Below are 72,089 nucleotides of genomic sequence, written 5' to 3'. Positions count from 1 at the left end.
TCATCAGTCACCGAGATAACATCCTATTAAAATAAATACAAAAAATATGTATTAACAAATCTGTCAAATACTAAATATAAATGGATGTGGTAAGAAACAAATCTTGTATATTAGTTTATTGTTTTTGTATAATAGAGGAAAGTAACTTAAAATGAAAAGTGACATACCTTTACACTAAACGTGTCAGCAGATGCATAAACAGTAGTGGAGTCGGATTCTTGATGCTATTGAATGAATTAAACAAACGAAGTTAAGAAAGATTATATATTTGAATATCAATTGAATTGAAATTTACAAAAAAAAAATCTATATGTTAAAGTGTTGGTTGACCTTGGAAAGTTTAAACTAACAATTGAAGCATACTAAGATATTGACGAAAATAAAAGACCATTAATTTTGTAAATTAAAGTTATAAGCCACAAATAGAGGAGCTACTAAAAAATAATTAAATACAAAAAGAAAAACAAAAGTAGGAGTTAAATTACCTAATGTAAAATAAATAATTACATTTGAATTTACATTAGGTAAATTTTTCAATGGATTTCATTTCCAATTCAATCCACTTCCAAATAATTTTAAAAGATTTTAAGATTCCCTCAAACATATTGAAGGAATGTTGATCAAATTATAGTAGAAATGTATAAAAATGGGGAAAATATTTATCAATAATTATTAACCAAAACACAAGACAAATTTTGTTGAACCAAACTGATGGTTAGTACCCGGTTAGAGTTAACTTTCTTTTGAAGTTCCGCTAATATAAAAGCATCTTCAGTTATCTTGGATATATTAATATGAGAGCCTTGATTATCCAAATTAAACTAATTAACAGAAATCTTGAAACCAAACAGTTTATTCTCAAGGTTCTTCAGTTCCTTAGGAAATAGGTCCGAATCAGGAAGCCCCTACGCATAATTTAGTAATTAACTATTAATAACAATTGATATGTATAAAGTACGAACATAAACAAAAAAGTTTAATTCTTTAAAAAACATACATTTATGACTTTGAGCAGCAAGTCATAAGCACTAATATTAAGAAGTCTGTTAGCATGCCCCTCCCATAAACACAAATCGACAAACCAGTGGCATCTTGGACTGCAAGATTAATACGATACCTACATATATTGACTAATATTTAATTTAGTAAGGAAAAAAACAAAAAGTAGTTGTACCATAGATATATTATTAAAAGACTAGAATTAAGGACAAAATTTAAAAACCTTGGTACAGCTTCAACAGTAGCGCCCTTGCACTTTTGGTAACAAATATAAAAACACGAAACTGATTCAGAATAGGTGATCCCTCAATTTCACCTTCATTGCTGGCAGGATCTTTGACTAACTTTGTGCAAACCTTTCAACTCATGTAATACCATTGCATTTTCCATACATAGGAAGAATCTTTCCACATATAATAACCTCTTTAGGCTGAAATATAACATCCCGAAATTTCTAAGAATAAATAATTAATACATTATTTATTTAAGATAGAAAAGTTTACTTAAGTTAGTAGAGAAATAAATTAATAAAGATGGAAGGATAAGTAGGCTAATTAGATGGAATTAATTATGGACCAAAAAGGAAAGATAGGCATAAGGTCCATGGGCTTAAGGAGTATAAATACCCCTTAAAACCCTAATCCTTTCCATATTCATAAATCTCCACACCATTGACTACACTATCAAACCACACACTTAACCCAATTCCTGTTTTTGAGAAAAACACCCACAAAGACACAAAGATTCCTGGAGATCTAGATGTCGGATAGGTCTCAAATTTTAACCGAGTATTCCTGACATATAAATGAAGTTTTCCATCGAAAAGATCTTCGATCAGAGGTCCGGAAGTCCAGTTTTTATCAGTAAAACCACAACAGCTCAAAAGTGAAGATTCCGGCGACTGTTCAGCTGTTTCGATTACTGTAGTGGCAGTTTCCGGAGAAAGTGAGCTGACGGGTTTATAGATCGGGAAAAGAAGGCTCCGTGGCCGCTTGAATCACTCAAATCGGAGTTCGTTTGATATGGTTTTGAGCATCTCGAGTGATTTCATACAAAACCCTCAAAGGTACGTTTTTGTTAAAAAAATTATTTAGTTTTCATGAACGGTTTTACATGAAAATTGGTAGGATGATAGATCGGGTCTAGACAAATCGTAAAGTTACAAACTTGAAGATTAAAATGGACTTAACATCCTCATGGTTAAGAAGGGCTCGTTTAAAATAAACCTTAGATCTAGTATTGAACGTTTTAAACCTAAAGGTCCAAACTTTATGTGTTTTCGGGCCGAGTCTTATCCGAAAATGACCATGGGAATGTTTACGGGATTGGTTAACATCATATCAAGGGGTTACACGTTAAAACGAAGAGGATTATAGGGGTTAAGAACGAACCGTAGCTGCTGTTCGGTAACTGCGAATGCAGTAAGTTCACTTGCGATTAAGTTCGCCTACCTGTAAGTTCGCTTACAGTTAAGTTCGCCTACATGTAAGTTCGCTTACAGTTAATTTGGCTTACCTGTAAGTTCGCTTATAGTGAAGTTCTCCTACATGTAAGGTCGCTTACAGTTAAGTTCGCCTACATGTAAGTTCGCTTACACTTGAAGTTCCCTTACAAATACAAGACTCGGCTACATTAAGTCTTGATTTCTTTGGATTACCTTACTGGTTCGAATACAAGGGAATGAAAAGGGAGATTACAAAAGAAAGAAAGATATTAAAGTAAACGAAAACTTTGAATTTAAATATGCTCGGGTCTAAAAATAACTTAAGTAAAAATAATCTAATACCAAGCCCTTAGATTAGACCAGACTTAGCCATTCTTGGCTGACATACAAATAGGAAGAGTATTGATACGTGTAACTATTACACAGTTAGCAGAGCTCAATTAAAGAAGGGATTAACTATTAACGGAGAAAGAAACATGATCCAGGTGAGTTTCTAGCCCCACTTCCTTGTTATGTTTTCGGGGCTGTGTGCAGACTCGATATGATAGTTAATACCCTTACTTTAAATGGTAAGTGTATGTCTTTTATGAATTATGTATGATGATTGCTTGACGATGCATGAACGATCTTCGGTTATTCCATGGACCGTTAGGTGGTAGTTAATGATATAAGTGATATATATGATGTATGAATGTTGTATGTATGAATATATATGATATATAAATGATGTATGAATGAATAAGTATGTTGTCAGTATGATATGTTGCTAGTACGTGAACGCTCTTCGAAGATTGCCCGTATTGTCAAGGAAAGTACGTAAAAGACAGGTATGTTGTAGGAGTACGAAACAAAGAGACCAGACCCTAATAATATCTGTGATGGCACGGACCAGACCCTAATAATATCTGTGATGGTAGGGACCAGACCCTAATAATATCTGTGATGTTGGGAGCAGACCCTTTATAAATTCTGTGATGTTAGGGGACAGACCCTTATAATATATGTGAGGTTATAGGGCGGAAGGATCTTTAAATAGGATGGATAATATGAATGAAAAGTAAGTATGAATAATGTACACCCCTTCGGGCATGTGTGCAAATATGTGAAGCGATTGTATGTTGTATGATTAACTAGAACTCACTCAACGTAGCTGACTTTTAGTATGCATGCAGGTGAGTAGGATGAGGCATCTCGCTTAAAGGGAACACGTGGCATTGAATAAGAGGCTGGCATCGGAAGACTCAAGACGTTTATCAGTTTATGTTTAATTACGTAGTTTTCTAAAGACAAGATGGGTGTTTAAGACAGGTTATGGATCGTTATGTAATAATTTATGAATGTTTTTATATTCCGCGAATGTTTTTAATTAACGCTGATATTTAAACTGTGTTTATGAGTAAATCCAACGTCCAAATGTGAGGCACCGATAATGGGGCCTTACATGAAAAATCATAGAAACACATATTTTAGTAATGAAGTATTAAAAATGTTTTGAACAAATCAAGTTACCTTATAAAATTATTCGAGTTCAATGATATGACAGACCTCGGTTGAGTTAAGAAACTCCTCGCGAAACGGAACACGAATAGTTGGTGCAGAAAGACGGCTACTTGATGAAGGTTCAGAAGGCAATGAACCAAGATACCTAATAAACGGCAAATAAATATTATATAAAATGTGAAATAAATTTTATACTAATTAACAAAAAAAACAACGGGTAGTAAATATAAATGAGAACAAAACCTCATCTTGAATTCATTGATTTCATGTATGTCTTCGTTATTGTACATCTTACTACCATCAAGTGAATTGGAAATAGCGGGACGCCATTGAAATAAACAAAAATAATAAAGTAGTCAAAAAAATTATAAATATAAAAGGTATCTAAGTTTAACATTATCAATAAGAAATAATCAACATATCAAACCTTCACGTATCTTGAATAACCCAAATTGTAACACGACAACTACGGGTGCTTGATCACGATTTGACAAAATATAATTTGACATGTCAACCGCGTATGATCCCCATAGAGTAAAGGTAATTCCTTGTTGTTTCTAAAAAAGTGTGAGCAAGTTTTATCATATAAAAATTTAACATATATTAAAATTTGAAATAAAAATGAAGTTACCTCAAACCCTTTAATGTTAGATACATCATCTTGGTCTCAACACCATTTGATTTGATTTTGTTTCAATTGGTTCATATTTATCTACAACGCCAATCACATCTATATTGCAAAAATTAGATTAGAAATAACTGATGACAATTATAAAAAAATAAAGCTCCAAAACATATAATTTTTTATTATAGACAACTTGTGTTTATTGGTGTAAAAATCGTATTATTATTAATAATTAATATCTATAAATAATATCCACAAACATACGCAGTTCGGTTAGATTAAAAATTACAAATTTCATTATTTTTTAGATTAAATATTCAAATACTAAAAAGGGTTTTCTTATCTTTACTACTTAGAGAATATGCCTTATATTAAAGATACAAACTTTAATTACTATAAATATTAATATACACCCAATATTAAAGATACAAATAACCTACTTAACCTAATTGTTACTGACAGTTCGGTTACATAAATGATTAATCAAAATTTAAGATTCGGTTATGGTTTCGTTGTGTGTCAAAACCGATTAACCGAAAATAGATTGATTAACTTTTTGGACCTAACATTTTGGCATAACCGGAAAATGTAACAGTCATTTAAATTATAGTAATTGCTGGTAATTGATTAATTGCTTATATTTAACCCAAACAATCAATTAAATGTTAGAAAATCTTTTTTTGTATACATAAGCATATGACATGGGTTGACAAAACCATAAATTATGCTTTTAAAAAAAATAAGAAAAAAAAGGTTGAAATTTTATGATTTATAATTATTTTTCATCAATTAGTCAAATGTATATATTTTATTGAGTAACATAATACTTACCAACAATGGTGTTTGGTTCAGTAACCATGTCAATAAGCACATCAATGCTTTGAAATTTGAATCCGTGTAAATCGCCACCAAAATCTTCACAACGTGTAACAGTTGACTTCAGGAAGAGATTGACCTTTTTGTCATTATCCACATACTTGTATTTAGTACTGTAGTCATCAACTGAAACATTCTTTATGATGTAACATGCATTCTTTATGATGTAACATGCATTTTCAGATAAATATCTCTCAAACTTGTATATAAATTTTTTTAGTATGCTCCCATGGACCATGTTTCCCTAGCATATAAAATGAATTAATATCAATTTATAAAGGAAATATAAACGATAATATAATGAAACTAACACATATATATGTAAACACATAACATACGTCTTCATCAATTAAGACATTGTCCTTTGAGATTAGATGCGGGGTTTATAAAAAAATATGATTTTCCCAAAGTCGGATCACACACACTTTGATGAGGGAAGTTGATTCAGCATAATGATTTTCCTGTCACCGACTGATCTGTATTGAAATAATTCAAGGTTTTTTTAATTTCACTACTACAAAAAAGACCTTTAATGACATGTGCACAATGACAGGCGGTGATTTATGACGCACAAATGTGGGTGTCATTAAAAAAAAACGTCATATTTTTTAAAAATTAGACGACTTATGACACTTTTTTTTGTATGTCATTAAACTATGTCATAAATTAAAAAAATAACTATGCATGTCATATATGCGTGTCATGTTTCAATCAAAATGAAAAATTAAAACCCCCGCCCAATATTTCCTTACTGCCTAAACAAATTAAACCAAACCCAGGCTAGGGTTCATCTCCCACTCTACACCAGTCCCACCCAAGAGTTATCTCCTTCTGCCATTGATTTTCTCTACCAGTCTCACGCTACACAGAGATACCATCTATGGTTCAGTTCACCATGCTCGTTCAATTTCAATCGGCTAGGATTTAGTTTACAGTCTGCTAGGGTTCAGTCGGCTAGGGTTTGCTTACTTAGAGTTAATTGAAGGATTATATTGAGGATTCATCTATTGTGAGGTATATGCCTTTAATTTTATCTTGTTATAATGTTAATTGGCTAGGGTTAATGGACTGTTAATTTAATGTTTGCTTGTCAAAATCATAATTTTTTTTATTTTTCTGAATGTTGAAATCTGAATGCTGATCATTAGGACATCAGAGATCATTTAGGGCTGATTTTGCACAAAGATTAGGGGTGGGGGTTATTGTTTGATAATCTTGTAACAGATGATTCATGTGTGGCACAATTAGTAATCTATTTTGTAAAGATTACTAAAATAGAACCGTAACCAAATGTGGAAATTAGGGTGTTCATGGTTTGGTTTTGACGTTTTTATGTCAAACCGTAACCAAACCGTTATGGTTTGTGATCAATGAACCCAAAACTGGGCCATTATATATATATATATATATATATATATATATATATATACATATAGGGTAGGGTTATCTTAAAAATAAGTAGTTTCCTAGGAAGACTAAGAATAAATCATAACCATTGGATTATGTTAATCAATGGTTGAGATTTAAAATCACCAATAACCGACATAGTTTCCTAGAATTGTTCTTTCACCATCATTTGTAATGTCAAATGTCAAAAATTTGTTGGTTCTTACCATTCCTAGTAAACTCTTTATTCTTATTTGAACCCTTTTCTATATATATATATATATGAATGTCGGTGCTTATATGAAGAATGATTATGGTAAGGTGTGCTTATATGTGGTTTTGTTTTATTTTATTGAAATAAATCTATTGTTGTCATAGAATCAAACCTTTCTTAGCATCTGCATATAATGAGATAATCTTGTGGACTTGGTTTAAAAAAGCGTTAGGCGAGGCGAGGCGTTTTGGTTCAAATATCCGAAGCGCTAAGCGCTAGACGCGAAGTGAGAGCTTCACGTATGTGAGGCGTTCTTATTTAAAAATACTAAAAATTAATTATACATGACATATTTTACTTGAAAATCAATCAAAAAGATAAAACATATTTGTAAAACTAAACATATTTTACTAGAAGGTTGATATTTGGAGAAGATAAACTTTGAATATGAAAATTAAAGAGTGGTTTGAATTAAATAGAGTGATAAATATATATAATGCGGTTGGGTAATATTTTATAGATGAGCCCCAACGTTATTATTTTAAGCAGATGGCCCAAACAACTACATTTTCTATCTAATTTGGACTGAATCACATGAGGTGCTGCCTCAAGCGCCTCACGCCTAGCCAGCTAAATGCGCGCCTCAGGGCGCCTCATGTATTTTAGCACCTCACCTAAAATAAGGCGTTTTCAAAAACACCTCGGGCGCCTCACGCCTGAGGCGCGCCTTTTTAAACCAAGCTTGTGGGTTAAAAGGGCTGCCACATTTGTTTTCTATTTGTAGCTTGACCTTTACTTCAAGTATTAAGTTACCTTATGTGTTTTATATTGCAGTTTGTATCTACGCACGACTGTTTTGCTTGCATCTTTTGGTTATCGCAGTTTTCTTAAAAACTTGGAATCGGTACCAAAGATGCTTGGTTCGGTACCATACCGAATCGGGTATCGATTCGGTACCAACCTTTTGAGGGTTTGGGATTAATTTGGTACCTGTATTTTCTAAATGTGTGCCTACGATAATGGTACCGAATCAAGCATCTTTGGTAGAGATTCTAAGTCGTTAAGAAAATCGCAATAGGAAAAGTCTGGATCGGGACCAGTCAGTTACCGTATGATACCAAGTTACCAACCTCATCCCTATGCTAACAATACAACTACATCAGTATGTTTAGTTATTACAATTTAAGGATGGTCCATTTAATTGTTGAGGTAAAGATCAATGTTTACTAACAGTTGGATATGATTTGGTTTCTTAGTTATCACAGGAATGTTGCTGCAAACATTCATAACAAGAAAAAAAATTGATTAAGGTAGCACTAATTTCTTCAACAACTTTGACTTCGTTTGAGTTGATAAATATTTTGACTTTTGTTTAATAAACTTACTAGGACACGTCTGAAGATCAATATGTTCCAATCTTCTTGGAAATCTCATAAAAAACTTTGTATCAACATGATCATAATTTGGTATGTGTCTGCAAACCAAAAAATTTTGTAGATCATTATTTTAGACTTTTTGTAAAATTTGATAGGTTAAGATGGATGATACTCTAATTACTTCTTAGGACTATTTAGTGGATATTGACTTTTGTGATGGCATATATTAACTTGCAGTTGTCGAGTATGTCGAAGATCATGATGATAATTATAGAAAGAGGTACACCGTTCTTTATATCTTTAACAGTCAAACATCTAACATTCGAGTTTTTAAGAATGATTTCACATTAAATATTGATTTTGTTAGTATTGTGAAAAACAATGCAGTTGGCAACTCGGGTCAACAAACTCCCCTATTAAGGGATTGACTTGCCTTAAATTCAATTGAATACCATGTGTGTTTCAGATTTAAATAATAAATAAATTTGCAGGCCAACATCTGTTGGGAAGCAAGAAGGCATTGAAGACTGCTATAAGGGTAAATTTTCTTAGCTTCTCTAATGTTTCTCAAATGTAAAATTCCGTATGTGAAAGTTAGGTTTCTATGTGAAAGTAAAATTCCGTATGTGAAAGTTAGGTTTTTATGTAAAATTCCGTAGATGATTGAAAATATATACATGTAAAAGCTAAAATATGAATCTTAAAAACTTACGGTTCGGTCTAGCTATATGCGGCTGGTTTCCGGTATAAACTGTAAACCAAACCGCTCATTACAGTTTGAAATTCAAAAAACCGACTGTAAAATCAAACTGATAACTGGTTCGAACGGTTTCACGGTTTGAAACCAAACCGTGAAAACCCCTAGTAGAAATGATGTTTAATAATGAGGAATATTAAGATTTGAGCAAGTAATATGTAAAGGTTCTCATAGTTGAGGAATGCTTTGACATGTCAGAATTTATAGTCAATGTGCGCGCAATTTTGGCTTTAATTTGCTGCTGCTGAACCAACAATAAACAACAAACTTTTGGCTTTAACTTGCTGCTGCTGAACAAACAGTAAGCAACACACAATTCGGTCAAAGCTGACTTTTGGGTTAGCCTTTGTCCCATAAATAGTCTCTTTGAAAATTATGGTGAAAATACACTTTTATAAGATAAATGGTTAAGGCTAACATACGCGCACAAGCCAGTTGCGGATCATGCTAGCAAACATAAGGGTGTTATGGGTTGCTGGCTCTTTTGGTCAATAGATAGTATAAGGCACAAGAGGCTTAAAAACCCAAGTCATCATCAAGGGTATATCTGGAAGTATTTAAGACTTGTAAAATGGAGTATGGTGCAGTTACAAATGGGTCGAGTTTTCTGCCATAATTAATATAAAGGTATCTCTTTATCTTTTTAATAAGATTATGAAAAATCTATCATTATTTTGTATGTATTCATATGCTTTGTGCATTATGTATTAATCATTTTCTTGCATTAATGATATGTATAGTTTTCTTTTTTTTAAATGGTGCAGTCACCTTCATGTTGCTGCAATGCTTTTTCTTAATGTTCAAGGTTAGCTATAATATTCCAAGGTTAGATATCTTATATCTATGAACTAAAAACACATACTTATTATCAGAGGTAGCATATTTTTTATGTTTGACTTTGAAAAATATACAGATTGGATTACGGGGTGAAACAAATAAACTTTTGTTTTGTTTTGTTTTGTTAATAATCCTTTTTACTTGTATCAACTTTAAAAATAATTTAAAAGTGTACAGTTAAAGGCCCATCAATGTATCGGACCTTTTTAATATATAGGTTAAAATGGTCGGGTTTGGGTACTATATTCTTGTTTATAAATCACTAGAAAGCTTAATTATATGTCTTAATATTTTTATTGTTTTGTAGCGTCCGACTCAGCCAAGAAGTACCAAGTGGTTATTATGTCTTATAATTCATGAAGGACTTCAAATACTCGCCAATAACAATGTAAGTGTAATAATACTTGCTCGATTATGTTTATATTGGTTTGTTTTATCCCAATTTGTTTTGATCCAACCAAATTTTGTAACTTTTACTTTGTTTATTTTTCGTTTTAGGTTGGGGAGAGAAGACGAATACATGGAGGCTGATTTCAATGCAGTTCATGAAGAATGGTCAATCTACGCAACATAGTTTATTTTCCAGTAGTGATATGCATGGTGTTGAATAGTAACCAACATTTTTGTTAACTTTGAGAATATTTGTAATATTTTGACTTGTAATGTCTAATTAAGAAAATGAAATGGACGGTTTTGTTGCTATATTTGTGTCATTAATGTAAATATTAGTAATTATGCATATATATATATGTATATTATTTTTCTAAAAAACAATATACGATGACAGGCATAAATGCTAGTCATATACAAGTGTCACACATGCATGTCATTAATGCGTGTCATTAAATATGACACGCAGGATGCGTGTCATTTTCAATTTATGACAAGGGCTTCAATGACACACATTTGCGTGTCATCTATACTCTTTAATGACACGCATTACGTGTCATTAAAGGCCTTTTTTCTAGTAGTGTTTATTACAATTAACAATAATATAAGCATACGAAATAGTTGAAAATAATATATAAGGAATGCAAATGGGACGAATATGAAAAAAAAAACATACTAATCTGCTGTTTGCCATAGTTGTTCTGAAGTTGATTTGTGTGTGTGTGTGTGAGATAGTATATGACAAAAGGTTGTGTGTTATATATAGTATTGAAAATAGTAAATAAAGAATTTTATTTTTAAATTTTAAATACTATTCCCCTAAAATTAGGGGATATTTGAAAAATAAATTGACCTGTTAGTTATAGAAATTAGTTTGAAAATTTATAGATATCTTCCATATAAAACTCTAACTTAATTAAGTTAATGGTTGATAATTACACATTTTTTTAAAACAAATTATTAGTAATATCAACATAAACTTTATATTTATATATATTGATATCTTCCATATAAAAGGTAATTGATATCTTAAAAAAAATTGATAAACAATTGTTATTCTGAACTATATTGATAAACAACTAATAATCCTTAATTGTAGGTTTCCATAGTTATCTACAAATAATCATGGTAAACTCATATTTGAAAAAAATAGTTTTTTCCCAATTTTATTCGAAATATTGAAATATTATTGAAAATTTTAGTTGTATTTGTAGATTAGTTATACGATTGGTTATACTATTTTATTGAAATTTAAAAAATGTTTCATGTCTACCATTAGTTATACGATTTATTTATAATTGAGTAGTTATACGATTTTATTTAATTCTGTTTAAACTCAAAATTTGGTATCCAGCTTAATTCGTAGAATATTTTAGTTAAGTTTGATGACCCAATAATTTTAGTAAAGTCATATTTATTATATATATTAATTTAAAATAGTTCAAACTGATTGATAAAACAAAACTTTAAATTTTGAATATTAACAGATACGTCATTCTTAATAACCAATTACCATGATAAAGTTTGATGTTGTATTTCTTTGAGACTACATCGCTTTCTAAAAAACGTAACAAATAAAAAAACTGATATACATAATGTCAATATAACTAATTTATTAAAATTAAAGATATTGAAACACGAAATAGTGGGATTTGTTGTATTTTATATTTTGTGATATACATTTTAAAAGTAATTTGAAATCCTTTACTAAAAAAATCTTTATTTTTGGTTAAAAATGAGTTTCTAATAAAAAAAACAAAATTATTTCCTAAAATGTCTCCTTAGATTTAATATTTTCAGTACTACTATGGAAGCTGAGAACCGCAGTGCAAAAGAAACCAATAATCAGAATCCCGAGTTAGCGAATTTTAATGTGGAGAAGCGATCCTATTCTGCAGACAGACTTTATGAGTCTAATGTAAGCATTGGATGTAACTATAAAGCTGTCATCTTAAATAAATTTTATTTTTATATTAAATAAATATGTTTTTATCATTATTCTTTAATTATATTCTTCTCCTATGTTGTTCATAATAATGTAAATGCAGTGTGTGATAAAAGAAGCAAATGTGGGTAGTGATGATGAGGATGTTATTAACACCAACCCGATCTCATTTTGTCTTTAACCACAAAAACGGTAAGTGTAAAACTGATCATCTTGGATGTGTGAACTATGTGGCAATGCTGTCTAACGCATGAGGCCAACACCTACGTACTATTCTTCTTGAAGGTGAGTCGAGCAAGTGTCGCTGTGGAGAACTTTAAAGGAATCCATCTTGGTAGGTACCTCTAGCAAGACAAGTGTAACATCCCGAATTTCAAATAACAATATTTTATATTATTCTTAACGGAAAATTTTGCTAGGATTAATAAATAAAATAATATAAGAGGAAAGAGAAGTAGGCTAATTAGAGAGAATTAATCATGGACTAAAAAGGAAAGATGGGCCTTAGGTCCATGGGCTTAAGGGAGTATAAATACCCCTTAAACCCTAAATCTTTCCATTTCCATCCAACTTATCCATCTTATTCTCCCTACACCTCCATAACACACACATAACCTTCCATTTCCGGCCACAAGATAAAAAGGGGGCACCCGAGACCGAAATCAAGTTGAATATAGATAGATCTTCATATACAAGATAAATACAAGATCCTAGTTCGTAAACAAGCTAACCCGAAGCCTAAATACGCTTAAAGGTACATGCTTTAACCTTAAAGTTTATATTTTTATGAATGTTTTGCCATGAAACTTGACCCTAGAGTAAATTGGACCTAGATGTTCTATAAAAATACAAACTTGATGATTTAAATGGAGGAAATGGACTCATAGGTATGAATGGTTCATAAAGGAACCCTAGATCTAGCCTAGAACGTTTTTAATGTATAAAGATCCAAGCTTTACGCCTAAAACGGGTTAGATCTAGATGATATTATAGTGACGGGGGTGCAACGATTGTAAATGATAATGATAGGAGGTTAAAAGTTCATGATTTGAACCTTAGATCAATAACTGAGCAAAGTAGAAATCATAAAAGTGGAATGAGGAGCTGGGCTGGTGGTTTTCGGCCAACCTGTGGTTTTCGGCCAACATGTGGTTTTTGGCCATGGTGTTCTCGGTCTACGTTCTCGGCCATGTGGTTTTCGGCCATGGCGTTCTCGGCCGAAAACATGTGTTTTTGGTCAAACCATAGTTCTCGGTCAAATGGGTTCTATGTTTGAGTTCTTGGCCACAGTTATGTTGGGCATGAACCCAAATTGGGCTAGATCCAGTTTAGAAAATAATTTAGAATCCTAATGAAAAATGTGTTAAGACAACTATTGAAAATAAATTTTTCCAAACTGACCTGGCAGCTTAACCCCAGCCAGGGGCTCTGCCCCTTGGACCCCACTAGGGGCTGCCGCCCCTAGAACCTCGCTGCCAGGGGCGCTGCCCCCGATCTTCGTTCGTTGTGGGTTATATAAAGGCAGAAATACGATATGAGTAGCAATAGTTAATTGATACATGTACATATTATATAGTTAGCCATGCACAGCTCAAGAAAGGGATTACCATAAACGGTGAACGTAATCGACTTCAGGTGAGTTTCTAGCCCCATTTCCTTGTTATGTTTTCGGGTTTGTGTGCATAATCGATGTGATAGTTAATACACTTACCTTAACTGGGAAGTGTATGCCTTATATGGTTTATATGTTATGTATGTATATCTTAAATGTATGTGTAGGTTCCCTGGATGGATCTGCACGGGATATCTCAATCTACACAGGTGCGGAATCCCTGCGTAGGTCGTTACGAGTGTAGAACACGAATCAAACAAACACGTTATATTATAACCGAACACGTGATATAATCACTGAATACACGTCTCTCAACTCACACACGTCTGTATACGATAACTTGAACAACTCGATTATTCTTAAACAAACCGTAACCTAGGAATATATATACACGACAACTTCGCCTAGCATGTTCAGGCGAAGTTGTCCATAACTTCGCTTGACTAACAAGTTCGCCTAAACAGCGAACTTGTCAGTAACTTCGCTTAAACATATAAAACATAATTAATCATTACAGACTCAATTACAGACACTAGACTATGAACTACTGACATTTATGCACCAACAGACTCCCCCTTGGCAGTAGCTTCGTGTCTTGATCTTTAAGCACGTGTCTTGTAATCTTCAATCTCTTGGTCTTCATGCATGTACTCCTTCTCTCACGCATACCGTGACTACTCGCTGATATTTCCTCGCTTCGTCTTTCCAAGCCGGAATATAGAAAATCTTCTTTTCATTTAACACCTGTAGATCAGCTTTCGATAAATTAACAAGATGCATCGGATCATACACTCTTAGCACTTCTTGTTCGTCTTCGTCTTCCATCACGGCTTCAGCAGTCTGGCAATCCACATACCACCATTTAAGATTCTTCAACACATCTTGAGGCATAGTCTTCATTGGAACCTCTTTCATGCATCGAATCGGTTTGTACTTCATCACCATCCATGGCTTGCCATCAGCTCTCATTCCTCTTTCCTTATCTTCCACTAGCTTTCCTTTCTGTGGCTTTAATAACTCAAACTTCTTTTCTTTAATACTTTCTTTCCACACGATTTTCCCAATAACTCTCGCCATGTTGTCGTCGCTTCTATTAATCAACCCCAATTTAGCCAAATCCTTCACCTCACATTCAGGCAATGTATTGAGAGACCTCAACGTCCTCTTAAAGTATTGGATCCCATCATATCTTTTCACCACGAACACTTTTAGCTGTTCATCATATAACCAACAGATAATGCCTTTCTTTGACTCAGCGTACCCTTTAATATTATAACTTTTCTTGAACATTGTAGGTACCACTGGCTTCTTCGTTTTGATAAACCAATGAGCATAGCCTTCCTTCCATCAAGGCTGCTCCTCCCATTATGTATCATCAACTTCTGTATCTTCACATACATTCGACTTTTCAACTTCAGGGATCTCGTGTTCAACATTCTCATCAACTATCTCACCCTCTTCAACCTCATCTTCTATCACTATCTGTGCACCAATCTTCTCAATTTCTTCTAATGGCAGCACATCATCATCACACACATCATCAACATCGAACATATCATCATCCAACTCCTTCAAGGCATCGATCACATCATCTCCCATCTCCTCGTCATCTACCATCACCACCTCATCACCACCAGAACTGCCAGCTGCACCTGTAGACTCCCCCTGAGCTGTGGAAGTCCCAAGAGCCTGAGTAGTTCTTGGCAACTCACCACCTGCACCTTTCGATGCATTGGGATCATCGTCCCTGTCATTCTTCTTCTTTGTCCTGAGCTCGTCGCCTTTACAGCTCGTCTCCCCCTGAGATGCCAAGAACTCCTTCATAGCATCTATAATTTTTCCATGTTCAACCAGGAGGGACGACTGCAGTTGATTTTCTGCTACTAGGCGCCGAATAGCCTGGGTCTGGATAAGATTTATCCTTGATTGCTCAGCCACGACCAGTTCAAGTGCCGCTATTCTTTCCGAGTCTGATAAGGTTGCATCGAAATCGAACCTCATATGTGATAAATCTTGAGTGAACTGAGGTGGGATTTCAAATGTAACCCGGACATCAGAAGTAGTTGTGGACGTAACCGCATGTGGTATCGTGACCGACAACCCTGCAGTGTGAACCACTGTCGACTCAATAACCTGTGCAACAACCTCTGACGGAGTAAGCGTTGGAGGCGGCAACGATACAATATCTGGAGTCGTCAGCTGGAGTGTGATAGATGGGATGCCAACAGATGATGTTGTAGCCACCACGGGTACATCGGTGGCGCTTGAACTTGTAAATGGAAGTGAAGAAGGAATAAGAGTCATACCGGACAAGGCGGGTGGAGCAAAACGTACTATCCTTGAAGTCTCTCCAGCTCCTGGACCCATACCTGCACCTGTCCTGTCCCTTCTTGAACGTCTGATCAACTTATGAATGTCTTCTTCTTCTGACTCACTATCGTCATCTGTCCTTTTTCTCTTTCCATACGTCCTCTCTTGAGTCACCACCATACGTCTTGCCTCATCCATTACCTCATCAAAATCTGAGTCAGCCACCGTTGTAGCTGCCCTAGTAACATGCACAGACGAGGCACGTTCAACTGGGACCTGAACGTTCTCCTCTGGATCCACCCGATCCATATCAAAGAATCCTTGACCACCAAATTCTGCATCAAGGTCCACTTCCTCTTCAGCTGACACAACAGGCGCAGCAGGTATATCTTGAGGTGCTCCTGCCTGTTGTGGTTGAGGGTCTCTGAACTCGTCCCCATTGGCAGGAACATACTCCGGGTTGATTAAATACCCAAAAAGTGGAGTATGCCTGGGACGGAGCTCAGGTTTGCTCCTCGCGCTCGATGTCCTGCACTGAGCGAAGATACGTTTGTTCACACTCTCCACGTATCTGATAGGGCGGCGCTGAGGTAGATTTGGAGCCACATGGTTCATCTGGATGAATCATGGATACATAATGAACCTCTCACGCGCCACTGCCCGTCTTTGTCTATCGATCTCATAGAAGACCATCTGACTGAAGCTATAACGTTTGTTATAAGTCAGAGCAGTCATCGCCGACTGCATGGTCGCACCCATCCCGTCAGTACCCGCCTTCCTCCCTGACATGCAGACAATCATTACGTGCATGAAGAAGCGCCACTGATCGAGTAGGAAACCTTTCCTTCTTTGTGTATCGCCCAACGGGCCCGAATAGCCCATTCGTAAAAACGCTCCATCTCGAAAAGGAGCCACAAAGTCCGTCGGGTCATCCCTGGTCTCATTACCGAAACGTAAAGCCGCCCGGATTTGTTCAGAAGAGAACTGAACTTCTTGATTGTTGACGGTTGCTCGTATAACCGGGGGCTCAATGCGGCAATCGTATTCCACTGTCTGCCAAAAATCCTCAATATTGGGTAAGGATATCGGCAGAGTAGTTGTGATCGCGTGGAATATCCGCGAGCGAAGGAGGAAAGTGATGATTTCGCGGTAATCCTCCACACCACTCGCATCTGGGTCTAACGTAATATACATATTATGACCCGGGAAGAACTGCCTTTGATTATCTCCCCCATCATCTCCACCAGAACCTCCAGCACCAGCAACATCAGCCATATCTGCAACAAACGAACCAAGTTAGATAAACGTTAAGGCATAACACAAGTTCGCTTGTTACCATGAGCGAAGTTGTGATAAAATCTGTATAGGCGAAGTTAAAGTTGGGGCGAAGTTGGGAACAACTTCGCTTCAACCTGAACTTCGTCTAATAACTAATAAGTAAAAAGGGTCCAGGCGAAGTTAATGATAACTTCGCCTCACCACAACATCGCCTCACAACATCGCCTCGGGCGAAGTTAAACCTCAGGCGAAGTTGCGGATAACTTCGCCTAAACTGTAACTTCGCCGAATCTGAATCGGCAACAGTTAAGGTTGTTGAACGACGTGTAGATGATGATTTCGGAGATCGAGGACTCCGAAATACACGATTTTATGAAGGTTTATACGTTCAACTGGTTTACTATCACGTAAAAACAAGTTTGAAAATCGGGTTTTTAGGTTTCAAAAAATCGAGGTCACGAAACGGGTCGTATCGACCTGTGATAATCATTAACGACAATGATTATACGAATATGGAACTCTACACACCTTTAATCAACAATGAGATCGAGAAAGAAACAGAGAAAGATTGATGAAATATGATCGATAAGTTCGCCGGAATATCAGAGGATAAGTTCGCTGTTTTTGAAAATTATGAACTGTTTGACCTAAGTATTCTTTATATAGGGGCGGAGTTACTCAGGCGAAGTTGTGGATAATTTCTCCTAGGGCAGGCGAAGTTAATCACATGTTCGCCGATTTTACAAAATAAACCCCTATAGTTTGAACATTTTGCAATTAAGTTTTAAAAACTTCCCTATAAGAATTAAATGACATGATCAAGTCCAAGTAACCAGTTATAAAATCATAAACTACCTAAGTACGAAAAACTTTTAAAATTTAAAGTACAAGGGATCAAATTTCATTCTCGACAGGGACTACCATGTTTTAGAAAAGATCCGAACAGGAATCATACTAACTACGTGACTGTCACATAGATCCGTGTTTAGCTGTATTATGACATAAAGAAATAGGTTGTAAGCATGTGAATAACTTAAATGGTTTTCATCGTTTCTGTGATACGAGTTAGGTTCAATTATGCTCAAAAAATTTAAGTGGGCAACAACTCAGAGATTATGATGCCTCCTATCTATTCTCAAAGCGTATTTGGCTTTCCCCAAGTCACCCCGAATTGACTTCGACCCATAGTGTCTGATTAAGTTTGTAAGTACTCTTCATCTGCTTCCCGTTCTCTTTCTTACTCCATGATTGAGAAGTCTTGACATTGTTAGCTCTAGAATGTTTCAATAACTCATAAGGTTTTTTTTTTTTTTTTTTTTTTTTATGATAAACATTTACATAGACTTCAGAGTAGTAAACAACTGCAAGTCCCGAATCTGGATCACTGCAGTTTCTTCATACACTATCTTTACGGGAATCAGAACACTTACGGGCTCGTGTATGACTGGGTAATCGCTTTTCTGCCTATCATTCGGAAAGATATATATGAAGACATGCAAAACACTTAAAGAGTTTCCACGTAAAATCGAGTAGATTTAGTTTGTATCACATCTACTTTTACGCACCATAAAAAGCTACCATGACATACAATGACTGTTCTAAAGCCTTTTAAGCCTAATAACTTCACTAGTTAAGCACACAGAATCAGTATATGTATCATTTTCCAAGGTTGGATCAATTTTCTGTTAAACATAGCAAACGAACTTCATACAAAGTAGTAGACTTGAAAAATAATTTCATTTCCCAAAAAAAAAATTTAACTTCTATCGCCCCGACCAAATCAACGTCTTCAGGTCAACGGCTATCCCGAAGATCCAATGGATCAGCTGGACCGACCACATACTAGTATGTGTCCTTCTAACTAAGTATGATCGACTAATTTTAAGCGAAAGAATGAAATCTCATCATAAACCGCCCCGGTCACTTTCAGTCATCTGGTTAATGGCTATCCTCATATTCTACAAGTAGAAATGAGGACCAAACATATCCTAAGACATGTCCTTCAAACTGAGGCAACCGACATAATTCTCAGCGATAGTGACGTTTTTTTTTTAATCAAACACAAAGCATGGTTACTCGGGATTGATCATCCCGTTCAGCTCAACAAGGTTTTGAAATCTTGATTTGTCAAACGCTTTAGTAAATAAATTAGCGAAATTATCTAGCGTATCAACCTTTTCGAGCTTAATCAGTTTCTTCTCAGCACAATCCCGTATAAAATGATGACGTATGTCAATATGTTTAGTTTTACTGTGCTTAACGGGATTGTTAGTTACTGAGATCGCAGCAGTGTTATCAATACTAATTGAAGTGAGTAAGAAATTCAGACCATAGTCGCGTAACTATTGTTGAATCCACAGAACCTGGGAGCAGCAGTTGGATGCTGCCATGTATTCTGCCTCACATGTTGAAATGGCGACTGATGTCTGCTTCTTGCATTGCCAGGACACTAATCTGCCTCCTAGAAACTGACATCCTCCAATAGTTGACTTCCGACTCTGATTGCACCCTCCATTATCAGAATCTGTGTAAGCGACCAACTCCAAGTCTCCTCCTTTTGCGTACCACAACCCCAGCTTTGGTTTGCCTTTGAGATACCGCAAGATCCTCTTCACACCCTTCATGTGAGATTCCTTTGGGTTTGCCTGAAAACGAGCACAAAGACAAACTGCAAACATAATATCAGGCCTAGAAGCAGTTAAGTACATTAAAGAACCTATAATAGCCCGATACTGAGTTGGGTCCACATCTGCGTCATTGTCTGTCTCAGCACCCAATTTATGGTTGACGCAGATTGGAGTATCGAATGGAGTGCTGTCCTCCATCTTGAAACGTTTGAGCACATCATGGACATACTTGGTCTGATGAATGAACATCCCATCCTTCTTCTGATCAACCTGCAATCCTAAAAAGAAAGTTAGTTCACCCATAGCACTCATTTCAAACCTTTTTTTCATGACGGTCTCAAACTCCTGACACATGGAGACTTTTGATGCAGCAAAGATAATGTCATCCACGTAGACTTGCACCAGCAGGAAGTCGCCTCCTTCTCTCTTGAAGAACAACGTGCTATCTATCTTCCCTCTTTCAAACCCATTTTCAAGCAAGTAATCTGATAAAGTTGAGTACCAGGCACGAGGTGCCTGATGTAGTCCATATAACGCCTTGCTTAACTTGTACACGTGGTCTGGAAAGTCTGGGTCAGGAAAACCCGGAGGTTGCTCAACATACACAACCTCATCGACTTTACCATTTAAGAACGCACTCTTCACGTCTAACTGAAATACCTTCATCTTCTTATAAGCAGCAAATGCCAAAAACAATCTAATGGCTTCCAATCTTGCCACAGGAGCGAACACTTCATTATAATCAATTCCCTCTTGTTGATTAAAACCTTTAACGACTAGCCTCGCCTTGTTTCTTATAATAATCCCTTTCTCATCTCTCTTGCACTTAAAAACCCATTTTGTGCCTATCGCATGCACATTCTTTGGTTTTTCAACCAAAGTCCAAACTTCCATTTTCTTGAATTGAGCCAGCTCTTCTTGCATGGCTTCGACCCACGAGCTATCCTTTAGAGCCATTTGATAATTTTTTGGTTCAATCTGGCTGATAAAGCAGGTGTACAAGCATTCGTTGATTATGCCTGTCTCCTTAATGCTTGTGTAAACACAGGTGTGCTCATTCAAGCTACGTCTTGTTTGTACACCGGAGGACACATCACCAATCACATTCTCCAAAGGGTGATCTTTATGAATTCTCGTGGTCGGAACCGAACCGACATGCAAATTGTCTTCCAAGTTAGAAGAGAGCTCGTCAATGGTTGTTTCTTGCTGAGAGTGAAACGGATTGAAAAATTCTTCTTCAGGAGAGGCAGCAGGGGTATCGATAGCATTTGATGTGGAAGGTTGACATTTATCAAACAGCTGTCTTTGCACTAGATTTTCTTCCTCATCAAGGATCATCTTCGTAGCAACTCTTTCTTCTTCTTCTGCACTTTACAAATACGGTATGTTAAAAGACTTAAAAAGTCAATAGTCGAAAATCTCAGCAGGTCCGTTGCTTGGTTTTGGCGGTTTGTAACTTGTGATATCGGTGTTACACACCACCTCAACCTTGCTGGTCGATGTATTAAAGACACGTCTGTTGGGAGTCCCAACAACATAACCGACTAAGATTCCTTCATTGGCTACTTCACCAAATTTAGAATTTGTCTTTAAAATCGAACAAGGGGACCCGAATGGTTCTAGACCACTCAAGTTGGGCTTCCTCCCATGCATAAGCTCATAACACGTTTTATTAAGTCTTTTAACAGTTAAGACTCTATTAAGGATATAGCAGGCTGTAGCAACAGCTTCAGCCCAAAACACCACAGGAAGCTTCGACTCAGCCAGCATAGTTCTGGCTCCTTCAATTAACGTTCTATTCTTCCTTTCAGCCACTCCATTATGTTGCGGAGTATATGGAGCGCTGTACTGGTGTTCAATCCCTTTCTGAAGGCAGAAGATCTCCATCTCAAAATTCTTGAACTCCGTTCCATTGTCACTCCTGATGAACTTAACCCTTTTATCCATAACGTTCTCAACTTTGGTAATCAAATTCTTCACCATCTGAGCCGTTTCATCTTTTGATTTCAGGAAATATACCCACGAATATCGTGAGTAATCATCAGTGATCACCAAGCAATAAGAAGTACCTCCTAGACTTTTTGCATTCACGGGACCGAAGAGATCCATGTGAAGCAATTCTAGAGTACTGGCAATAGAATTGACCTTCTTGGTGTGATGGGATTTCTTGTGCTGCTTTCCCTTCTTGCACGCTAGACATTTGTCTTCAAAGTTGAAACTTTTCAAGGGAACGCCCAGCACAAGTCCATTCTTGACAATGTGGTTCATCTTCCGAAGATGAATGTGCCCCATTCTCCTGTGCCACAATTCGGACTCCGATTCGCTCGCTTTTGTCATAAGGCATGATTCTTCCGTGGCCATTTCAGTCGACCTCATATCCATAATATACGTATTCCTTTCACGTGGAGCCTTCATCACAATCCACTCCTCTGGTATCTGAAAACCAGGATGCAACACAATCGCCTCATTCTTTGTAAAATGTACGGTGTACTCCTTATCACAGATCTGCGACACACTCAGCAGATTGTGCTTCAATTCTTCGACAAAGTTTACTTTCTCTAGAGTCATCTTTCCATTAGACACCGTTCCCATTCCTGTAATCTTGCCTCCACTTTCTCCAGCAAAGCTCACTCTCCCTCCTTGAACAGGTTTCAAATCGTGTAACAAGATTTTGTTACCCGTCATGTGCCAGGAACAGCCGCTATCCACAACCCAAAGATTATTGGCAGCCCTGTTCAACTGTTTCTGCACGATTAAAGCAAAAGATTAGAATCTAGGGACCCAAGACCAATTGGTCTTGGATCTATACATCCCGAGCTTTGGCTTTCCAAAGTTAGTATCTGGATAATTCCTGTAAGTCCTATTAGGATACCTCCTAGTAGATTGATTGTGAGGCCTTCCAAACCTTTGTGAATTAAAAGAATTATAGCTTGTGGTTTGGTTATTAGCAGTGTAAAACTGAGATTTGTTTCTATGAAAACCTGAATTAGTCACATTTCTGAATTTTGAATGGTTTTCATTTTTACCAGTATTATGATTTCCATTAGGCTTATTCTCAGTTTTAGTAGGCCTCACACCTCTGAATCTCTGCTTCAAAGGGCAATTTGCAACTAGGTGCCCTAATTGATTACACCTAAAACAACACCTATGTTCAACCTTTTTATCAACAGGTGTTTTAGATGTCGAGGCTTTATTACCGCCCGTTTGTCTCACATAAGGTGGGACATACGGGTTTAGCGGAGAACTCTTTTTAGTTGTTTTATCTTTCTCTCCACCATTTGGCAATACCGCCTCCTCTTTTGCCTTACCAGGCTCGGATGACTTATCCGAACTTGATGAGACTGGACTCGGATCAGAAATTTTAACACTTGAAACATGCGGACTTGTTTCGCCTCTACTAACATCTGGTTCTTTACTAGTTACCTTAATTGGAACTGTCTGAACAACCTCAAAGTCAACAGATTTCTGATTACTAGGATTAAAAGTGTAATTGTGATTATAAGGTGGTGGAACCTCATGATAACCAATTCCTCCCCTCTTAACTGAGGAACCTTGATCACTATCAAGGTGATCAAGAATAGCAGAGGAATTTCTGAACAGCTCAAGTTTTCTATTCAGTTCCACCACTTTCACCTGGTGATCAGCAATCTGTTTTTCTCTTTCAGCTATTAGTTTGGTTTTTTATTCCAAAAATTCATAGCTTAGATCAATCACTTGAATTTTTTCAGCAAGTTTTGCTTTTAGACTTTTAATATCTTTTTCACAAGCTTTTATTTTAACTTTATAGCTATTTTCTCTTGCTTTTGTAAAATGATGATCTTCATTTAGAGTTTTAAACTCAGCATCCAAACTAACATACTGATCAGTTATAGTTGCTAATTGCTCAGACAAGTTTTCACATTTAGAACAAGTAGGTTTAGAACATACCTCGGAGAGCTGGTCTTTAACATCTGCCATTAAAGCTTGATCTTTTCCTATAGCCTTCTCAATCCCTGCAGTTTCAACATTCGCCAAATTGGCCTGTTCGAAAGTTTCTTCAGAATACAGGTTCCAGTTATATTCACCATCTTCTCTGGAAATCATGGCACTATAATCTTTACTACCCCCATTATGCTGTGTAGACTTGCCTTGACCACGTTCTACACGCTCATTTCTGCACTCCTTAGCAAAGTGGCCGTTTTGCTGACAATTGTAACATCTTACCTTCGTCTTGTCAAACCCTGGCCTTCCACCGACAAACTTTCTTCCGGTCTTTCTCATAAACCGTTTCACTCTTCTCACGATCATAGCCATCTGCCATTGCAGATCCATTTCTTCCAGATCATCAGCATCAATCTGGTCATAGTCTTCATCTAACATAGCTGGATCAACAATCTTCCCCTGAATGCAGTTCTCATAGGAAGCAATAAAAGAAGCATAGAGAGCAAACTGCTCTTCAGAAGATTTGACACTCATAGGCATCTTAGAGTAGTTGTTGATAGGAATACTTGGAGAGCAACTACTCTTGCTTGCTTGCGGTTTAGAACCACTAGATCCACCTGCTACAAAGCAAACATCACCATTCGTGTTGACTGACACATGCCCCTCATGTGATGAGTTGGCGCCCGACTCTCCCTTCGAGTAGTAGGCAGCTGATTCAGTCTTCGAACCTGAACTAGAGCTGACTTTAGCACCATACATACCTGGATCTTGAACCTGATCCGTAGGTGTCTCCTTTCTAACCATGTTAAGCTCAAAGGTTCGGATCTTGTTAACTGCCGTTTCCAGATCATATTGGGGAAAGTCTTTGTCTTCCCTCATAAGTACCGTGCACATCTCCCATTTTGGTGGGAGAGCATCAAGAAGCTTCTCAACTATCTCTTCTTCTCAGTAAGAAATTGAATAGTTGCTCAGTTCAGTCATCAGATGATAAAATCGGGTGATGATATCATCTTGAGATTCATTCTTTAAATACTTGAAGACTGAGAACTGGGTTTTGAGCAATTTGATCTTCGAAGCACGGATTCCCACATTTCCTTCAAACCGGTTCTCAAGAGCTTCCCAAAGCTCTCTTGCTGTCTTGTACTTTCTAAAAGTATGAAGGATCTCTTGTGGAAGAGCCATTGTGATAGCAGCATGAGCCTTGCTCTCGGCCTCATACATCTTTTTCTCTTCATCTTCCATTTTGCTGTACTTCTTGATCTGATCACGACCTTCGTACTCCATAGTTGGTGGAATATAACCATCCTGGATGCATACCCACATTTTCGCATCCTGGTACTTGACATATTGTTCGAACCGATCCTTCCATGCAACGAAATCGGTTCCCTTCAGCAACTTTGGGGCCTTAGTAGCTGACCCTGCTTCTACTTCCATCTTTACTAACTCAGAGATGTTAATTGACGACATCTTTCTCGAAAACTAAGAAACCCGAAAAACAAAAAATTTCTTCTGAAAAGTACTGTAGGCGAAGTTACGGATAACTTCGCTGAAGAACTTCGCTGATTCTTAACTTCGCTTGAGGTAAGCGAACTTAGGAGGTAGGCGGAGTTTTAGATAACTTCGCTTGAGTTAGGCGAACTTGAGAAGGTAGGCGAAGTTGTGGATAACTTCGCTTAACCTTATATCTTCGCCGAAACCCTACGAACAGTGACGGCAACTTCGCCTGATGAACACCAAGTTTCTGCAGATCTTGAATCTGGATTTTTCGAGGTTTTTGACGGTGTAAAGGGTTGTATACGATGGTAGGAGGTAAGAATGACACAAAAACACAGAAAACACGTCCCGCGAATAGTCGAAACGGGACGATTTCTACACCCGCGTGAATATCCCGAACCACATAATCGAGCAATAGCTCTGATACTAATTGTAGGTTCCCTGGATGGATCTGCACGGGATATCTCAATCTACACAGGTGTGAAATCCCTGCGTAGGTCGTTACGAGTGTAGAACACGAATCAAACAAACACACGATACGAATAAACAAACACGTTATATTATAACCGAACACGTGATATAATCACTTAATACACGTCTCTCGACTCACACACGTCGTATACGATAACTTGAACAACTCGATGAACAACTCGATTATTCTTAAACAAACCATAACCTAGGAATATATATACATGACAACTTCGCCTGGCATGTTCAGGCGAAGTTGTCTATAACTTCGCTTGACTAACAAGTTCGCCTAAACAGCGAACTTGTCAGTAACTTCGCTTAAACATATAAAACATAATTAATCATTACAAACTCAATTACAGACACTAGACTATGAACTACTGACATTTATGCACCAACAATATGTAGTGAAAGCTTGTCGGTACGTGAACGATCTTCAGATATTGCACGTGCTAACAAGGGATGTATGTTTATGATAGATGAATGTGTATGATAGATATGTACAATATATGAATATGTATAAATGATTAAAGAAAGTATGTATGTTATGGCTATGTAAAGATAGTATGTACGAAGATGAAGAAAGAGGGACCAGACCCTAAAAATATCTGAGATAGAAGGGACCAGACCCTAATAATATCTGAGACAGAGAAGTAAAAAGGGACCAGACCCTAATAATATCTGAGATAGACAAGAAATGGACCAGACCCTAATAATATCAGAGATAGACAAAGGAAAGAGAGACCAGACCCTAATAATATCTGAGATAGAATGGACAGTAATTATATAGTATGAAAGTAATAAAGTATGAATGTATGTATGAAATTATGTAATGAAAGTAAGTTAGTAAAGTAACTATTATGTATCTTCGGATGCATGATTGAAGGTAAGTGTATGTATTATACGATACGTGATTAACTAGAACTCACTCAGCGTAGCTGACTTTTAGTATGCACGCAGGTGAGTAGAATGATGCAGCTCGCTTGAGGGGACACGTGGCATTGAATAAGAAGCTGGCATCGGAAGACTCAAGACGTTTAAGTTTAATGTTTTGTTTATTTTGAAAGACAAGATGTTGTCTTAAGACAAGTTATGGTTTGATTATGTAATGTTTTATGAAAGTTTTATATTCCACGTAAAGTTTTAATTAACTCTGATATTTAGAACTGTGTTTGAGTAAATCCAACACTAAAGTAGGGCTACCGGTAACGGGCCTTACAACAAGGTTGGACCGAAAAAACCAAACACTCGCTTGAAGGACATTGATATTCTTCTTAATAGAACTAAACACTTGGTTAAGCTTATTTGATTTCATTGAGTTATCTCATAAAATTTAATACTTTGGAATATCAGCCTCGAGCTTGACCAATTATCAAGACTTGAACTTACAAATCTGAACACCCGTAAAATGTCGTTAAGGTATCTATTTAACTTTGCAATATTGCAATTATACCCAAATATTTACTTAACAAAGGTTAAGTATAAACTAATGATTGGAGTACCATTTCTTTAATTCTTATATATTTACACTTTAACTCTCAAATTTTAATGATTTATTTTATTTGTCAAGTTATTTTAGTTTAAAGCTATTAAAACCATCTACTAACTCAAGACCGTTTTTAATCTAGGTCTTGCCCGTTGAACTTACCCTTCCTCGTTTTATCGCAAACTATGTTTCAAGTTACTTATTTCACGTTAGTACATTTCATCCCCCTGTTTCTTACTTTGGGGGTAGCATGCATACATATTCAAAACAAGAATGATTTATTACACTTTATCCTCAAACCACAAACTCTAGGGTGTATGATACTAAGAATACTTGCTCTATTGTGTGTTATATGTTTCATATGCTTTACTTGCATGAGTGTTTATTTTTATTTTGTTGTGGAGCCTCAATAAGTATGATCATACGCACCCCTAGCTACTTTAGCCTTGTGCTAGTAGAATAAAGCCTCATTATCAGAGTATGTCGGTTTTTACTGATTAGAAAGGATCCTCATTTACTCATGATTTATATACCACAATTGTTACTTTTATTTATATTCTCATATATGCTTGTGGATTTCGCCTCATATTATATATAGTCAAAACTATGAAATTTCTCACCAACATTCATGTTGACAAATATTATTTTATTCATTGTTATAGGTTTAATTATTGGTTGATAGGTGTTCGAAGATGCTATCTTATTTGAGACCGTTTAGGTTGTTAGAAGTATGAACAATTAAATTCTTATATTTGGTGTTATTTGTATGAACAAGATGTGTACTTTTGGTGATTGAATGATATTAATGTGTTGTGTAAATATCGTCACTTTAATAGTGTCGTGTGTTCATGGGCAATCTGCTGCACCCCGGCATGTTTCGCCGCCTTTGGTCGGGGTGTGACAACGCATTCGGAGAGGTCCATTTTATACACATTATTAGTATGATCATATGACTGTCGTAGTAGCCAAAGCCCACTTCACAAGGCGATGGTTTTACCGACACCCATTAATTGCTCAATGGCTTGATTGTAAATCTCCTAAGGATAGTTTTGCTCTTTTTATATTATATTATATTATATTTAATTAACTAGTGTTTTACTCGCTCAACCTTGTGTTGACAAATCTATTTTTATTTTATACCCATATGCAGGTTTTAGATTGAATTGATTTCAAGGTTGGTGAAGATATGAAGATATTTATGTTAGAAGAATCAAGACTTGTATTTAATTTTGCATTTGAATTATCTTGTTGCCTTTAAATAATCACAATGCTGAGGTAAGGCTAAAAAACTTGTGGGTGTAGGGCTTGTGCTTGAAGTGAATGTATATGTGATTATTGGCTAGAATTGGATTGACTTTTGATTATTTATTTGATTAATTATGCTTTTTGTTTGTTTTGATTGATTAATTGGTTGTTTTTCTGGAATACTTGTCAATCATCAAGTGATTTGTTTGTGCTCATCAACATTTAGGATTAATTTCTTATAGTTATTGCGCCGTTTACCTTTAATCATTGATTTATGTGGGTTTTATAATAACGAACCGGTAATTAGGTAGACAGTTATCCCATATAATCGGATTAGGTATCGTGCATCTGCATGACCACTACCGTGACTACTAATTTCTTATTAATATTAACTGACAATTCATGTCCATGTGTTTATCCAATTGATAGATTTTATAGTTGTTCCATTTATTGCATAACCCAATATTGTTTTACAACTAAAAGTAATTGTGATTTCATCAAACAAAGCAATCTTTAAACTGATTGACATTGTTTGTCCTCCCTCACTTAGTTAATTAATAAACAAAGAGTTTGACTTGCACTTTCCACTAATACATTGTGGAGACAACCTTACTTACATGTACTAGTTATAGGTATTTAAGTCTCACAAATACTTATTTTTTATTACAGCATAACATCTATACCAGCCTCTTAAAAATAAATGTTTACTTTATTTTGTTTTGTTTATTTTTTTAAAAAGGATTAGATGAGGAACTCCAATTTTTTTTTTAAATGGTACGCAATCGGTTTCTTGCTTTGGTATTCAAATTTTGTCTTTATCACAGTTTTATATAATCAGAAATTATAGTTCTTCGCTTTAGTTTACAAAAGTTTTTATGATTCTTGTTTAAATACGGTGATTTATTGTGAATTGTATGTTTGAAGAATGATGCAGGTGGCATAATTTGCTTTCTCTTTCGGGTGATTCAAAATTCTATTAACGCAGTCTTTACTTGAGATATAGTCTTATATATCTTCAATAATTCTTACACGGTATTTTATTCAAGTGGATTGCTTCATAAATATTGAATTTTCTTAACGAAGCCAATGTTCATTGGCAACATTAAAACTCTTGCTTATGTTCGGCTAAAGATAGAGAATTCTTTCGGTATGTCACAAATGTAGCATTTCCTTGAGTGGGCTCAACATAAGTTGTGGCTCCCTTAGTCACTTTTGTTTTCTTTGGTATGTATGTTTTCAATAGGTAGTTTATTAAGATGAATAGATATTGCATTGTGACTTTCTAATTTCATTGTCTAAGTTAAATTTAGAAGTTTATTATTAAAATTGTTGATGGTTAATAGTTGGATTATATTGTTTGATTGCTAGTATTATACCCATCCCATATCGCTTAAAAAATAAAAGTTTTACCTTTACTCAATCTTATATAGCAGACCCATCCCACATCGTTTAACGTAAAAAACTTTGGTTTTCCACAATCTTATATAAAGGTCACCTTGTCCGCTTAGTTTCTACATCTTCGTCATATCCTTTTCAATATATCGACTCTCTCAAAAGAGGTAATCTTACTCTTTATTTCATAATTAATGTTTATTTTTTATTATTATATCATTAGGTGTTAGAATTTTGTTTCAATTTTTTAATTATTATATCATTAGGTGTTAAAATTTTGTTTCAAAAGTTTTTCTTATTATTGTCATATTATTAGGTCTTTGTAAATCCTATTTGATTTACTTATTTCTCTCTTTCTTTATGTATTTATTTATGTCGGTGAAATGATGTAGTGAACATGAAAGAGTTTATGCTCTAAAGAGCATATAATGGTTCAGAAGCATACACATACAGTGGACGAGGCCGAAATTAGGAGAAGTAGCAAGGTTAGGAAATCATGTGGTCACTTTAAAGATTATTTGTTCAATCCCACCTCAGCAAAGGGGTAATATGTTACTTCCCTTCCTTTCTCTTCTTCTGCCATGTATTTTTCTACACATTTTTATTTTCATGAGTATGCAATTAATTAATCACGTTAAGGTAAACACATGATAGTTTCATGTTTTGCTAATAGTGACTCAGATTGTTTTAATTTGTTTGTGTCATGGTGTCTAAGGTTTATTATTCAAGTATGAGATTTAAGTAAATCGATAAAAATACAATTCAAATCCATGAAACGATAAAGAAATATAATCTTGAATAAGAACATATATGTACATGTAAAATGAACGCCGGGTATGAGGGGTGAAGCATCTAGGAAATCTAACATACAAGTGTCTTTTTGTGCTTTTTAATAGCAAAAGAAATGAAGGGAACATAATTATGACAAACACACTACAAATTGATGTGCTTTTTACAATCCATAATTGATGAAGATGCCATGACTTAATAAATGTTTAATTGTATACTGATGTAGATGTTTTAGCTTAATAAAAAAACAGGTGAGTTATCTGTCTTAATCACTTATATTAAGACGAGTAACATCGTCCCCACATGGAATCTTCGAAAAACGATATTTTATGAATTATTAAAATACCGATCACATACCTTTTGCAATATCTACATTCTTTTCTTTAATTTATTTCAAGTTCACATGTTTTGCATAGTTTGATTTTTGTTTGTGAACCTTAATTATGATTTCAGATTTCAGAATTGGGCTGATGATCAAGTTCCGATTATTGTAACTCCTCTAAACTACGTCCCGTATACCAGCGCACCTCTATACGGCTGTGATTCAGACATAGCCCAACAGAGTAAGCTCAGCCCTAAGATGATTCACCTGCCCGAACAGTTCATTTTAAACGAACTGGATGGCATCACGTTATGTAAGGCCCCGTTATCGGTGCCTCACATTTGGACGTTGGATTTACTCATTCACATAGTTCTAGTCATCAGAGTTAATAAAAACATTCACGGAATATAAAAACTTTCGTAAATTATTACATAACGATCCATAACATGTCTTAAACACCCATCTTGTCTTTAGAAAACCAAGTAATTAAACATAAACTGATAAACGTCTTGAGCCTTCCGATACCAGCCTCTTATCATTAACTACCACCTAACGGTCCATGCAATAACCCAAGATCGTTCATGCACAGTCAAGCAATCATCATACATAATTCATACAAGGAATACACTTACCTTTTAGGGTAGGTGTATTAACTATCACATCGAGTACGCACAATAACAATGAAGTGGGGCTAGAAACTCACCTGGATAGTGTTTCTTTCTCCGTTAATAGTTAATCCTTTCTTTAGTTGAGCTTTGCTAACTGTATATAGTTGCACGTATCAATACTTGCCTGATCTAAACTAGTGGCCTAGTATTAACTTACTTTTACTTGGCATTTTTATGATCTTTCCTTTATTTTAACTCTCTGGTATCATGATCTCCCAAGTCCTTACATTGCACGCCATCACGTGTGTACACATATATGTCTACACTTACAAGTCTCCATGTATCTGGTCTCAATGTAAGCGAATTTGAGTGTAAGCGAACTTACTGACAAGTGAACTTATATATTTAAACAAACTTATTGATAAGAGAACTTAGATATATAAGCGAACTTATTGATAAGCGAACTTAGATATATACGCGAACTTATTGATTAGCGAACATAGATTTATAAGCGAACTTATTGATAAGCGAACTTAAATATAACGAACTTATTGATAAGCGAAATTAAATATATAACGAACTTATCGATAAGCGAACTTAGGTGCGGCGAACTTAACAATAGGAGAATTTATAGCAGCGAACTTGTAACAACTAACTTGCTTGCAAGAGAACTTGCAGCAGCAGCTACAGGTTCGTTCTCAATCCTCGTAATCATCTCCGTTTTAACGTGCAACCCTTCGATACGACATTAACCAAACCCGTGAGCATTCCCATGATCATTTTTGGGTAAGACTTGGCCCGGAAAAGCATAAAGTTTGGACCTTTAGGCTTAAAACGTTCAATACTAGATCTAAGGTTTATTTTAAACGAGCCGTTCATGGTTATAATTTCGTTGGGTTCGTTTTTAACATCAAGTTTGCTACTTTAACACTTGTTTATACTCGATCTATTCTCCTACCAATTTTCATGTAAATTCGTTCGTGAAAAGTAAGTCTTTTTAACAAAAAACGTACATTTGAGGTTTTTGTAGGAAATCACTCGAGATGCTCAAAACCATATCAAACGAACTCCGATTTGAGTGATTCAAGCGGACACGGAACCGTCTCATCCCGATCTACAAACCCATCAGCTCACCTTAGCCGGAAACTGCCGCTACAGTCGCCGGAACAGCTGAACAGTTGCCGCAATCTTCATTTTTGAGCTGCTATAGGTTTGCTGATAAAAATTGGACTTCCCTACATCTGATCGAAGATCTAATCGATGGAAATATTCATTTATATACCTTAACACTCAGTAAAAATTTGAGACCGATCCGACGGCTAGATCTCCGGGAATCTTTGTGTCTTTATGGGTGGTTTTCTCAAAAACGGGAATTGGGTTAAGTGTGTGTTTTGATGGCATAGGCTATGGTGTAGAGATGTATGAAAATGGAAAGGACTTGGGTTTGAAGGGGTATTTATACTCCTTTAAGCCCATGGACATTAGGCCATCTTTCCTTTTTAGTTCATAATTAATTACATCTAATTAGCCTACTTATCCTTTCATATTTATTATTTTATTTCTCTACTAACTTAAGTGAACTTCTCCATCTTAAATAAATAATAAATTAATTATTTATTCTTAGAAATTTCGAGATGTTACACATTAGCCACCAAACATGGAGTCTTTGTATATTGGACTGCTGCAACCAAGACAATTGGACCACCTATGGGATTGTATCTGGTTTGTGTGTTTAAAACCTTAACATTTGAATGTGTGTATTATTTATTTGTGGGTACTGGCCGGGTAGTGCTCATATATACAGATATATTATGATATTATGATTTAAATTCTCCGCGGTTACATTTTATTTTCATAAATTATTGTATCAACCTGGGTTTTTATTGTTACATCTCTAGAGACTTTCGATCAAGTCCAAGAACAACATAAGGTTCATAGACTGTGTTCATAGACTTAGTCTCAAAACACAAAATATTTTTTGGTTGATCGTATTCTATTTCCTCATAAATTTATTGTAAAACAGTTTATGAAATATATTAAACAAAACAAAATATTAACAAAAACAAAACAAAACAAAATTCCCCATTTTAGTTCAATCTTACTAGTAGTAGTAAGTCCTATTTCAATTAAGATTAACTAGTTTGTTAATCATGCGTTCTTTTTACTGAACACACTAACCTGAATAACCTAAAACATTCTTGATGTTCCTTATATGAGAATCCTACGAGTGTGCAAACCAACGGAAAATGAAAATGGTGATCTAAAAAATTTTAGTGTTATATATTTATCCTCTTTTCGAATTTCTCTATGTGTGAGTGTGTATGTTGTGTTAGACAATTTAAAATGTCTCATAAAAATGTTCTCTTGCTCTCAGCTGGCTGTAATTTTGGCATGTTTAACCACTTTGGTACCAGAGAAGTGCAATTCAAAAGAAACCAACTATCCCTGTCTCGACGATTTCAATGAGAAGCCGACCTATTCTGCTGCCAAACAGTCTAATGTAAGCATAGTGTGTAATTATACAGCAATCATATCCATTATCCGAATAAACTTTACTTTTATGCTGTTATCATATAAATATTTTCATTGTACTCTTCTTAATTAAATAAATAGTTGCATTATTTACGTTTTCTATGATATGTTGTTCAAAACACTCAAAATGTAGGGCGACGTAAAAGAAATAATTGTAGCTAGTGATGATGAGAATGTTAATGAGACTGACCCAATCTCATTTAGCCTATCAACCATACCAATAGTAAGCGTAAAAACTGATCGTCTTAGATGCATGACCTGTGTGGCAATGCTATCTAAGCCATAAGTCCCACTCCCCCTATTCTTCTTAAAGGTGATTTGAGCGAATGTATCACTAATCGCTATTTTTCAAATTCAGGTATCATCAACCCTATCAAAGAGGAAACGGATAACGCTAAAGGAATCCATCTTGGTAGGTACTTCTAGCAAGACAATCCGCCTTTTGTGAGCGGGGGTATGCAGACACTGCAACCATGGATGAGGTGATAAATTTGAACCTTTTCGGCATAAATTTTTTATTACTAATGTTTGCTGGGTGACTTGCACTAAGCCACTAAACAAATTGGCCGAGTTTACAACAGTTGTATAATTAATGTTTTGCTGGAACAACTACGTTCTACACTAAGAATCTATTTTTATAATCATAGTTAAAGCCTTCTTAATCAAATTGATGAACTTGTACTTCAATTTTAACGCAATTGTACACACCAAAAAATTAAACCGTGGACAATTACGAAGAACTAATGTTCCACCGTTAGAAAAAATAACCAAGAACTTAATTAGAAAGTTAATAATCTCAGGGGCAACAAAAATGGTATGGGATCTAACAATATCGTTCTTAGTTATTTATCCTCTTCGAGAATGTGAGTGCGTGTGTGTTGTGTCCCTTTAAAAGGACTCCTTAGAGTTATCTCTTGTTCTCAGAAGGCTGAAAATATGATATCTTTTAGTACTACTATGGAAGCTAAGAACCATAGTGCAAAAGAAACCAATAACCAGAATCCCGAGTCAGCCAATTTTAATGTGGAGAAGCGATCCTATTAAATATCCGAATAACTTTTAATTTTATATTAAATAAATGTGTTTTAATCAGTATTCTTTAATTGTACTCTTCTCCTATGTTGTTCACAATACTCTAAATGCAGTGTGTCATAAAAGAAACAAATGTGGGTAGTGATGATGAGGATGTTATTAACAATCCGATCTCATTTTGTCTTCCAACCACATACACGGTAAGTGTAAAAACTGATCATCTTGGATGTGTGAACTATGTGGCAATGCTGTCAAACGCATCAGTCCAACACCTGCCTAATATTCTTCTTGAAGGTGATTCGAGCAAGTTTCGCTGTGTAGTACTAATCATTATTTTTTTCAAACTCAGGTACCATCAAACGCATCCCTAAGAGTAAACGGAGAACTTTAAAGGAATCCATCTTTCTAGGTACTTCTAGCAAGACAATCCGCCTTTCTGAGCAGGGGCATACGGACACTGAATCCTTGAATGAGGTGATCAATTTTGAACTTTTTTAGTCTGACTTGATTAGGTAAATATCATTCGTCTTCATTATTATATATAAACAAATTGGCCAAGTTTACAACAACGTTATAATTAGTGTTTGATGGGATAACTATGTTCATGAATCAGAATCTATTTTTATAACTAATTTAAAGCCTTCTTGTTCAGTTTAATGAAGAACTTAATCTTCGAAAGTTAATAATCTCCAGTTTTGATATTTATTACTAAATCCTATTAGTACAAAGTTTCTTACTTGAGTTACATTCATTTGCGGACACGGGGCATTCAGTACCCTCGTGCACTGGGTCTAATCGTTGCCATTACTTAAACGTAGGTATTTACAGTGCCGTTTTGAAAAACGTAATGGTTAGAATTGTACTACCCATTTATTTGTCTAGCTCCAATCCTGTAATTTTATTTTTTGTAAGTGCAAAAAATGTTGGAAGGATGGATAGAAGAGCAAAGGTTAAGAAAGACAGGCAAAATTGATAAGGTTCTTTTATAATACAAAATTTTACATAACCACCTGAACACTCTCTTAATATCAAATGATGGACATAATACATATACGAAATCCCTTCAAAGTTTACATGCATGAATCATCGACCAAGAAATTACGCTCTATGGTCGAAGTTACAAAATTTATAAAGTCGAAGAGCTATCCAACAAAAAAGAATAAATGTACACTTGAGGAGTCTCAAGAAACTAGCACTTTGGTATGTATGATCAAATAAAATGGTTGATATACTATATTTTTTCATAACCAAATTTATCGAATTCAGTAGCTCTTTTGTCCTTTGTTCCTTAGAATAATAATACGCCTGTTCATGGTCAAGAAGATAATGAATACAAATTGGATGCTTTGAATCACTTGGATAAATGTTAAGACTTTGAACGCTACTTCAGCGGGGAAGAAGAAACCACTGCTGCTGATTGAAGAACCAAGATTACCAGCTTTCAATAGATTAAGGGGTGAATGTTATCCAATTAGTCAAATTGAAAGGTTGGGCCATCATCAGCTTGCTTATTTATGTTTATAAGATACATTATGTTATGTTTTTTTTTTATTATTGGGAGTTAAGACATGTAGTAATAAAGCCCATATGTATTGTAAGTATATTATTAATATACTTACAATACATATGGGCTTTATTACTACATGTCTTAACTCCCAATAATAAAAAAAAAACATAACATAATGTATCTTATAAACATAAATAAGCAAGCTGATGATGGCCCAACCTTTCAATTTGACTAATTGGATAACATTCACCCCTTAATCTATTGAAAGCTGGTAATCTTGGTTCTTCAATCAGCAGCAGTGGTTTCTTCTTCCCCGCTGAAGTAGCGTTCAAAGTCTTAACATTTATCCAAGTGATTCAAAGCATCCAATTTGTATTCATAATTTTCTTGACCATGAACAGGCGTATTATTATTCTGAGGAACAAAGGACAAAAGAGCTACTGAATTCGATAAATTTGGTTATGAATAAATTTAGTATATCAACAATTTTATTTGATCATACATACCAAAGTGCTAGTTTTTTAAGAGTCCTCAATGTACGTTTATTCTTTTTTGTTGGATAGCTCTTTGACTTTATAAATTTTGTAACTTCGACCATAGAGCATAATTTCTTGGTCGATGATTCATGCCTGTAAAACTTTGAAGGGATATCGTATTTGTGTTATGTCCATCATTTGATATTAAGAGAGTGTTCAGGTGGTTATGTAAAATTTTGTATTATAAAAGAACCTTATCAATTTTGCCAGTCTTTCTTAACCTTTGCTCTTCTATCCATCCTTCCAGCATTTTCTGCACTTACAAAAAATAAAATTACAGGATTGGAGCTAGACAAAGAAATGGGTAGTACAATTCTAACCATTACGTTTTTCAAAACGGCACTATAAATACCTATGTTTAAGTAATGGCTACGATTCGACCCGGTGCACGAGGATACTGAATGCCCCGTGTCCGCAAATGAATGTAACTCAAGTAAGAAACTTTTTACTAATAGGATTTAGTAATAAATACCGAAACTGGAGATCATTAACTTTCGAAGATTAAGTTCTTCATTAAACTGAACAAGAAGTCTTTAAATTTGTTATAAAAATAGATTATGGTTCTGGAACATAGTTATCCCATCGAACACTAATTATACCGTTGTTGTAAACTTGGCCAATTTGTTTATATGTAATAATGAAGAAGAATGATATTTACCTAATCAAGTCAGACTAAAAAAGTTCAAAATTAATCACCTCATTCAAGGATTCAGTGTCCGTATGCCCCTGCTCAGAAAGATGGATTGTTTTTGCTAGAAGTACATAGCAAGATGGATTCCTTTAAAGTTCTCCGTTTCCTCTTAAGGTTTGATGGTACCTGAGTTTGAAAAAAATAGTGATTAGTACTACACAACGAAACTTGCTCGATTCACCTTCAAGAAGAATAGTAGGCAGGTGTTGGACTGATGCGTTAGACAACATTGCCAGATAGTTCACTTAAGAAACACAGATCTATTCCCCTTGACGGGTCCTAGATCCAATGATTCCACATGGTAAGATACAGATAACAACCAACTTCGATATGAGCACAATCTCCCAAAGTCCAGTTACCTTAACCTGCGAAATAGACATCGTGAGCTAGCTACGGGAAGGACAAGAGGGGGCTCTTCCCGTAACCACCCTCCAGCGTGAAAATAAGTATAATTCTTAGAGAGAGAAAGTACTTAAGTATTTAGAGTAAATCGTTGAAAGTGAATGAATATCTCATGGAGAATGAGAGGGTATTTATAGCCGAAGAGTGTGGGAATATAATTGGGCCAGCTGTCCCTTTCTAGAAGATGCTCTCATAACCATCTGGACACGTGTCCTTATATAATAGGTTGAGTTATACGTCATATGTGCATGGGCATAATAACTTGCACACGTGTCTTAATACGATAGGACACTATGTAACCCCGACCATACGGTTATAACAACCTAGCCAGTTGTCCTTCATTCATTGGCTGAGAGATCATGTATTGCCCAATAAAGCATCTTGGTAAATCTTCTAGAAGGTAAATGGTTAATTTACTGCTGTCCTGTTGGCATTGCCTCCGGGTCATTTGGTGGGTGGATGTGTTATCACGCGGATGACGTTTGAGGGTGCCTGGATGCTTCTGCGTGTGATATAAGGATGTTCTACCTTTTCAGAGTTATGCGGGTGATCCATATGTCCCGCGGGTGTCTTGTGAGGAGTGTTCCTTTGACCCGCGGGTATCTTTAGGGATATTTGGGTATTTTTGGTACCCTACCTCTATAAGTCCCCCCAGTCAAGTGTTTCTTCCGCGTGATGTTTTTATACGGGTGAAATTTTGGACTTGATGTATTTTGGGGATTTTTGGAATTTCTATGTTGTGGTGAAGATATTTTGTTGTAGTGGATAACCAAAACAATAGTACGATGTGACAGCTTTCAGGCGTGTGAAACAGGGAATGTGACGTCTATGCCGGCTGTCACTATACCAGACTGTTCACCTTTTTGCTTTTTTGAATTTCCCGCGTGACGTGGCATCTGGTGAGTGGATAATAACGTTCTCTCTCCACTGTTCGTATCCCATCGCATTAATTGTGATGGGTATAAATAGTGGGTGTTAACTTCTTTTTGAAGTTTTTATCACCTTTGTTTTTCAAATATCTTCTTTCTTTCTCTTATAATCTTCTAACCATCTGTTCGATTCTATTCACGATTGCTCGTTGTTTTCCTTTTTTCACTGGACCTATGGCTAGTCAATCGTTGATTCCAAATATTGAGGAGATAGAAATCAACTGGGATCGAGCCGAGTACGAAGAATTGCTTCGTACTTACGGCATTTCACCGGAGTGGGAACCCGAATTTCCTGCTGCCGGATTTGTTGCCAGTCTGCCTCCTATTGGCAAGATGGCAGTGTACGCTGACTACTTCGTGTATGGGAATTTTTGGTTTTCGATAACCAAGTTCTTCATGAAGGTGTTGAGCGCTTACGGTATCCACTTATCCCAGTTACATCCTCTTACCGTTATGCAGATTCGACACTTCGAATTTCTGTGTACGGCAAAAGGAATGTTGCCACGGATTGATCAATTCCCTGTGTTCTATCTGATGACCAACCGTGGCGGGTGGTTTAAGTGCAATCCAATAGCTGACAAGATTATCGGCGTTGTGTCCGAAGGAGGTTCTAAGGACTGGCGCAACAAATTTTTCTAGGTTTTGGAGGACGTCGTTCCGGATGTCATGGTCCGTCGTCCGGCCAATGAGGCATTTCTGGACGTTGTTACACCCGCCCACGAAGGCCGGGAATGGTTTCACGCCTTAGTTTTGGAACCATCCCCAATGCGGGCTTTGCTTGAGGAGGCGCTGGTATGGGCAAGTATGAGCCGCCTGTGGCCATATCCGGATTTGGAGCCTGTTTTTATATGGGCGTGAACGAACGTAAGTTACATTCCCATTTTTCCTTTTAGGTTTATATAGAACTTTTGACTAACTTCTTATGGATCTTCCAGGTGAGGGGCCTCTGCTTAATCTCATCTTCTAGGTGAGGGGTTGCACAGGGAAGCATCCGTGATGTGAAGTAAATTCCTGTCTTGGAAGGAACCCGGAACCAGTTTCTTGTCCCTACCAGAGTATGCGCTGAGCTGTAGCTTCGGAAGCAATTTTTCAAAAAGGTGCGTACATCTTTAATCCTCATCCACTCGACGCTCTTACTTCTGATGGGGTGGTCGTCATTCTTTCTTCGAGTGATGAGTCATCCTCCCAAGAAGAGGAAGATTCTGATGATTCTTCGAAATTTCCTCTATCTCTCCTCTATTAGCAGAGTTGGAGCGTAAGAGGAATCTTCAGTCCTCTCAGGCAAGTGATGCGAATGCAAGTCATGTGGTTGCCGAGGGAGGACTGTCAGTGAAAAACGTCGGACGCAACGTCCAAAGAAGCAAAAAGTCATCCTTGCGGATCGAATGTAAGGAATGGCTGGTAAGGCAAAATGATGTCTTTTCTTTAAACTTTAATGCTTTATTTGATTTTCACGTATGATCTTATTGTGTAGATTCGTCTGCAATTGTTGGTGGAAGCGTTGTATCGGACAAACTACCATCCCCAACACCAGAAGATGAGAAACTACCATCTCCGCCTCCGGAGAAGGAGGATAAGCCACCAACTCCTCCATCTGAGAAGAATCAGGAGGAGCCACTTCCTTCGCCGGAAACTGAAGATCCTCTGGACTATCTATTTGGAATTCGAAACGCTTCTAGTTCCAAAGGGAAAGGAGTGGGTGTGGATGAGGAGGAACTCAAAGCAAGAGAGTTCTCTCCACGATCTCCTCCCCATTTTTCCTTCTCATTTTCACCCTTTTCCATGGGTAAAGGAGAGGGTTCTCAATTTTGACGCCCTCAGCAGAACGTTGAGGAGGCAGCGAAACGAGATGCCCCTCATTAGTCCTCTTCTATCCCTGTGCGCCCCCAAGCAACAAGTTTATATTATTACGGGGAGCCAAACCCAGGGGAGGATTATCACATGTTTATCCCTCACTGGGATATCGTGAATGGATCCCGCTTCACTGACCCGAACGTTCGTGCGGCGTTCATCAACCATTGTGTGCCGCCTGCGGAGCGGATCCACCAGCGTGGACGCTCTCACCATGACCTTCACATGGACTATTCCACATCCTTAGCCAACACTATGGCTTGTTGACAGGAAATTCTGCTCGAATGGCGGACGATGGGTGGAAAGTTGGGACAAATGACCCGATCCACCGAGGAGGCTCGAAAAGAAGCCAATGAATGCCGTATGACAGCCAACACAGCTAAATGGAAGCAATCTGATGCCAAAATTGTTCTCATGAACGAGAAAGATAGGCACACGGCTGCTGCCAGGCACTTAAGGCCAATTCTGTTCTTCAAGCTTCCCGGGATGAAACTCGGTGAAAAAAGGAGGACTTGGCTAAGGCACTTAAGGCCAATTCAGCCTTAAAAAGCCAAGTGACCCGCCAACGTACCAAAATTCAAGAGCTTGAAGCGGCGTTAAAGCTGCATAAAGTGCAGGCTGAACTTAAAGATAAAAGGGGTGATGATATGTAAGCCGCGTATGACTCGCTTGTTGGGTTTTATACAAGATTATCAAAGTTCAAGTTAACCATATTTAACATGAAAACGCAACGGAAGCTTAGATTTTAAAACTTGTTATGAACATACCATTATGTTAAAACTAAAACCCAAAGAACAAGGATCAAAATTACAAGAACAAGATGCTCACAAATGTAAATTGTACCTTCTTCTACCTTTAGAAGAACAAGTGATTTGTTGAAGGAGATGGTGGATGAATGACAAGCCTCCAAAGAAGAAGACCTCAAGAGTGTGATACCCCAAGCTATTTGTGACAACACCAAGTAATTGCTAGGATTTATGAACACTATATGAGCTCCCAAAGACTCCCAATTTTCTGCCCAAAAGGGGCCGTAAGTTTTGAGAGGGAGAGAGAGAGTATGAACTTAATTCAACACTTGAAAAATTCAAAATTTTTAGATGCAATTGCATGTCTTGGATGTGGAGATAAATCAACTTGTCATCACATGGAGACAAGGCATTTGATTGGGTAAAACCACCACCCCACATGGGTGGCCGGTTTTTTTTTTTTTTTTTTTTGTTTTTGTTTTAACAATTAAAACATCTCCATCTCCATCTTTTACTTTATAAAAATAATTTTATAAATCATGCATGCTATCTTAATTATTTAACCAATTAAATAATTAATTTATATAAATAAATTATCCAGATAATTTATTTAAATTATCAAGTGTGTTTGTTTAGAAAACCAATTTTCTAAACACGTAGTGTTCGGTATTCGTTTAAATGATCAAATCATTAAAGAATACATTTGGTGTTGTCTAGCTTGTTATTGGGTATGACCCGACTTGGATCAAACACAGTTAGCCACATTAGTATAAGTATGTGTCTCGGGCATACGTAATTCCAACAATCTCCCACTTGCACGAGATACATAGAAAATTAATGCAAGTGGTGAATACTGCCTAACAACAGTTCACCACCCCTAATGTGTTTGACGAAGTGCCATTCAATAACATCATCCCTTCAAGTCCCTTACTTGATATGATTTAGGTGAATCTATCATTATATCCCTTTGTTACTAGATGTCATGTTGGATCTAAGAGACATAGGTGATCATTCTCTTTACAATTCAACTTTATCAGGCCTTAGACATCTAAACTCTCAACACATAAGAGGAACAAATTCCTTCTTGACTGTATACGCCTCTCACTATCACTTTATACTCCACCCGAGCTCATCCTTATGTACCATCTTTTACGAATAGCGAAGGGGAGAGTCAAAGTGTAATACTTGGTGAAAATCAAGACCCAGTATACATCTCAGGTCTAAGGATAATATGAAATTCTCCTTTACTCAAAATTACTAATGATCAGGTCAATCGACTCCATGTAGTAATATTGAGAGCGGGTCAGTCCAATATTTGTATCCCACAAATATCTATGAACCTTGGCAGCATACCTATGTTCTATATTCATTCCTTATGAATATCCACCAATCCTAGTTCATAATAGTCTTGCTTCATATTTGTTCCCACAAATGTGATCGACTACGGACTTTTAGAATAAGATAACTTATTCATGGATTAAACATGCAAAATTAGAATTTAACTCAAGATTCCATAATCATATAAAAGAGTTAAATTACAAAAGTCTTTTAAACTTTAATACAAAATAGATCAAATCCAATTACTAGAATATCGAAGTCCTAAGCCACTCGCATGACGCTCATGTTTCGGTCTTTCTAGGAGCTTCGTGAATGGATCCGCAAGATTTTGATCAGTTCCAACTTTGCGAATACATATCTTTCCCTTTTCAACTTCATCCCTTATGTAGTTGAATCTCCGCTCTATGTGCCTTGTCTTTTGGTGCGAACGAGGTTCCTTGATTTGTGCAATCGCACCCTCGTTGTCACAAAAGATTTCTAGGGGGTCTTGAATGGAAGAGACCACCCCTAGATCAGTAATGAATTTCTTCAACCATGCAGCTTCCTGAGCTGCCAATGAAGCGGCGATGTATTCTGATTCTGTAGTGGACAATGCTACCACTTCCTGTTTTGAGCTCTTCCAAGAGACAGCTCCTCCATTAAGAGTGAACACATACCCAGATTGTGATCGAGAATCATCTCGATCAGTTTGGAAGCTCGCATCCGTGTAACCTTTTATAGCGAGTTCCTCCTCACCAGATCCATATATCAGAAACATATCCTTAGTTCTCCTAAGGTATTTCAATATGTTCTTAACAGCCATCCAATGACTGTTTCCTGGATTTTGTTGGTATCTGCTTGTCATGCTCAAAGCGCATGACACATCCGGTCTAGTACATATCATCGCATACATGATGGATCCTATAGCAGAAGCATATGGGATTTGTTTCATTGTTTCTTGCTCACCCTTTGAGCTTGGACATTGAGCTGAACTCAATATAGTCCCTCTTTGAATAGGTACAAAACCTTTCTTGGAGTTTTCCATCTTGAACCTTTTCAAGATTTTATCAATGTATGTACTTTGGTTCAAACCTATCAAGCGCCTTGACCTATCCCTATAGATCTTTATTCCCAAAATATAGGCAGCTTCACCAAGATCCTTGATGGAAAATCTACTTCCAAGCCAAGCCTTAACGCTTTCCATGGTTGGAATGTCATTTCCAAATAGTAGAATGTCATCGACATACAATACTAAGAAGGTAATTATACTCCCACTAGCCTTTTTATACACACAAGCCTCATCAGCGTTCTTGATGAATCCAAAATTTTTGATTTCTTCATCAAAACGATGATTCCAAGTTCTAGATGCTTGTTTCAATCCATAGATTGATTTCTTTAACTTGCATACTTTATTAGGATGTTTCGGATCGACAAAACCTTCAGGCTGAACCATATAGACATCTTCCTCAAGATATCCATTTAGGAAAGCGGTCTTGACATCCATTTGCCAAATTTCATAATCATAATATGCAGCTATGGCAAATAATATCCTAATAGACTTTAGCATTGCCACAGGCGAAAAAGTTTCATCATAATCAACCCCTTGAGTTTGAGTGAAACCTTTAGCTACAAGTCTTGCTTTATAAGTATCCAAGTTTCCATGCATATCAGTTTTTCTTTTGAAAACCCACTTACTTCCAACAGCTTTGGAGTTGAGTGGTAGTTCAACCAATTCCCAAACTTGGTTGTCATACATGGATTGCATCTCAACGTTCATGGCTTCAAGCCATTTGTCACAATCATTCTTGGACATTGCATCACGGTATGTGGTTGGTTCATCAGAATCTACCACGTAGCAACCTTCTACAAAAAATCCATATCTTTCAGGTGGATTGCTAACTCTACCAGATCTGCGAACGTTTTGTGTGTTTTGATCAACCACTTGATCACTTTCAACAACCTCTTGTTGAGTGCTAGTATCAACCAATTGTGTATCATCTTGTGATTCTTGATCCTCATCAAATTTCACTGTTCTACTATTAGTTCCTTCCTCAAGGAACTTAGTTTCCAAGAACTTACCCTTTCGAGCAATAATAACATTTTGCTCACTAGGGTCGTAAAAGTAATATCCTATATCATCTTTAGGATAACCTATAAAGATACATTTAGTGGATCGGACTTCTAATTTGTTTGGGGTGTATTGCTTTACATAAGTTTCACAACCCCAAACTCTTAAGAATGATAGCGATGGAGCCTTTCCATGCCATATTTCAAAAGGTGTCTTCTCCACTTTCTTGGTTGGAGCCATATTCAATATGCGAACAGCGGAAAGTAAAGCATAGCCCCAAAATGATAGAGGTAAACTGCTTCTAGCCATCATCGATCGAACCATATCTAATAGGGTACGATTTCTCCTTTCAGACACACCATTATGTTGTGGTGTTCCAGGTGGAGTAAGTTGTGAAATAATTCCACAACTCTTAAGATGATCTTGAAAAACATCACTTAGGTATTCACCTCCTCTGTCACTACGAAGTACTTTGATTGTGGTCTTGAGTTGTCTTTCTACTTCAGCTTTGAAGTCTTTGAACATTTCAAAAGCTTCATCTTTGTGTTTCATTAAGTACACATAACCATATCGACTATAATCGTCAATAAAGGTAATGAAGTATCTTTCACCATTCCTAGTCATTGGTCTAAAAGGACCACATACATCCGAATGTATGATACCCAATAATTCTTTTGACCTTTCAAAAGTTTTATTAAAGGGTTGCTTTGTCATTTTGCCTTGTAAACAAGATTCACATACATCAAATGAATCATACTCATTTGTTTCTAGAATACCACTCTTGCGAAGAGTTTGCATGCGATTCTTGCTTATATGTCCAAGGCGACAATGCCAAAGATAGGGATCACCCAAGTCCTTCTTGAGTTTCTTGGTGTTGACATTGTACATTGAACTACTATGTGACATACCACTTTGATCTATTTCATATATACCATTCATGGGTATAGCTTTAAAATAAAATATGCCATTCATCAAAACATGAATATCATAATCCATAAATTTAAAATCAAAGCCACATTGTTTTAAAAGGGACACGGAAATAATGTTTCTCCTTAACTTAGGAGCATACAAAACATTCTTCAAAATTACTTCCAAACCACTTGGAAGCTTTAACATGTAGTCTCCTTGAGCTTGGACTTCAACTTTTGCTCCATTGCCCATAAAGAGACTAATGTCCCCTTTGTTGAGTTGTTTACTTCTTTTGAACCCCTGCAACAAATTGCAAATGTGAGTTCCACATCCGGTATCAAGTACCCATGTATTTGAAGAAATAACATTCAGTTCAACATATATAGTAAAGATAATACCTGAGGTATGCCCCGCATCCCTCTTATCTTTTAATGCATTGAGATAGGTCGGACAATTCCTTTTCCAATGACCTATCTCTCCACACTCAAAGCATGGATCTTGCGTCGCAACCTTTTGCTTCTTTTCCTTCGGTTTGTAGGGCGTGATGGCTTTCCTCTTTCCCTTTCCTTGGACGTGGCCCTTGCCCTTAGCAACACTTGCTTTGGGTTTGGAGTTATGTCCCCTTTTCCCTTCATCGATTGTTAGAACGGGTAAAACCTTTTTACCCATTCCCGCTTCGGCCGTTCTTAGCATTGCGTGAAGCTCACCAATGCTTTTGTCCCATCCATTCATGTTATAATTCATGACAAAGGTTTCAAACCTTTTGGTCAAAGAGTTGAGGATCAAATCCGTAGCCAACTCATTAGACACGGGACAATTCAACCTACGAAGCTTTTCGATGTAGCTTTTCATCTTTAGGACATAAGATGAGACGCTTTGGGTTTCCTCCATACGACATGCATGAAACGCTCGAACCGTTTCGAAACGTTCGGCTCTAGCTTGTTGAAGGAACATTTCCTTCAATTGAGTTATCATGTCGTATGCCCCATGATGCTCGAAATCCTTTTGGATTTCGGGAATCATAGTCGCTAACATGAGGCAAGAGGCTTGCACCGAATCTTTGGTGTAGTTGACCCAATCGTTATAAGCCTCCTCATCTTCCACGTTAGGCTCGTCGGGAATGGGATCGTCTAAGACATATGATATCTCTTCTTGTTTGAGAACTATTCTCAAGTTGCGATACCAATCCATAAAGTTATTATGGTTTAGACGATCCTTTTCAAGGATGGTTCTTAAGGATAGGTTACGGGTGTTATGGGTAGAGGTGTTAGCATTGTTAGCGGCCATCTACAAAATTTAACAAAGTTTTATTTTAGTATTATAAACAATTTAATTATTAATACCCTTTTATTCCAAATTTTAAAATAATAATTAAATTCTAGAATCCAACGATAAATCAAATTTCGGTTAGGTGACCTTTATCCCGTTATTTGATTTAACAAGGTAGTCAATCTTGACAATTGCAACCCTTTGCAACTTCTAGAGGTATGGGACCATTCGAAATCCTTATTTCGTGTTGGCATGTTTATCCCATCAACACCATTGGACCCCATGCTTAGGTGACCTTTATCACATGGTTTCCAATTCAAGTCGTCCTACTTGTATAAACATGTAAGATTAACATACAAGTGGTTAGGTGACCTTTATCCCACAAATATGTTAATATTACCCTAAGTATATTAGTTTGCTCAAAATGGTTAGGTGACCTTTATCCCATTTAAAGTTCCCTAATACGTTAAGTGTCATACAAAAGGATGGTGTTAGACTTGTTTCCTTGGTAATTATGAAAAAGGGATTTTTAAGTTTTCCAATATTCTAGTTTGAAAAACATTATGCCATATCCTAACATGCATTTAGTAATATGGCGATTTTGAAAACCAATTTTCAAGGTTCAAGTTATAATAAAACCAATTTTATTATATGTGAGTAATCGCTTAGTTTTAATAAACCCATTTAATTAAACTAATTGACGCGATATTACCAAATATATATTAGAACCCGTTTCATGCTTGTTGTCGTTCCTATGTGACGGTTTGGATATCCTAATATCTATCAACCACACATTACATAAAGTAAAACAAACAACCAAGCATACATATGCAAAAATATAGTCATAACCGAGAACCGCTAAGTTTGACCATACTTGTTAGCCGAAACAAGTATAGGTCATAAGTCACACCTAAGGGACAAAACATGACACAAGGATGGAATGTTGACTCCCACTTGACCTTGCATCCAAATGCTTCAAGTATCCTTTCCAAGTTGTTGTGTTCTTGTTGGGCTTGTTAATGGGCTCCAAACTTCCAAAAGTCTTCTTGGGCCCAAGAGTGAAATTTATGGGCCTAATGGGCTTGAATCCCATGATGGGCCGGTGAGGCCCAACAAGCCCAAAATTTCGGTCCAAGGCCCAAATCCACCAATTCTTGCATCTTCAATTTTTACAAAATGTATCCTAATACATATTTTTCTAAAAAAAAGAAAATGCAACTAATCTATTTATTACAAACCAACTTATGAATAAATAAATTACACAAGCCTAAGATTATGAATTATTACAACCATATTGAATAATAAACATAATCAACACATCCAAGGTCTAGGTTTCGGTTATGACACATCCAAACATACCAAATGTTCTAAGCATGCAACCTAAGCAACCAATGCCCAAAATCACCAAATAAAATCGGCCCCCCCCCAAGAGGCTACGGCCCAAAATTTTTATTATTTTTTTTTTATTTTCAACATCCAAATGTTAATAATGGTTTCCTAAGATCTTTCCATGCATGTCAAGATCTTACAAATCCATGAGGGGTAAAATCCACCAAAATTTCGGACCCCTTTTATCACCCATGAAAAACCCGAAATCTATGAACATGTAAGAAGCATAAGTCCTTGTAACCGGCTCTTGATGCCATTGTTGGGTTTTATACAAGATTATCAAAGTTCAAGTTAACCATATTTAACATGAAAACGCAACGGAAGCTTAGATTTTAAAACTTGTTATGAACATACCATTATGTTAAAACTAAAACCCAAAGAACAAGGATCAAAATTACAAGAACAAGATGCTCACAAATGTAAATTGTACCTTCTTCTACCTTTAGAAGAACAAGTGATTTGTTGAAGGAGATGGTGGATGAATGACAAGCCTCCAAAGAAGAAGACCTCAAGAGTGTGATACCCCAAGCTATTTGTGACAACACCAAGTAATTGCTAGGATTTATGAACACTATATGAGCTCCCAAAGACTCCCAATTTTCTGCCCAAAAGGGGCCGTAAGTTTTGAGAGGGAGAGAGAGAGTATGAACTTAATTCAACACTTGAAAAATTCAAAATTTTTAGATGCAATTGCATGTCTTGGATGTGGAGATAAATCAACTTGTCATCACATGGAGACAAGGCATTTGATTGGGTAAAACCACCACCCCACATGGGTGGCCGGTTTTGTTTTTTTTTTTTTGTTTTTGTTTTAACAATTAAAACATCTCCATCTCCATCTTATACTTTATAAAAATAATTTTATAAATCATGCATGCTATCTTAATTATTTAACCAATTAAATAATTAATTTATATAAATAAATTATCCAGATAATTTATTTAAATTATCAAGTGTGTTTGTTTAGAAAACCAATTTTCTAAACACGTAGTGTTCGGTATTCGTTTAAATGATCAAATCATTAAAGAATACATTTGGTGTTGTCTAGCTTGTTATTGGGTATGACCCGACTTGGATCAAACACAGTTAGCCACATTAGTATAAGTATGTGTCTCGGGCATACGTAATTCCAACATCGCTCATGCAGGCGCGTAGTGAGGCGGAAGCCCGTGCAGCTGAATATTTAAATGATAAAGAAAAAATAGCTGACGGGTTCCGTGAACTCCAAGAGCGGGCGAAGAGGGAGTTACGGTGGCTGCTGGGCCAAGGCCTTAACACGGTACGTTATCCTAGTCTTCCACTTGCTATATTGTTTTTCCCTATCATTTGTATAATAGAATTCTCTTTTTTCGATAGCTTATTAAACATATCAAGGAGGGGCCTGAACTGACTGATAGTCTTACCTTCTTACTTAAAGCCTCTTCTCAATCCGGCCGCGTAACAGGTTTTAATGAAGGGATGATGTATGCCCAAACAAGCCGTTCTTTTGAGGAACATCCGCTTCATGGGATTGACGTTGCTCAGTAATATGATATGCGTATCAACGAATATGATAATTTATCACTACCTTTGCAAGACATGCTTCCGGAGTTTGATGCGGCAAGTAATGGCGTGGATCAATTGAAAGGGTACTTGGAGGGAGAAAAGGAAGACACTCCGCCTACACCTCCAGAAGATACTATGTCCACTCCTCCGGAAGATGCTTCTGCTCAAGACCCTTAGGATAATTCAAAACTTGTAATTTCTTCATGTGTTGTAATTATTTGTTAACCATGAATGAAGAGAAACCTTTTTGTCTTCTTGTGAATCTTGTATTGTTTTGCATTTGAGATATTATCTTGCGAGATATTTCTGCCTTATCCGTTTTTGAAAATTTGCAAGTGGAATGGAAGTGATAACGTGGCAGAAAGAGAAAAGTTATGAGACAACTGACAAGACTTTTATGACGCCTTTTGACAGTCAACTCTTACTTTTTCGTCTTTCCCGCATGACGTGTAAATCCTCAGTTGGGATGCTTTTTCTCTCTCCATAGTCGGATTAATTGCGATGTGTACAAATAAACCAGATCCCACTTCAATTCATTCTTATACCCTTCCAATTCTTCTTCTTTTTCTCTCTAATCCTGATATCTAAAATTGCTAAAGCTAATCTCCAATTTTCAAACTTTTCCAGAACTTGTGCACCATTTGTCTTTATTCTTGATGGTAGGAGACAAGACGAGCGCCCCGCCCATACTATCCATGAGGTCGTTGCTAACCTGAAGGAGAAAGAGTTTAACGACATTGTAAACGTTTATGGTTTGGCACCATAGTTGGATCCTAAACGTCCGGCAGACGGTTCCATTGCTATTAACCCTCCGACAAACAAAATAGCTGAATATGCCGATCACTTCACCACGGGAAACTTCCGGATACCCGTGACGAAGTTTGATAAGGCCATATTGACGGCCTATGGCGTTCACTTTTCGCAGGTCCATCCTTTTGGGATGTTACGAGTTCAAAACTTTGAGTTTTGCTGTCAGGCCCGCGAGATAGAGCCTACAGTTAGTCGGTTCGCCATTTTTTTACAAAATGACGAGTCGCGATGGTTGGTATGGCTGGGCCACTATTGGGAAGGGTGTTATCAGAACCGAATTGTATCGCTGGCATGTGGCGCCCGCGTTTTTCAAACCGAAGGGCATCACTTTATAAAAAAACGTCCCTTGGTCGTGCGAAACGCTGTCGTGTCCTCATCACCCGCTCCTTTGGATGCATCGTGGAAGCGCTTAAACTTGAACGGGCCACAACGTCTACTTTGAGATCAATATCCGGTAGTGGATAACAATCTTTCGAGCACGCCTTGTTCAAATCCTTGAAGTCTATACACATCCGCCATGTTCCGTTGCTCTTAGGAACGATGACTGGGTTAACTACCCAATTTTGGTATTTGATTTCATGGATAATTCCACCATCAAGAAGATCTTGTACTTGTTCGTTCATAGCTTTGGTTTGTTCTGGCCCATCTTTTGCTTCTTCTGAACAATCGGTGTATACATCGGGTTTACCGGTCATGTCCGCGGGTTTCCAAGCAAAGATGTCCATATTCTTGTTCAACAACTGTTTCAAGAAAGTTCTCACAATCTCTGAAATAGCAGGTCCAGTCATAACTGTCTATTCCGGGAACTTTTTGTTCAATACCCATTTTTCCGGCTCGGTCCTCTGAGTTTGCTTTGGGACTTTGCTGGGCTTTGAACTTTCCATTGTGAAGAAGTGTCGATTGACATGAATAATTGCTACGCCGGTGCAGGTTGGAACCCCTACCGCACCGTGAGCTGTGGACGGGTGAGCATTGAAGTCACCAATTGCTTCCCACCCCAAAATGATATCATGTTTGGATGTTTCTGGTAAAACCAGAAACTCAACTTCGGTTCTTGAATATACTTCGTCACTGAGAGTGACCGGAAAAGATATCACCCTTCGTGGGTGCATCACCTCCCCTCCAAATCCTGAGACAGGCGGATGGATTGGTTTTAACCTCTCCTTATCTTCCTCATCTAGTTGTTCAAAGCACTGCTCGTACATAATGTCAGATATACTACAAGTGTCAAAGAAAACATACTGCGATCGGTAGTGGCCAAAGAGGGCGGTGATTATCAAAGGATTCTTATTGCACAGCCCGCCCTTGACCCGTGGAAAAATCACTAGTTCATTTTTCCACTCTTCATCTAGGACTCTCTCCTCTTTCCTCCAACCCTATGTCCGCCTTGAATCATGTGGACATTCAAGTCTTTGACTTGCTTTTTGGACGGGCCGTGATTGTCTCGCGCGAGAGCCTTACCAGTCCCTGGATTTGCACCTTTGACCAAATGTTCAAGTTTGCCGGACTTTACAGCTGCTTCGACTTCATTTTTAAGGCCACACACTCGTTCGTATTATGGCCTATATCATTGTGGAATGAGAAGTGCTTTTTGGCATCAAGGAACGATCTCCTTGTGAGTAGTTGGGGCTTCTTAAAATTCACATTTTCAGTAGTTGATCGATGTAGAAAGGTCAATCAAAAACATTTATAAAACCTTTACTAGCTAGGGAAAGTAAGGTGTCGAATCCACAGGGAATCAGTGGAGAGTGGTAATCTAGTTCAATACTTAATAACTAATTAACTAAGCGGACAAACGATGTCAAGCAGTTTAAAAGTAGTTTGTAAAACAATAACTTGAAAACAGTGACCACACTTCAGGTTCAGGATATCACATAGACACGATTCGTGTATTAGAATAGATGAATAATTACTAGACACAGTAGTTTGGTTATGATGATTCACAGAACTTAATCCGAAGAATTGACAAAACTGAACACGGTCTAGTTAATTACCAGCTCATTAATATAAAACTTAGCATCTACGAATAATTAATGGTAAATGGTTCAATGACGATAAGAACTTAATCCTAAATGTTGATGAACACAAACCAAATAATTGATGATAAACGGAAGTCCCAAAAACACGACTGTTTAATCAATTCCAATAAACATATAGATTGAAACAACCAAAAGATTAATCAAAACTAAATACCAATACATGTAATGTTCATAAAAATAGTCAGTTCATATGCAAACCCTACACCTGAAGTGGTCACAAGTGGTTTAGCCTTGCCTCTGCATCACGATTGACTCGAATATGGATTGGAAGGATGTAGCCATGTATGATTTAGTGATTGAGAGGTGTTAAGATGATGTATGATGGCCTTCAAGAAGTCCCGAAACTGAATATTATTGAATGGGATTCGACCTTAGGGTTTTTGGGCTTTAAATATAGAAGAAAATCACCAAAATCCCTTTTTTTCGTCAGACTATACCATAAGCTACGGTCTGGTCACCGTAGCTTACGGTCAGGCTACGGTCTGCACACTCTGCCTTACGGTCCTGCCAGCCTAAATCTTGTTTTCTTCATAAAATCTTCGTTTCAACTGCGTTTTCCTCCCCGTTTGCGGCCACGTCTTAGTATTTCAATTCTCTATCCTATCATAGATCTTTACTTTCATTTCCACTTCATCATGAACGCTCCAAATTAGCTTCTTTAAGCTCCGCTAAGCTCCACACACCTGTAACCACAAACGCACTCAAAGTAATCTTGTTCACAATATATAACTAATCAACACACCCAAATTTACATAATTAATACACATATTTTTACCCACACATTACATCCCCACACTTATCCTTTTTCGTCCAGAAAAAGATTTATAGTGGAATCAGAACCAGAAACTGTCTTTGCAAAATACTTAGGTTATTTTAATTAACGACAGATAACACAAAAACCGCGATTGCCAGTATTGTTGTCCACTTAAACCCAACCGCTGACAAATCAGAACCCTAATCATGTTTAGATTTTAAGTTCCAATTAACATATAATCCATGGGTGCCACAACTAGAATCGCAAATCCACCTAATTTGTTTCAGATATGTCAAAGCAAAGATGAAATCAAAAAGATTTTTCTACCACTATAGCCCAAAAGCTTGTAATTGTTATTACCTAACCTCACAGAAGGATAAATAATATTAGCATTTACATATAATTATATATTAAACCTCATCCATGGATGTTCACACCATGGTTGCTAGCCCAGTGAGAAGCATATAAGCTGTTGGTTTCTATTTTTTTTAAAGAACTCATTGAACCTCAACCAGAGGCCTGTCCGCCAAGCTACCAACTTAAAGGAAAACACATAGGTTGTTGGATCTTAATCATGCCATTATTTTTCGATCCTCATCCATAAATGTCATCTCCAAGTCACTATCCCAGAGGGAGACACATTAAATTATTGGATCTTTATCATCCCATTATTTTTCGATTTTCATCCATAGATGTCATCTCCATGTCACTATCCCAGAGGGAGACACATAAAATTATTGGATCTTTTCACGACTATTTAACTTAAAATGCTCATTTTGATGAATTCATGAATCGCCACACTTTTGTGCCCATTAAGTGAGATCAAATTTTAAAAGTTACAAGATTTTAACCTATAGTGGTGCTTATTCATTAACTTAGACATTTTAGTTTCTCCACCTTTCTAAGATGGGAACCCATAAGACTTAATGATTTTAATTATATGTATATTAATGCATTTTCAGAAATCTTTCATTATCGGTTGGGCCTACCAACACATCCCAAGTTAAGTGTGTTTCCGTATTTTATTAGATCATATATATACTAGTTTTGAAAAACAATTCACAATTTTCTATCATTTTCCATTGTTTTGAAAAAAAGTTAAAAATTCGGGACATTTTTAACGTTTTTCACTTTCTCAAAAACTCTTTCCCCTAGAACTTTCCCGTATCCCAACACTTAAACTTTACATTGTCCCCAATGTAACTCAGATTTACAAAAACAGATGCAAACACGGGATATTCATACCAATTGCAATTCAAGGGACAACCAATTACCCATCTCCAGATTTAAATAAAGTTGCAAACCATTAAACAAAACACACAAAGTTTTCAAATATAAACATAGACACTAACATCAACCACATAACCCGAAAGTTCATCACGCCTCCCGACCACCCATAACACAATTATTAAATAGTCGACTACAAATAAAAGATAAGGAGAGAACATGGACCTGATTCAAATCTCTTATGTCAAACGGGTCCTGCTGATGAGTACTTTTGCAACCTTGACCCACACTTCTTGAATATGATATGACAATATCTACTTCACTGAATGTTGACAAAACCACCATGAGCTTCCCTACACTTAGGGTTCACTATGACCACAAAACACGAACAAAAAATAACACGCAAAAAGAAAACAAAAATAAAGAAAACAAAACAAAACAAAAAGGTCGGGTTGCCTCCCGGTCAGCGCTAAGTTTTTGTTATGGTCTTCTGCCAGACCGTTACCTCATTTTGTGGTTATGGTGGTCTAATGGAGTGCTTACCTTCCTCCACCTCATTCTTTTTACTTCTTCAACACAATGGTAACTCTAATGCTTCCCATCTTGGCCCAAAGCATGCCAACCTCCTCTATTCATTCCCGAATCCTGGTGGTTTCTTTACTTTCTCCTTCTTTAGTGGTTTTTTCCTATTTGTTCCATCCTTTACCTCATTGACCACCACTTCCATCACTGTCTTAGTATTGCTTGTTGAAGTTATTGTTGCTCCACTTTTTACATCTACTACATTTAGCTCTTCCTTCTCTTTCTCACGCTTAGGCCAGTCAAAAACAACCGTATTCTCCTTTTAGGTGCCATCCTCACACGTACGAGGAAAACACGTGTCAGTAGCACATGACCTAGAATATTTATTTTTAAAAGAATAATCATATGAATTTGAAAATATACTTAAAATTAACTTTCAGTTAATGAAGGTCATGCAAACTGTTCCATCTCGGAAATTAATCTGAGCATTTGATGTCGCCAAAAACGGTCTCCCCAATAACACACGGGGTTCTTCTTCCTTCTCAGCCGGTGCATAATCAAGTACCAAGAAATCCTCAGGGTAGTAAAAATCACCAACCTTTACCGCAAAACCAATCAGCCTCACATGGGGTCGTCTTCGAGTGAAATCAGCTAACACCAAGGTTGTATCAACTTCTTGTAAAGGTCGAAAATCAAACTGGTCATACACACTCACCGGTAGAACACTCACACTCGCACCATAATCAACAAGTGCCTTGGTCGTCTTGAACTCACCAATCTAAATAGAGATGAGTGGTGCCCCCGTTTCAAATTCTTCAACCGTGTCATTCTCTACACTATCTTCTATTGTGATGGAACTAACGTGTGCATTTTTGGAGTTTGACGAACTACTACTTTGATGGCTTGGTTTCTTCAAAGTATCACTCGGTAGTTTGGATGGATTTCTCTTTAGGCTTGCCATTTCTTCTACCAGTTGACTCACCTGTTTATCTCTTGCAGCATTTGCCTTCTCTTGAAGCTTCAACCTCTGATTCAATCCCTTATTCTGAGTCTCTTGATTTCTATTCCGAGTCTCTTGATCTGCCTTCATTTGTTTCAATAACTCCATCACATCCTTAAGTGACTCATCTTTGTTACCCGAAGAATTCCCTTGGTTATACCCGCTCTGATTATTACCCGAGCCAACCCCATACTGCCTTTGATTCGACTGGTATCCTGTTTCTGAGAACTGCCCTAAAATTTTGGGTTATGTTGGGTGTTTGGATTTCCATAACTGAAGTTTGAGTGGTTTCTGAGGCCAAAGTGGTAATTGTTTGAGTTCATGTTGTTATTGTATCTATGTTCACGCTTAACATAATTCACCTCCTCTTCATCATATGTTGCCCCACAATTCGCAACTTCATGTCCCGACTCACCACAACCTTCGCAGACCGGGTATGTTTTTTTCGAGTTACCCTTTCCTTGCACACCTGCATCCAACAACCTGTCCATCTTCTTTTCCAACCTATCCATTCTGTCATCTGAACTGTGACTTTCAACTGCTTTTACCACTGACCTTTTTGACATCCTGTTCGACTGGGCTTGTCTCTTTGAATTACTCGCATGTCTCTCGAAATGTCCCCAATCCTCATTTTCATCATTTACAAGAAAAGATCCATTCGTGGTGGCTTGGAGGTCACGAACATCGTCATTTGAGAGACTATCATTGAATGCCTTTATCAATTCCCATAAGGCAATCCCATGATGTGGAAAAGTCCTCAACAATCGTTTAAACCTTTGGAATGATTCATAAAAAGTTTCACCGGTGATCTGCTGAAAGTTTCGAATGTTGTTGCGGGCCTCTGTGGTTCTCTGAGGAGTATAATACTCGTCTAAAAACTGTTGTGCCAAGTCTCCCCAAGTGAAAATACTAGCTGATGGAAACGATGGAAACCACTGCTTTGCCGCATCTTTCAAACTAAACTGGATCTTCACGTCTTCCACAGTAACACCTTGACTCGAGATGAGTGCGCATATTGAGTTGAAATCACTCAAGTGTAGGTATGGTTCTTCTGTAGCCTTCCATGAGATGTAGGTAACCCCGTCAAACTATTCTGCCTTACCGAAAAAGTTCGTCCACGTCTGACTGGAATGATGATCGGTAGAGGATTCGTAGCCACTTGTCGAATGAAGTGACTTTGAATGCCTCTGACTGGTGGTGGAACAAATACCCTTGGAACTCCATCGTCAAAATCATAGTATGGTTGTTCAAGGTTTGGTTGCCGTCTTGGAGCTCGATCTCTCTGATTTTCTGGATGATGTTGTCTAATCTCTTGGTTATCACGAAGATCTTGTTGCTGATATCGACCACCTTGTTTATCTCTAAGCTCAACCTCATCCTCAGAATCAAAACCAAAATCATCCTCTATCTGCCAATCTTCCACCCGTTCACAAGCACGATTAATCTCGGGTCTTTACTTTCTCAAATCAGCGTGTCTTTGATGGTTCACTGGGGTGGATCTGATTGACATGTTGTCATCAATCTTCCTGGGATTACAGTTAACATTTCTTTGGTTGAACAGTTTGCGTTTTCTATCATGGTTAACGTTCTGTTTTTGTGGGATTGGTTGTTCTTCGTTGTTTGGTTGGTAAACATTTGGGTCTCTTTGGTTTCGGTTACTCATGGTCTCTTCTTTTGGGGTTATAATTTTGGGTATCTGGTTTAGTATGGGTTTCTGAGCTGCCCGGTTTCGTCTTGTTGTTTTCCCGATTTCGGGATCAAATTGGAGCGGCTCTTTCTCACGGGAATATCTCGTCTGCATCAACTTGTGAAGTTACCTGCCTAGACACAAACACTAACACCCCGCGTAAAATCAACAAAGAAAAATTAAAAACAAAAACTTAAAAAAAACTAAGCTAAACTAGCACTTTGCGCGTTGATTCCCCGGCAATGGCGCCATTTTGATCAAAGTCGAAAGGTCAATCAAAAACATTTATAAAACCTTTACTAGCTACGACAAGTAAGGTGTCGAATCCACAGGGAATCAGTGGAAAGTGCTAATCAAGTTCAATACTTAATAACTAATTAACTATGCAGACAAACGATGTCTAGCAGTTTAAAAGTAGTTTGTTAAACGATAATATGAAAACAGTGACCACACTTCAGGTCCAGGTTATGCAATAAAACTGACAGACAATAATTTATACAAATTGGAAAATCATATAGACATGATTTGTGTATTAGAATAGATGAATAATTACTAGACACAGTAGTTTGGTTATGATGATTCGCATAACTTAATCCGAAGAATTAACAAAACTGAACACGGTCTACTTAATTACCAGTTCATTAATATAAAACTTAGCATCTACCAATGATTAATGGTAAACGGTTCAATGACGATAAGAACTTAATCCTAAATGTTGATGAACACAAACCAAATAATTGATGATAAACCAAAATATTAATCAAAACTAAATCCTAATACATGTAATGTTCATAGATTCAATCAACCAAAATATTAATCAAAACTAAATCCCAATACATATAATGTTCATAAAAATAGTCAGTTCATATGCAAACCCTACACCTGAAGTGGTCACAAATGGTTTAGCCTTGCCTCTGCTTCACGATTGACTCGAATATGGATTGGAAGGATGAAGCCATGGATGATTTAGTGATTGAGAGGTGTTAAGATGATGTATGATGGCCTTCAAGAAGTTCCAAAACTGAATATTATTGAATGGGATCGACCTTAGGGTTTTTGGGTTTAAATATATAAGAAAATCACCAAAATCCCTTTTTTTCGTAAGACCAGACCGTAAGCTACGGTCTGCACACTCTGCCTTACGGTCCTGCCAGCCTAAATCTTGTTTTCTTCATAAAATATCCGTTTCAACTCCGTTTTCCTCCCCGTTTGTGGTCACGTCTTAGTATTTCAATTCTCTATCCTATCATAGATCTTTACTTTCATTTCCACTTCATCATGAACGCTCCAAATTAGCTTCTTTAAGCTCCTTTAAGCTCCACACACCTGTAACCACAAACGCACTCAAAGTAATCGTGTTCCCAATATATAACTAATCAACTGTTGGAGGACCACGCTGAATAATTCTGCTTATTCTTGTTGCCAATCAAAGATCTGGCATCAAACTGTTTTGATGGTTCCGCCGATGGTTGGAGTCTTGACCAAATTGTTCCTTTCGCTTGTTTATTTGGCCGCGGGGTCTGGAATTCAACCTTAAGGTTCTGCTTCTGGCCGTTATTCGCCAAGGTGTTTTGAGTCCTTGTGAACAGTTTTGCCGTAGTCATGATATCATTCCAAGATGTCGGCATTCCGTCTCTGCCTGTCAGAGTCCAGATTATTTCATCACTTTTCACATTTTTGCGGAAAGATCCTTGCAACATGTCTTCACTTACTCCACCGATATTGAGACTTCCATTGTTAAAGCGAGTAATGAAGTCCTAAATGGATTCATTGTTCCGCCTAACCACATATAATATGACGGATCACGAGTATGTTTCCGCTGTTGACTGAAATATTTGGAAAATTTGGCAACAAAGTCGTCCTAGCTCTTAATTTGTCCATCTGGTAACTTCTTGAACCATTCACGTGCTGCACCAGTGAATGTTAAAGCAAAAACATATGACACCAGTAGGGAAGAGTCCAACAGAGTTTGGGATCAGTAGGGAAGAGTCCAACAGAGTTTGGGATCAGTCATCCCATCGTACTTTCCAACAGCCACAAAGTTCATTAGATGATCGCTGGGATCATTCATCCCATCGTACTTTCCAACAGAGTTTCGGATCTTTGCATTGACCGGAAACGGAGCTGTTGCAATTCGTTCAATGAATTTTGATTTTTCAGCAAATGCAACTGTTGGTAAGGCTTAGAGAACTTTTCATCAGCATTGCAGTGGTCTTCTGCATGACGTACTACTGTAAGAGTGATTATAGGATCAACCTCAAAATATGTTTATTGATTATGAAACTATATAGGCAAAGGATACAACAAACTCTCCATAAATCATGGAGTTAACAAATTTAACAGATACACAATTGATTACAAGATATACTATAATAGTATCTAATATCCCCCCTCAATCTGCATGGTGGTGGACCAAGGCGGAGCATAGTGCGGAGCTGCTCAAAACGAGTACGAGGTAGACTCTTGGTGAAGATGTCAGCCACCTGAAGATTGGTTGGAACAAATTTCGTGTATAGGCGACCCGAGGCAACAAGTTCCCTTACAAAATGATAATCAAGATCAATATGTTTGGCGTGTTTGAGCGAAACAGGATTCTGAGTCATGAATAAAGCACTTTTATTGTCACACAGAAGCGTGGGCCGATCCAGTGGCAGGGCATGCAATTCACGAAGCAAATGCGTAACCCATACAATCTTGGCAGTGGTATTTGAAATCGCCTGATACTCAGATTCACAACTTGATCTAGAAACAGTCGGTTGCTTTTTCGCACTCCAAGAAATAAGATTTACCCCCAAAAATATAGAGTAACCGTATGTGGAACGACGAGTCTTGATACAACGGGCCCAATCGGCATCAGAGTTACCAAGAAGAGTGTTCCGGTGAGGCCGAGTAAAGTGAAGACCAAATGAGACCGTTCCTTTGACATACCGTAAGATCCGCTTAACAGCTTGAAAATGATTAGTGGTGGGAGCATGAAGAAACTGACTAACCTGATTCACAGCATAAGACAAGTCAGGTCTGTTGATTGTTAAGTATTGCAAGGCACCCACAAGCGAACGATATAAAGTTACATCCTCAAATAAAGTTCCATTAGAGGTAAAGGACTCATGAGGAGAGAGGTGAGTAGTCGCGGGTTTGGAGTCAAATAACTCAGCCTTGTGAAGCACGTCCTTAGCATACTTGGACTGGCTTAAAAACAAACCATCATCATTGTAAGCAACTTCTAGGCCAAGGAAGTAGTTGAAATTGCCAAGATATTTTATAGCGAATTCCGTATTTAGACGAGAAACAAAAGCAGCTAGAATATCCTCGTTATTTCCGGTGAGGATGAGATCGTCTACATAGACAAGCAGATACATAATCGAAGAACCGCTCTTATAAACGAAAAGTGAAGTATCCGCTCGACTACACGAAAAACCATACGCAAGGAGAAAGGTACTCAGCCTTTGAAACCAAGCCCGTGGAGCTTGTTTTAAGCTGTATAAAGCCTTTGATAACTTGCAAATATGATTCGGGAAATCCGGATTAACAAAGCCGGGTGGTTGCTCCATGAAAACCGTCTCAGTTAAGTGCCCGTTAAGAAAGGCACTCTTGACATCCAATTGGTGGAGATGCCATTTGTTTAAAACGGAAAGAGATAACACAATTCGAACAGTAGAGGCTTTAACGACCGGGCTGAAGGTGTAAGAATAATTGAGACCCAGAATTTGGGTGTAACCTTGAGCGACAATTCGAGCTTTATAACGATTAATGGAGCCATCAGAATGATACTTGATGCGATAAAACCCATTTGGAACCCGCAACATTGGTCGTAGCCGGACGTGGTAAAAGAGTCCACATATTGTTGTTGTGCAAAGCCTCACGTTCCTCATTCATTGCCGCCAACCACTTCGGATTTTTGATGGCCGATTTAACTCCCTTTGGAAATTTTTCCTTATAAAGGGAAACATGCAAAGCATGATGGTTTAGAGTGGCAAAGTCAGCGAGGTGATTAGTTTTGAAAATACCATTCTTTACATGAGTACGCATTGGGTGAATATTAGAGGGTATAGGGTCTGGTGAGGCAGGGAATAAATTTCGTGAAGATGTTGGGCTGTTGAGAGGAGCGGGTGAGCCTTTGGGAGAAGCTGGTGGGCTGTTTGGAACTGGGGGACTGTTGGGGGCAGATAGGTTTGGCTGGTGGGTTGATGGTAGGAGGATTATTAATCGGTAAAGGTGGGCCAGAAGGTGAAGTGCATAAGGTGCAAGGAGTAATGGGATTAGGAAATTTAGTTGAGTAGTAGGTACTGATGGAGTGGGGAGTTGGGCAGCGGATGAGGTGGTCGGTGAGTGTGAGTCGGCTAGGAAGCTATGAAGTTCAGATATAGGCTCGTTTAAGGGAGCCGATTGACTAGCAAAGGGAAAGATCGTCTCGTTAAAACGCGCATAGCGGGTGATTTAGATATGAGAGGTAGACGGGTCAAGACAACAATAACCCTTATATTGGGTGCTATACCCAATAAAGATACACGAGATGCTCCGTGGTGCCAAATATATGAGGAGAATAATCCCGCAAATACGGGAAAACTTGGCAACCAAAAGTGCGAAAATTACCATAATGCGGGTCTTGAGAATAGAGCATTTGGAAAGGAGACCTGCTGTTCAAAATCAGTGTGGGTAATCGATTAACGATGTATGTAGCTGAGCAAAACGCCTCTACCCAATAAGAAGAAGGAACATTAGCATTGAACAACATCGCAAGACCAGTTTCAACAATGTGCCGATGCTTTCTCTCCACACGACCATTCTGTTGAGGTGTCTATGGACAAGAAAGTCTATGAAACGTGCCATTTCCTTCAAGTATTTGTCAAACGGTGTGATTGACAAATTCAGATCCACCATCCGATTGAAAGACTTTTATCTTTCTCGAACATTGTGTTTCAGCAAGTTTGATAAAGGTAGTGAGAACGGAATAAAAACCTGTCTTGGTCTTTAACGGATAGAGCAAAGTAAACCTCGAATAATCGTCCACAAACGCCACATAATAGAAAAAACCATCCTTAGAGGTAACTGGTGCAGGACCCCATAAATCACAATGGACAAGGTCTAAAGGATTCAACGACCCCTTGGAACTAGTGTCGAAAGGCAATTTGTGGCACTTAGCTAACTCACAAGACTTGCAAATAATAGGCTTAGGCAATAAAGATGTAACATGCAAAACACCCAATTTATGTAATAAAGAAATAATGTCAAACGAAACATGTCCAAGGCGATTGTGCCATAATTCAAAAGATGCTTTATTTAAAACATTATGCCTAGCAACAAGAGCTTGAGGTCCATCTTTAAGCACATAGAGTCCGTTCTCACAGCGTCCTTTAGCTAGAACCTGCTTGGTTTTGCGATCCTGAATAGTAAAAAATGATTGAGATAATAAAACATCCACGGGTAGATCTGTGGTCAATTTACTAATCGAGAGTAACTTCTTCGTTAAGTGAGGAACAACAAATACGTCACGAAGAGGCAAATTATTACCAATAAACGAAGTACCCATGTGTGTAACGGGAAGTGAATCACTGTTACAAAAAGTGACACGCATATTACCTTTGGGAGGCCCGTGATGGTGAAGAGACGCAAAATCCGGAGTCATATGCGTCGTGGCTCCGGAGTCAGCCGTCCAATCTGGAAGATCATCGGTGACATGACATTGCGCGTGGAAAGCCTTTGCAATATCATCAGCAGTCGACGGTTCTCATTTAGTAAAGGTATAATTAGAACAAGCATATGCGTAATGACAATAATTCCTACATAATTGACAATGAGGGGATCGGTAATTCGACCCACGGCTGCTATTACCACCACGAGAGTTACCACGATGAGAGCCGCCACGACCAGAACCACCCCGGCTGCGGTTTTGATTAGAATACGACCGGGAGTGTTGGGCGTTAAACTCAGCAACAAGGGCGGCAGCAGAGTGAAGCGATTGAAGAAAGAGCTCCGGCTTTCCGCTTGAGACATAAGATCCCGAAAAACAGGAGGTGGTTTGACAGCTTGGATGGCGGTAGAGAAGCTTTCAAAAGACGGTCCAAGACCACAAAGAAACCAATGAACCTTCTCGGACTCATTAACTGGCTGTCCAATTGCAGCCAATTGGTCACAATACGACTTAAATTTGCGACAGTAATCGGTCACCGAAGAGGTGCCTTTGAGAAGTTGGTGAAGCGAATCATGAAGAGAATGAGCTCGTTCAATCGAGGGGTTGCTATAGGCTGTTTCAAGGGCTACCCAAATTTGACGGGCTGTTGTGAGACCTATAATCTTGGTGGCGGCCTCTTCAGCGAGAGACGAATTGATGAGTATGATGGCCCTTTGATCGCGTTCAACCCAGACCGGGGTTGGGATTGGGAACGACCTTGTTTTCAGCGGTGATGGTGGCAGATGGCTGAACAGAGGTGCCATCTACATGAGAGAGGAGCTGCTGGTAAGCAAAAATTGGATTAACAGTATTACGCCAGACTAGGTAATTTGTGGAAGTAAGCTTGAGAGAGGTGAGATGGAGAAGGGTGTTAATGGGTAGGGCAGAAGCTGAAGAAGAAGAAGAGGAAGCCATGGAATACGGCATATGAGGATGACGACAATTAGGGTAAAGAAGGGTGGAGGTATATGGCTGATACCATGTAAGAGTGATTATAGGATCAACCTCAAAATATGTTTATTGATTATGAAACTATATAGGCAAAGGATACAACAAACTCTCCATAAATCATGGAGTTAACAAAATTAACAGATACACAATTGATTGCAAGATACTATAATATTATCTAATAAGTACCGCTCGCGGATAACTCGTTCCACCTCATAGGTGAAGTCTGCTATCACCACTATAATAACTGACGTCATCTGGGTGATACGTTGAATCATGACTTTCATATTCTTCCAAGTAAGCAGGTACATGTCTGACCATACGAGGACGGTCACGTGGCCTCCACACCTCCGCCGAATCTCTCTCCGTCTGAACACATTTACGGATCTGGCTCCTCCTCACTATTAGAGGAGGAGAAAGAGACTTCCTGGGAGATTCGTCAAAAGTCAGAGTATAGAGTCGCTCTTCTCGCATCCTACGCTCGTACTCAGCTACAACATTTTATTGTTGAATACGGAGCCACTCATCCGGAGATAAGAGTCCCCTAGATCTGGAACTATGACGATGAGTTCTCGCCGGTTCAGAATCACCAGAATCGTCTTCTAGGCACAATTCTGAGCGAGTTCGGCGAGTTTCTCTCATGATTCGTCTCAGGTCACCAAGATTAGAACCCTCTGGTGCTATGACATATCCTAAATCATTAGGTGTAGGATCGACTGGCGCTATAACACGCTCCAATGTGAAACCTACATGTGTTACATCAGAAGTTCGTGAACTAGGAGCCGGGATACGTGCAAAAGCAGTTAAAGCCATACCCCCAGGTGCTCCTGTATCAATAACACGTCAAACAGGGCAGGAGTTCCCGTCGGCCCTTCAAGAAACTGGATCATATCGTATGAACCAAAAAATAACGAATTATCATTGTTCTAACAAAAGCACAGATGGCGCCAATGAAGAAACACGGATCTATTCCCCTTTACAGGTCCTAGATCCAATGAGTCCACAGGGTAAGATACAGATAACAACCAACTACGATATGAGCACAATCTCCCAATGTCTAGTGACCGGAACCTGCAAAACAGACACCGTGAGCTCGTTACGGGAAGGACAAGAGGGGGGGGGGGTATTCTCGTAACCACCCTCCGGTGTGAAAATAATTACAATTCTTAGAAAGGGAATGTACTTAAGTATTTAGATTAGATCGTTGAGAGTGAATGATTACCTCATGCAGATTGAGAGAGTATTTATAGCCGAAGAGCTTTGGAATATAATTAGGCCAGCTGTCCCTTTCTAGAAGATGCTCTCATAACCGTCTAGACACATGTCCTCATATAATAGGTTGAGTTATACGTCGCATGTGCATGGGCATTACAACTTGCACACGTGTCTTAATACGATAGGACACTATGTAACCCCGGTCATGTGCACGGTTATTACAACTTGGCCGGCTGTCCTTCATTCAATGGCTGAGAGATCACGTATTTCCCAAGAAAGCATCTTGCTAAATCTTCTAGAAGGTAACTGGTTGATTTACAACTATTCTGTTGGCATTGCCTCCTGGTCATTTGGCGGGTGGATGTGTTATCACGCGGATGTCATTTGAGGGTGCCTGGATGCTTCCGCGTGTGATATAAGGATGTTCTACCTTTTCAAAGTTATGCGGGTGATCCATATGTCCCGCTGGTGATCCACCCACCACGGTTGGTCATCTGATAGAACACAGGGAATCAATCCGTGGAAACATTCCTTTTGTCATATACAAAAATTCGAAGTGTCGAATCTGCATAACAGTAAGAGGATGTAACTAAGATAAGTGGATCCCTTAAGCGCTCAACACCTTCATGAAGAACTTGGTTATCAGAAACCAAAAATTCCCATACACGAAGTAGTTAGCGTCCACCGTCATCTTGCCAATAGGAGGCAGACTGCCAACAGTTTCGGCAGCAGGAAACTCGGGATCCCACTCCAGTGAAATGCCGTAAGTACGAAGCAATTCTTCGTACTCGGCTTGGTCCCATTTGATCTCTATCTCGTCGTTATTCGGAATCAACGATTGACTAGCCATAGGTCCGGTGAAAAAAGGAAAACAACGAGCAATCGTGAATAGAATTGAACAGATGGTTAGAAGATTAGAAAATATAGAAAGAAGATATTTGAAAATCAAAGGTGATAAAAACATCAAAAAGAAGTTAACACCCACTATTTATACACATCGCAATTAATGCGATAGGATACGAACAGTGCAAAGAGAACGTTATCATCCACTCAGTAAATGCCACGTCACGCACATAACTATGAAAAGGTAGAACATCCTTATATTACACGCGGAAGCATCCAGGAACCCTCAAACGTCATCCGCGTGATAACACATCCACCCGCCAAATGACCAAAAGGCAATGCCAATAGGACAGCTGTAAATGAACCATTTACCTTCTAGAAGATTTACCAAGATGCTTTTTTGGGCAATACCTGATCTCTCAGCCAATTAATGAAAGACTGCTGGCTAGGTTGTTATAACCATGCACATGGCCGGGATTACATAGTGTTCTATCGTATTAAGACACGTGTCCAGGTTGTTATGCCCATGAACATGTGACGTATAGCTCAACCTATTATATGAGGACACGTGTCCAGACGGGACAGCTGGCCCAATTATATTCCCACGCTCTTCGGCTATAAATACCCTCTCAATCTCCATGAGGTATTCATTCACTCTCAACGATCTACTCTAAATACTTAAGTACTTTCTCTCTCTAAAAATTGTACTTATTCTCACACCGGAGGGTGGTTACGGTAAGACCCCCCTTTGTCCTTCCCGTAGCGAGCTCACGGTGTCTGTTTTGCAGGTTCCGATCAATAGAGTTTGGGAGATTGTGCAAATATCGTAGTTTTTTGTTCTCGTATCCTACCCTTTGGAATCATTGGATCTAGGACCCGTCAAGGAGAATAGAGCCGTGTTTCTATAGTGAACTATGTGGCAATGTTGTCTAACGCATCAGTCCAACACTACCTACTATTCTTCTTGAAGGTGAATCGAGCAAGTTTCGTTGTGTAGTACTAATCACTATTTTTTTCAAACTCAGGTACCATCAAACCCTAAGAGGAAACGGAGAACTTTAAAGGAATCCATCTTTCTAGGTACTTCTAGCATGAAAATCCGCCTTTCTGAGCAGGGGCGTATGGACACTGAATCCTTGGATGAGGTGATCAATTTTGAACTTTTTTAGTCTGAGTTGATTACGTAAATATCATTCGCCTTCAATATTATATGTAAACAAATTGGCCAAGTTTACGACAACGGTTTAATTAGTGTTTGATGGGATAACTATGTTCCAGAATCAGAATTTATTTTTATAACAAATTTAAAGCCTTCTTGTTCAGTTTGATGAAGAACTTAATTTTCAAAAGTTAATGATCTCCAGTTTCGGTATTTATTACCCAATGCTATTAGTACAAAGTTTCTTACTTGAGTTACATTCATTTGCGGACACGGGGCATTCAGTACCCTCATGCACCGGGTCTAATCGTAGCCATTACTTAAACGTAGGTATTTACAGTGCTGTTTTGAAAAACGTAATGGTTAGAATTGTACTACCCATTTCTTTGTCTAGCTCCAATCCTGTAATTTTATTTTTTGTAAGTGCAGAAAATGGTGGAAGGATGGATAGTAGAGCAAAGGTTAAGAAAGATAGGCAAAATTGATAAGGTTCTTTTATAATACAAAATTTTACATAACCACCTGAACACTCTCTTAATATCAAATGATGGACATAACACATATATGATATCCCTTCAAAGTTTTACAAGTATGAATCATCGACCAAGAAATTAAGCTCTGTGGTCGAAGTTACAAAATTTATAAAGTCAAAGAGCTATCCAACAAATAGAATAAACATGGTATGACCCCCCCCCCCTTTTTCCTTCCCGTAGCGAGCTCACGATGTCTGTTTTGCAGGTTTCGGTCAATAGACTTTGTGAGATTGTGCTAATATCGTAGTTGGTTTTTATCCGTATCTTACCCTTTGGAATCATTGGACATATCCCACGCTCTTCGGCTATAAATACCTTCTCAATATCCATGAGGTATTCATTCACTCTCAACGATCTACTCTAAATACTTAAGTACTTTCTCTCTCTAAGAATTGTACTTATTCTCACGCCGGATAGTGGTTACGGTAAGACCCCCTTTTGTCCTTCCCGTAGAGAGCTCACGGTGTTTGTTTTGCAGGTTCCGGTCACTAGACTTTGGGAGATTGTGCTAATATCGTAGTTGGTTGTTATCCGTATCTTACCCATTAAAATCATTGGATCTAGGATCCGTCAAGGAGAATAGAGTCGTGTTTCTTCAGTGAACTATTTTGTCCATCCCGTAGCGAACTTACGGTGTCTGTTTTTGTTTTGCAGGTTCTGGTCACTAGACTTTGGGAGGTTGTGCTAATATCGTAGTCGGTTGTTATCCGCATCTTACTCTTTGGAATCATTTTCACGCGAATACCTCATGGACATATAGATCATCCGCATAACTCTGAAAAGGTAGAACATCCTTATATTACACGCGGAAGCATCCATGCACCCTAAAACGTCATCCGCGTGATAAAACATCCACCCGCCAAATGACCAAGAGGCAATGCCAATAGGACAGCTGTAAATTAACCATTTACCTTCTAGAAGATTTACCAAGATGCTTTCTTGGGCAACACGTGATCTCTCAGCCAATGAATGAAAGACTGCTGGCTAGGTTGTTTTAACCATGCACATGGCCGGGGTTACATAGTGTCCTATCGTATTAAGACACTTGTCCAGGTTGTTATGCCCATGCACATATGACGTATAGCTCAGCCTATTATATGAGGACACGTGTCCGGACGGGACAGCTGGCCCAATTATATTCCCACGCTCTTCGGCTATAAATACCCTCTCAATCTCCATGAGATATTCATTCACTCTCAAAGATCTACTCTAAATACTTAAGTACTTTCTCTCTCTAAGAATTGTACTTATTCTCACACCGGAGGGTGGTTACGGTAAGATCCCCCCTTTTGTCCTTCCCGTAGCGAACTCACGGTGTCTGTTTTGCGGATTCCGGTCACTAGACTTTGGGAGATTGTGCTAATATCGTAGTTTGTTGTTCTCGTATCTTACCCTTTGGAATCATTGGATCTAGGACCCGTCAAGGAGAATAGAATCATGTTTCTTCAGTGAACTATTTTGTCCTTCCCGTAGCGAGCTCACGGTGTCTGTTTTGCAGGTTCCGGTCACTAGAATTTGGGAGGTTATGCTAATATCGTAGTTGGTTGTTATCCGCATCTTACACCTTGGAATCATTTTCACGCGAATACATCATGGACATATGGATCACCCGCATAACTCTGAAATGGTAGAACATCCTTATATTACACGCGGAAGCATCCAGGCACCCTCAAACGTCATCCGCGTGATAACACATCCACCCGCCAAATGACCAAGAGGCAATGCCAATAGGAAAGCTGTAAATTAACCATTTACCTTCTAGAAGATTTACCAAGATGCTTTCTTGGGCAATACGTGATCTCTCAGCCAATGAATGAAAGACAGCTGGCTAGGTTGTTATCACCACGCACATGGCTGGGGTTACATAGTATCCTATCGTATTAAGACACGTGTCCAGGTTGTTATGCCCATGCACATGTGACGTATAGCTTACCCTATTATCTGAGGACACGTGTCCAGACGTGACAGCTGGCCCAATTATATCCCCACGCTTTTAGGCTATAAATACCCTCTAAATCTCCATGAGGTATTCATTCACTCTCAACGATCTACTCTAAATACTTAAGTACTTTCTCTCTCTAAGAATTGTACTTATTCTCACGCCAGAGGGTGGTTACGGTAAGACCCCCCTTTTGTCCTTCCCGTAGCGAACTCACGGTGTCTGTTTTGCGGATTTTGGTCACTAGACTTTCGGAGATTGTGCTAATATCGTAGTTTGTTGTTCTCGTATCTTACCCTTAGGAATCATTGGATCTAGGACCCGTCAAGGAGAACAGAGTCGTGTTTCTTCAGTGAACTATTTTGTCCTTCCCGTAGCGAGCTCACGGTGTCCGTTTTGCAGGTTCCGGTCACTAGAATTTGGGAGGTTGTGCTAATATCGTAGTTGGTTTGTATCCGCACCTTACACCTTGGAATCATTTTCACGCGAATACATCATGGACATATGGATCACCCGCATAACTCTGAAAAGGTAGAACATCCTTATATTACACGCGGAAGCATCCAGGCACCCTAAAACGTCATCCGCGTGATAACACATCCACCCGCCAAATGACCAAGAGGCAATGCCAATAGGAAAGCGGTAAATTAACCGTTTGCCTTCTAGAAGATTTACTAAGATGCTTTCTTGGGCAATACATGATCTCTCAGCCAATGAATGAAATATTGTTGGCTAGGTTGTTATCACCACGCACATGGCTGGGGTTACATAGTATCCTATCGTATTAAGACACGTGTCCAGGTTGTTATGCCCATGCACATGTGACGTATAGCTTAGCCTATTATCTGAGGACACGTGTCCAGACGTGACAGCTGGCCCAATTATATCCCCACGTTTTTCGGCTATAAATACCTTCTAAATCTCCATGAGGTATTCATTCACTCTCAACGATCTACTCTAAATACTTAAGTACTTTCTCTCTCTAAGAATTGTACTTATTTTCACGCCGGAGGGTGGTTACGCTAAGACCCCCCTATGTCCTTTGCGTAGCGAGCTGACGGTGTTTGTTTTGCAGGTTCCGGTCACTAGACTTTTGGAGATTGTGCTAATATCGTTGT

General features: G+C 37.8%; 1 long non-coding RNA gene across 1 annotated transcript; it reads left to right on the top strand.

Moving 5' to 3' along the window:
* Nucleotides 1–31,578: 31,578 nt before the first annotated feature.
* Nucleotides 31,579–34,873, top strand: LOC143597327 (uncharacterized). Its single transcript, XR_013146878.1, has 4 exons — nucleotides 31,579–31,606; nucleotides 33,550–33,623; nucleotides 34,276–34,401; nucleotides 34,792–34,873. It is a non-coding gene; the product is annotated as an uncharacterized LOC143597327 (long non-coding RNA).
* The last annotated feature ends 37,216 nt before the right edge of the window (nucleotides 34,874–72,089 follow it).

This window comes from Bidens hawaiensis, unplaced genomic scaffold (genome assembly GCF_021521415.1).
Source record: "Bidens hawaiensis isolate Kalapana, Puna unplaced genomic scaffold, B.hawaiensis_p1.1 tig00001792_1, whole genome shotgun sequence".
NCBI lineage: Eukaryota > Viridiplantae > Streptophyta > Magnoliopsida > Asterales > Asteraceae > Bidens > Bidens hawaiensis.
This window is presented reverse-complemented; position numbering and strand designations above follow the sequence as displayed.